Raw genomic sequence first — 72,089 nt, 5'->3', positions numbered from 1 at the left:
TAGAAGTATATTTAAACTAATTAAGAACTATTAAAAACAAGCATATAGTTTTTTCTCCTATTACATAAAGGTAGGGTTGTTTGTGTATGGAACTACTGTTTTTGAATGCAGGATTCATCAGTACATCAGTGTCGGCTTAATCAGAAGTCACTCTTCTATTTTCTTTGCACGTCTATGAGTATTTTCAACAGATTGTAGAGTCAGGCCATATTTTGGGTATAGCATTCAGTACACACAGACTCACTGGCCCTTCTGAATTCCCCTCTGTGACCATTTTCTTCACAGAGCAGTCAAGAAAGCCTGGATACAGTGGGGGATCTGGGAGAGGAGGCATGGGGATATGTAATCAAAGAGGGCAGCACTCTTTATAAATAGGCTTGGGTCGCTATCATCATAAAGTGAAGAGGAATCTGATCCTAGATCAGTTTGCCTGGACTTTTATGAACATGGGCACACCCAGGATGGTGCAGACAACCGTTTCGCTTGATGGTAAGGGAGAGACATGCAGCCTGAGTGATGGATATAAACCTGCGTGTGAGGGACAGCCTCACTTCTTTCAAATGTTTTGCTATGACAGGTGTATTGAAAGGACAGGGTGGTGCAAAACTTTGTGGATTAGATCATCACATTTACGATTTATGTCAAAGCTACACTTCAGGCTAAGTGAGTTTGAACTTAATAGGTAACACGAATTAATACGTGTTAGCATAGTCACGGTTCCAGTCAGACCAACTTCAACACAGAAGTCACTTTGGACTGGCCACCAACTTGATTTGTAATCTTTTGTCAAGGTGCCAATTGTGCAAACCTAACGTGTATTCTTTTTTCGTGGGTTAAATCCTTGTGTTTCTTGCATTAGACACAAAATGACAACGTTTCGATCTTTTTTAAAGTCCATGTTTATTTAAGCAATGCATGGTTGAAATACAAATGTTCGACATTAGTCGTGCTTTTTCATTTCAGATCACGTCTCAAAAAGTTGAATTTGTACAGATGTGGCGCTATCGCACATCCATTTCATAAATCAACGGCTTATAATTAAGCTAATCCATATACACCAAAAATTGAATGAATCAACATTTAAATGTTATTTCAAATTTGGCTCGCAATGGAAATCATTCACCATGGCACACCCAAGAGCAATCCTCTTGTTTATAACGAATATAAAAACACAAAATCTGCACAAGATATCACACGACATTACCACGTTTCCCTGCAGTCTCATTTTCTAGGTGTATTTGCAATTTTCTCTTGTATTAATTAAGGTTAAATATGGTCTGTTCGAAGATAGACGAAGAAAAAAAAAAAAAAAAGGAAAGTCTCATGTAAACGGACATAAAAATAAGCTTTATACATCTTTGTGCCCAAATCTCACATCAAAGTCTCTGCGACACGATTCATGTGTTTAAAATAGTACAAACATTCACTAAAACCTAACACTTACTCTATTGCTCGAAGACAAACAAGACATTTCCTCTAATGCAATTTCTCATAACACTAAATAAAACTCATGTTCAGTTTGGCAACTCTCAAAATGATACTCATTTTGGAACTGATTCCCCAAAAGCCATTTATTTTGTTCAAGAAGAAGAAAGAAAAAAACATCTTAAAACATAGGGTAATATTCTTTTAATCTCCTGAAAAGCCCGTTATAGGTAACAATGATAATTGTCAGGGCGAAGTAGGGAATTCTGTTTTAAAGATACACACACACACAACGCATTTTGACGTCACATTGTCCTTCCGCAAAACGAAATCACAGCATTTCGTTAAATAGTGAAGTGCAAACCATCTTATACACACTACTGAGTACTTTCCCACACAAATCTATCAGCTCTCTTACGAGTATCTGACCAGTTGTTTGACTAAAAATTACATGCATATTGTATACTGGTCTCTTCCATTTCAGAGCATTTTTGAATAACCTATCGATAGTTCCCGTTAAAAAAAAAAAAAAAGAAAAAGAAAAAAAAAAGATTTGATCATTTACATTGACGCGCTTTTATATAGGCTGTTTGTGTCCCAGTTTTCGTCACTTTAGAGCCATTGATTCACGTAGCCTTAACATAGGAGCAACATTTTGTATTATTCCAAAAATCTAGAGAAAAAAAAAAAAGAAAAAGAAAAAAAATCACATAATAATTAGGGAAATGACTGGTAAACATTTAAGATTACATGTTTCTCATAAACAACTGACAGAATGCATTATTTAAATTATATTCTTGCATTTTTTGTTAGATGTCCGCAACTTCTGTCTTTTTCATTCATGTTCCATTATTTGAACCTGTTGCATATTGAAATTTCCGGCTATCAGGAGCATATAGGCTATTTGCGTTGTGGGATCTACGGTTGTGTTTTAAAGCCGTATTTTTCTAGAGATCTCGTCAGCATCGTCCTCAGTTATTTAGCACCAAAATGCATTTTCAAAAGACATGGCCAATGAGGACCTGCATACGGAAAACTGTAGTTCCTCTATTGAGAAACAGGTGACATAAATCGGCCTTCACGCACTGAAAAGTTCGCCCGTGGGCCTGTTTTACAGGAAAAGACTGATTTACTGCAATTTATCAAATGACAAGGGTTGTTAAAGTGTGTTACATAAGTAAATAGGTAATGCGTAATAGACTTCTAATGTGCTAAACGTGTAATTAAGGTTTTGCTTGTAATTAGGCAACACGTTATAGCCTATTTACTACAGTAGGCTAATGAATTATAGTTACCTACTAATTATAGACTATAATAATATTGCAATGTTATATAATTGTTATCCAAACTTTTGTGCACTGTAGTTTATAACATGCTGGGCATCTGATTTGACCTTTGGTTTAAAAAACGTTCACTAGCAATGCAGTTTTTTTCCACTTCGTATATAGGCTACCGAGGTGAATACGTTTACTTTTCATTCCTCGGAGCGATTTCTTTAATCACCCCAAAAAGGGACGATATGAGTATTACTAACGTGAAATTTTCTGGGCCACTGTCAGTTCAACAGGCCCCACTTCCATTGTCTCAATGTGCCATTTTGGAATGACTGTCAAAAGTAGCCTACTATTACAATCAGGACCTTAAAATGCATTTGTCCCGTCTGCAAATAGGCCTATTGCTTTAAGTATGCGCAACTTTTGACAGTGAAATTGTAATTATCGCTTTTGTTTTGGTGCACGTGAGCCTTCCGAATGCGTGGTGCTTTTAAGTGCGAATTTCACATAATCTGTCAATGAAATATTGAAAAGGACTTCATGATGTGTAATCGCAATTGTGATTATCTGTTGTGCAGACCGGACTTCTTATTGGCTGCTGTGCGAAACAGACAAAGCGACAAGCAAACTTCGTGATGCAACTCTGCTGTAACTGGGGCAATGGTCCGGTTGATTCAATAGGACACGCATGCATCATCATATAAAGAAATTCAATTCAACTGTACGAGCAACTGTATGCATGCATGTATGTATATTTTGAATGTATTTACGTTAAACAAATCTATGATTCAATGCCTTTTCGACTGCACTGTTAAGATAAAGACGTTTCACCTGAACTTTGGAGAGCAGGATCACCACCGCGCACTGACAGGGCAGACGCTGCCGATACACAAATCCGCTCTACCTCTTTCTCCTCTCCGTGATTCAAGATTCAAGAAGCTTTATAGCCATTTACATTGCCAAAGCATTCATAAACATATTGCTAACTTGCTTTACACATAGTCGAGAGAGAGTGAGAGATCCTTTTTCGCTTAGGTTCTCATCGTAGCGCTTGATGAGGACTTGCCTGGCACTTCGCACCCCAGCGAGCGCATGTCTTGCCCCGTATGAGTTCGGCTGTACAGTGAGGGGGAACACGTGATCTCATCTGATCCCGTCGATTTTGTTATAGGGTGGAGGGTCTGGGTTTTGTGTACATAAGGTCGTGTGCTGCGCGCTTCTTTTTCCCTTTCTCTCTCTCTCGTACTCCAAGTGGCACCGCTCCGCCTCCTCTTTTCGCAACATTGACGCAATGTATAAATGCTGGAACAAAAGGACAACTTCCTTGAAGCTTAGCGTAATTGCAATAATAGAGATAGAGAAGTGCTTCGGTGACGCGCACTGATGGGAGTCCGGCATGCTACCGGAATATCTTTCCCGCGGATTTGATTTTTTTATTTATTTATTTGGCTCGACGGACACATTCAAATGGATTTGCACTTCCCCGGGGTTATTCCGACCATGAAGTAAGTAGCATAAACCAGTCGTGGTGTTTGTTTTCTTTTCCTCTATTCAATCTATCTAGCTCCGCTCGCTCCTGGTTCACATGAGGAAATAGGGCTACGACGGACCAAAAGCTTTGTAGTTGCCACCCACTGTTTTTTTTTCTTTTTTTTTTTTCTTGTTGTGTTGGTTGTACGATATTTTAACATTTGAGGACGAAAGTTGGGTTGCAGTGTTGTTTACGATTAAGTATCACGCTTATCTAAATGTAGACTATATATAAGCGGAGGTGGTAAACAACCAACGCGAAAAGAAGTGCGCTAGTTTTTTTTTTTTTTTTTTTTTTGAATGAATGTTTATTTGTGTTTCGCGACGGATTCGCTCTCGTGGGGGGGAATTTACGTAGAAGTCAATGAAGTAGCCTAGATGTCAATTATACTTTTCCACGATTCATTTCGTAGAATTGAAAAGATTGAAAATCGAATTAAAGAGCGATTCAAACGCTTATAAATTCATCATCAACCACAGAAAAAGCTTTGGTGAAAGCCAAGCAGTAAAGTGCCGGTATTATGATATGAGCAAATATGCATTCCGCCGCTCCAAAATTATACGAGGATGTGTTGTGTGTCTCACAACCAATATATATATACATCTATATATATATTCTCACATGTTGCTCATTTTCATAGCTGAGCATTAACACGCGCGACTTATAGTTATAGCCAAACGGTTTCTGAGTCTTTGTTTTTAATACCCATGCAGTCGTTTACTTTGCGAACAAAGGACCGGGGGAGAATTTCGTGAGGTGAAGGACGACAGCAAAAGAACAGGGAGACTGTTTACAATAATAACAGGATAGTCGTGACGTCGAGTGATAGACAGCGCTCTCAGCCAGAGGAAGAACTTCAGAGGCATCAACAACATTCTAAAATTGGACAGGGGTTACATCATCGAAGTTAAAGCTGATGTGGGGCGGGACTTCCGGTTGTATTTGAGTTCGTACCGCTGAAGCGGCTGCTCGCTGTTGTGTCTTTGTATCGGTTGCTGCACAATTGCCTTCCTTAAACGGGGCAATGCTCATAATTTCGGCCACCTGCTTAACTGACGGATCTGAATATGTTTCGACTGGCTCGTGAAAGGCTAAGCAATGTCGCGGATGCATGGCGTGGATCAAACTCACTTTAATCAAATGCTTACAACGTTATCGCAGCTAAAGCTAATTTAAAATAAGCAATTAACACGTATGACTTCCAGGCATTCTAAGAGTGTGTAATTAATTGTTCTGTGCAGTTCCATTGAGTCAAAACGTGTGGTAATTGTTTAGGAGCAGTAGTGGTATGCCATACATAAGACCACGTATTGACTTGGTACAAAGTGAAGACAGCACACTTACACATTTTATAACTCAATTTCAGCAAAAAATGATTAAATTACTAAATTGTCACTGAGACATTATTGCACCAGGACAGCAAGGAAACCCTGGAAAGCTAGGGAAATCTGATGTTCATCAATATACTGAATAGCTGGAAATACAATGAAAAATAGATTAAACATACTGACATTATGTTGTCCATGCACTTGTGTCTGGGATTCCTCTGCTAAATGTACTACAAAAACATACATGTTACATGTAATAATTATAAAGAGCGTGGGTGTCCAAATCGTAACATAAACATAAATCTTAAAGACTTGGTGTGATTTTTTCCCAAACGCAATACAACAGCAGAAACAATTTTAAGATAAAGACACTTTAAACAAAGAGTGTGTTTGCACATAATGGCTTTTTTGCTTTGTCAACAAGTTTTTGTGAGTTGGTGTCGCATCTTATCCACTGTAAACCCAAATGTTGTAATTACTGGAAAAAATCAATTTGTTTTAAAACATTTTGGACTCATAACTGAAATATCTATGTTCCTATAACTTATCTTAAAAATCCACAGACTTAAGATTTTAAGTGTTTTTAACTTAAACGATTGAGTACAAAACTTAGGCGATGAGGAATCCCCATTATCCCTTGATTTATTTAATTATGTTTCCTTGGTCAAAGGGAATTGTTGCAAATAGTTGTTTTGTGTGATGTCACCACTAGGTTGATCTGTGTCCTCTTTGGTCAAGTTGGACCCTGTTAACTCGATTACAGTTCACATTTGCAACTGAAGTACAGGTATATATGCATGTCTGGGGAGAATAAAGTTTATTTAATGACTGACCTAGAATCAGTTATAATCTTCTTTATTTGATCTGAGTTATTGTATGATCTAAATTTGAGTCAGTTAAATTAAAATTATTAAGTAGAAGCAACAATATTTAAATAAAGAAAATCTGAGTTACGTTTACTTGCAACCTTAACTTAGTAGTTAAGTTCATTCTATATAAACACCAAGTTAAGTGAACTTAATAACACAAGTTTTGGAGATGCCATTACTCAATTCAATTGAGGGAACAAGTTTACTCAATCAATTGAGCAAAGTCAATTTATTAGGGTTTTCAATGTAAGGAATAATCCATAACCTACTTTTGTGTCTAAGGTTTTAACTTTCCCCATCTGTTTATTTACAAAACCATTATTTTAAGATAATTTTGTTTTGTAATGCCATGCAATCAGAGGCCATTCACCTAATGCACCATCCAATAGTAAGATCTCTTTTGCTGTGGGTCTCCAATGAATTAAGTAAAACCAAACCAGCATTAGTCAGTGGCTGTGTCTTGTTAGGCCGTCCCACTTAACAGGGGTCGAAGGTTACTGTTGTGTTCTCAGACATGACTTGCAGGCATCTATTGGCGTTTGATGGATGTTGTTACCTAAGTGTGTAGGCTCTGGCCTCTGCAAAAGGGGGGCTGTCCCCTCACATGCTACCGCCCCCTCCCTGGCACTAAAGAGATCACAGGGGTGCAGCTGCTTCAGACGGCTTTTGGGTGGGTTGGGGGATGAGAGTCCGAGACCCTTCAATGAGAGAACAAAACCCTTTCGTAAACACACCCTCAAGTTCACCCCTTACAACTGCCCCTATTTTCACACTCCTACAAAAAACATGTTTGACAAGTGGAGGGTGAAGGAGTGCGCTGGGTGCACAGCAGACACATTTGTCCTTACTTGTACACAGCTAATTACTGACATTTTAGGATTATGAAAATGAATAAAACTGAAAGGGATTTTGTTTAAGGTCAGCAGATTTATTTAAGGTGAATGTGTCACCCACCAGGTCTTGAGTGCAAATATTTGTCAATGATTAAATGTTTTTTGAGTCCACCAGACTGTATAATGATATCTATTATGGTCATAAAAGGCACTGGCAGACAAGAACACACCAAATTTCAACTCTCAGTGTTCCAACAAATGTAGCGGGCCCCTAACCTAACTTGCTGACTCAGCAAATTTGAACATCGGGGGATCATTTTTCTTTGACACTAATGTCCTCTTTCAATCCTACTGTAAATTGTAATACCTTTTACACCAAAAGACTTACAGAACAGGTTAATCGAATTAACATTCTGTCACTTTTCATTTAATATTTTTTCTAGAATTTCCACCCCTGTAGTGTGTGTATTTCAAGAGTTGTTTAATGTTGAAATCTGAAGCCGGATAGTTTAATTTGATTTAGACAGTTTTCAGCTATGAATGGAGAGTGTGCCTGAACTTCAATGACAAACCGTTGTTGTCAAACTCTCCTTGCATTATGAGAAAATGCATGACATGATGCATGACCCATGACATCATGTGCAGTCCTGAATTCAGAAACATAGTCAAGAGTGATGTAGCTGCTGTTTAAAATGTGCTGTGAGACAGGACCTTAAACATGGGGCAAATCACGTGTTTGTTGTGTGTATATAAATGCTGCATTGTAAGTCACTGTGAAAATTCTTTTAAAACTAATATTAAGTGTGAAACGCACCAACGAAACCGGCCCGGTACATTTTTTCAGTGTGCATTCATACACACTTTCAGATATACTCAAATGCTTTGTGCCGCATTGCATCTAACTATTGATTCATTTGGAGAAATTAGATTTAGTATCGGGTCAAAACAACAGTTCTATAATAATTATACCAATTTACACTCTCTAACGAAGTCCATGCTATATTTGATTTTTGCCATCTTCTATGTACACATGTAACATGTACACGACATTTTCATTTAATCGTTAGTTATAGTTTAGATACTATGTTAGATTGTCTATGCTTTAACAGTGTCATGGTGTAGTGTTGATTAAATCAGCTTATTAGAGCCTTGACATCTCTGACATCACATTAAATGACTGTTAATAATTAATAAAGAGCCCAGTTACAAGAAATGGGGTAACCCTTGTGTTTGGGTTGGCATCTCTATAAATATATCCGTGTGTGGATATCAATGTTCAGCATTCCGTTTTGGCCGTTCAAGTGTGTTATAAAGCAGTTGCTGAGGGGGAAAAAACAGGTCATATCCCCTCTTTCAGACCAGAATATTTTACAGCACCACTGAGACTGAACTCTCAGTTTGCACAGGGCAGATACAGAGGAACACCTTGCTTAAGTTTCTCTGTAGGGAACTGGCAGGGAAATGGTGGATGAAATAGCTTAAATGACAAGCATTAGATAGCCTGAAAAGCATGGACATCCAAATCCATGTTCCCGGCATGCACATGCGAGCTGGGGGCGGCTCTTACAGATTTGAATGAGGAGAGTCACTTTCGGCGCCATTTTCGAGTGAGCAGCGATAACATCAACACTGAGAGCGCGGATGGAAAGACAGTGCGCGCGACGCTTCGTCTCTAAATATGAGATTTTGTTACCCGAATGTGGAAAAACAACCATATCAGACAGCAAAATCGCCTGACATCTGATGCGGACGACCACAGGAGTGACCATTACGAACCGATTCTGCAGCCGGAGAAGAAAAGGGGGTCTGTCGTTTTCAGCTGCGTATTTAGAAAACCAGCGATTTTTTTTTGTTGTTGTTGTAAATAAATAAAGAAAAATAGCGCTCGATGCAAGGAAAAATATAGAAAAATTCTGGAAAATGCGGCAGGGTCCTAAGATTGGGATTCATCCAGGCAACGGCGAAGAACGGGTCATTTTGGTGTTTTTTCACGTCGCTTTTTGAGCGGGAGTAACGGACGTGCTGCTGGCGCAGATGCACACTGATGCATCGGAACCATCGGAGCCGGTAAGAGTCTCAAACTCATCGCGTTTGCATTATAATTTAAGACTTTGCACATTTGTATCTTTTTTTTCTTTTCTTTTTTTTTCTTCTTTTTTTACAAGATGACATTATTGTAAAACGTTCTTGAATTAAAATGTTTTTCGGGGAAATACTTTGCGCCATTTTATTATGCGTTCAGCCACGAAAGACTGATGATGATGGAGAGAAAAAAAAAAGGAAAAGTTTTTCGTCTAAAAAGTGAGTTTGTTACAATATGACCTGACGCTGACACAAAGCAACACGCTCAATTCAGACTTCACAATGTCATTTCTGTGCATCCGGACATTAATGTAACAGTTTATGTAACTTTTTTTTTTTTTAAAAGGGAGAATGTTGCATGACCTATGTGTTAATTTATCAGCATACGTGGAGGCAGAGTCTTTTAACTCGGGTTAGAGTGTGGATATAAAACGTTCAGTGTCGTGTTCAGAGGGAATAATAGTGACATTTTTGGCTATTTTGTGTACATTAACAGAGCGCAAGGAGCTGGAAGAGGAGAGAAAGATTCTTGCTTTTCAGCTTTTCTCGGAAATGGGAGTTCAGTAGTATGGTTGCAAGCACGGCAATTTCACCTTGTTATGTAAGTTGGTGGAATTACATGTGCCCGCGTTTTAAATATAGCCCTGTTATTCACAAAATACGGAAAACATGTCTTAACCATAACCTACAACAAAAAGCAAATATCGAATTTTTTTATACTTATACTTTTTTTTTTTTAAAGTGCATTTAATATTTTCAACAGCATCACTCAGCGTGTCAGAAGCAAGGTTTCCATTTTTGAAACAAAAATCAACTTTATGTGCATTATTTTTTACACTGGATGGAAAAGTAAACCTTAAACATCTGTGGGGGTGGAACTGAACATGTAGGCCCATGTCAGTTGTAGACTGCTGAGGTGTGTGTTCTCACATTCAGTCTGCGAGTGTATTGGATGTTTCTGGGAGGGCGTGCCACACCTGGTGATTCAAACAAAGCTGGATTTTTATAATATTGATCATTCTTGATATATATTTATGCCATAAGCAAAGAAAGCATCGGACAAACATGAGTTATTAAAAAAAAAAAAAAAAAAAAAAGCTTTAAAGGTGCCATTATCCCACCCCCTTAGCTCTTTAAACAGCCTGTGTGGATATATTTTAAATATTCTATTTTTGTGAAAAGTGTGATTAAAAGCAGGGCCTGTTTGTTCTATTTCCAATGGCCTCCTTCGGTTTTATCTATCAAAAAGGGCCTTTTTACAGTGAGTGTTGTCCACTCACTCTATAACAACAATTCTGAGGCCAAGTGTGACTTTTAATCAGAGTTAGAGTTGATATTCCTTTGGTTATCTCTCTCTCTATAGTGTCAGATTGACAATGTTGTTGCCTAGCGGGACTCTTGTGGATTTTTCTGCACTCACTGACTGCACATTGCATTGTAGTTCATATGAGCCACTGAAAAGCTTGAATAATTCCAATAGTTTCGAGGAGAAACTTTGATCACTAGGGCATTTATTATTCATGGTGCGCTGTTGGTAGTTTTACTGCAAAATCAAACTTTTCATGATTTTAATGTTGGCCTGTAGTCATTGCACACACTGCTGTGTAAGAGCTCAGTCACCATTGACTTGTAAAGGATGTTTTTGCCAAAAGGGGGGAAAAAATGTTGGCAGAGATCTATTGGGAATTTCTTATAGCTGCCAGTATCTGTACATAATTATATAATTACAAAGTCAGAACTCTGTAATTGCAGTGTATTCAAGTGATTTAATGTAAAAATTTGTTATAAAAGTTGACTACTTGCCTGTTAAATGCACACTCTGTATGCACATTCTTGCACAATCACTTCAATTTATTAAAACAACACAAACTTACTAGAGACACTTTAGAGTGTTACAGTTAAATATATATATATATATATATATATATATATATATGTATGTGTGTGTGTATGTATGTATATATATATATATATATATATATATATATATATATATATAATGTATATGTGTGTATTCTAATAAAATTGGATAGCTTTAAGTTGTAGTATGGCTTTCAGTCAACAAGAATAAGAAAAATATCGTAATGGTGATGTGATTCAGTTACTGCTTGTCCAGTCACAACAACAGCAACAACTATTCTTTCACTACTGAATACTGTATCCACCCAGCCTCCTCATTCACATCCGAGACAAACTTCTCTAAACAAAAAATAAATAAATAAATGAAATAAAATGTATCTTTTAGACAACAATGATAATAATCCAAAAACTCGTCAACTTTCCATATATATCTAGGTCACACTATTAACTATGGTTAGAGTGAGGACAAAAAAAAAAAAAAAATGCTTATTTTTTTTCATGTATGTGTGTTTATAACTGCGTGTCAGTGTGTAATTGTGGTCATGAGGTGATCCGTCAGTGGTCTACATTGTGAACGCAGAGGCTGGACATTACGACGATGACCCACTTAGACCAATTTACATTAGTGTGTCCTCAAGTTAGGGCTAAAGGTTACACCATTGTAAAGGGCACGTGTTTCTGTGATATCAGGCAGCCTGAAGACGTTTGCTGGTGTGTGTCTGTGTGTGTGTGTGTGTGTGTGTGTGAAAATAAGGATAATGCCAAAAGCATAGCAACAAGACCTAGGATAATATGCATTCTAAGCCCACTTCATAATTTGAAAAAGCGGGTGTATTTATTTTTATTTGAAAAAGTTTTGGATAGTGCTATACATTTTTGTATATACAAGTGCTTGACACTAAAATATGAGTGAGGTAGGCTATTCAGTAATCAGAAGTGACTTTAGAAAATGTGACACTGTACTTTTTTTTTTTTAAATGGGGGGGGGGGGGGGGTACTCATGGTCAAAGCTAATGTTTGATATTATCACTTTTATTAAAGGCTGGTTGTTATTTTTATTGACAGTGTATTATTTTGTATAACATTAATCTGCCCCTTCAAGGTCCAGTTGCTGTATTTTAACCAAGTTACAACAAATTTATTGCCAAGAACATATTCACCAAATTTTGGCCTGAGAACCTTTGATCTTTGTAAGCGTGCTTGTTCTTTCTCGTTGTGTCTCCATGACCGTGACATATTAGTCACAATCATGATAGATCATTATGACTCGTACTAGTTCATTATTACTTGTATCGCACAGAAATACACTGCATGCGTCTTCCCCTCAAATATAACAGGCTTGTTGACCTGTAACCTCTTGGCCCAGGTCCAAATGGAAACCCTTCTGTCAATTTGATAGTAGCACTGCATTTCACATACAACTAAGACCGCTGATCCTGTTGGTCACTGTGATATGCCCAAAGCTTTTATTTCCTGTTTCTGCCTTGCGTTAATGCTTATGTAATATTGCATTTGACTCAGACCCATCCCACATTATATGAAAACTCTGTAGGTGCAGAGCCTGAGAAGTGCTTCTTGGTTTTGCCATAATCATTAATTTTCAATGCCTCAAAACATATTTAATTCTACAAATTTTCTCCTGTTGGAGGTAAATGTTTTAGGAATTCAATTTAGCCATAATACAATTAAGTTAGGACTTTGGTTGTTGTCTTGCGTCGCAAATAATATTTAGTCTATTTTGTAAAGTAAGTCTACGCATTTCAGCGGTTTTGTGCTACTTGTGAATTTTCTCAGGCGTCATCACTGCTGATATTATCCTTGTTGTTTTTACTAGGGTTTTGTGGAGTTTCACATTGTGTAATGCTTTGATTTGTGATGTCGGGCTGTGCTTGTTTTTAAGTGCCATATTGACTTCAAAGGGAGATCACATTTTCATCACTTTAGTAGCAGTATTCCTTGCAGATCATGTAACAGACCTGCTCTGTACTGGCTAATTGTTATATTGTCATCTCTTTGCTCTAAAAATGCCTGTAAACATTGTAGAACGACTCTTTGAAGATTGCAGAACTGGTCACAAAATGAGTTTGAGGTTTCTGTTTTTTTCTCTCACTCTCTCTCTCTTTATGTTAGCTGAGTTAGCCACTAAGTTATAGTGGGGCCTCCAAGATTCAAGGAAGTTGGTTGATGTTGTCTATAGTAAAATTCGAGAAAATAAGAAAGAATTGCTTGCTTGGTGTATAATCATGAAACCTGAAGTGTGCGGGGCTTTTGACTTCATAAGTTGTTAGAAGACCGATTTGTACAAAATGTGATTTTCGGGCCTAACTCGAGCCTCTGTTTGTTTGCCAGCAAGATCAGAGGCAAGGACGTCTCGATTTTTGGTGGGTTTGTATATCCGAATCTTTTGTAAAAAAACAGTTTATATGCAAAACACAGAAATGAAAATCTCGATCTGAGTGTCAGTTACAAAGATATCTGCTAAGAGGAACCCAACGCCAGCCGAGCTCCTGATGCTAAACTCCAGAGTGCTGCCAGGGGTTGCCCCTGTCGGATGATACCACGGCAAAGGCACTTGTTAAGGGGACTGGTGCTGTTTTTTTTTATGCATTTAAAGTATTTGACGTGTTTTTACGACATTGGTCTATACACTACAAAATAGCTAAAAAATTATACATGCGCAAAGGCAATATAATGTTGAAGCTGGCATGCCACGCATCTAAACACACTTTCAAAGAAATTAAAAAAGAAGCTTGTCAAAAAAAAATTATGCAGAGCTACTGAGTGCCATTTTTAGTGCCAAGTGAGGATCAGGAATGTAGTGCATTTAAAACTGACCAAATAAATAAATAAAATTAATTCAAACAATTAAGAGATGTTATTGCGTAATAATAAAAATATTTAGTTCACAAATGTAGCATACCATCTTTATATTTTAGTTCTTTACATAATTTATAATGGTTAAAACTTCAAGGTTCGTGTTTCCACCATTTTGAAAAATAGTTACAAACAATATTTACTTACACTAAATAGACTTACATTTGCAGTAATTTGCATTACATCTTGTATTTTGCATTGCAGTAAAGCAGAAATATTTTTAAGTACACTGGTTGTGCACAAAGCTGAAGAACTGTTGTCAGTGGTGTATAGAATGGGATTAAAAACATGAGATTTGTTTTCTTCCATTTCAGGATGTATTTATTCCATCCCATGCACAGATCTTGTGTTTATATGCCTGCTGTCACACGCTCGTGCTGCTGTATCCCCTTTGCTTGTAACTTGTGTAAAAGCAGTGAAATTATAGGAGCAGCTTCTCCTTTCTATGGTAGGAAGTGAATGTTTATCTGCTAACTTCTGGCATACAAATTTACAGGGTACAACACATCTAGATAGTCTCGTAAAAATATACTAATTAGAGTAATCCCTTTACATCACTTGGCTCTGTGATTTGGTTGCAAGTTAAGTATTTTGTTTATTGTTTGAGTATATTCTGTTTTATCTAGGTACAAATGATACCCTCAGTGTATCAATAGATCTTATTTCATCTGATGGGCTTCTGAGCTGGTGAAATATCGGTCCACTCTAAATTTAATAACACATAAGATTGAGACACAGTTTTTTTTTTTTTACCTTTTTGTTGAGTCAGTAAATACAAAGGCAAGACAACTCTGCCTGCATAACTAAATTCATTGTTTGTTAAAGCACCCAATGTTGATTCCTAAAAAAATAGAAAGGGTTTTATTAGTTAAAAATTAATAGTTGGTGTAAAATGAATTTCAAATTTTATGTTGCTCCGGAGTTAGGCCGAAATTATGACTCATCTTTTTTTTTTTATTGTTGTTATTATCACTATGCTTTAACTTCTGTGTACTTTCAGCTCATCCAGAGTTTTTTTTTTTCTCTCAAAGTGAGCCCCCTGAAAAGTTTATTAATTTTATTAATATATCTACATTATTGAGATTTTCACATAAAATGTGCAATGTGTGCCTGAAGGTTAGAATTTCTTAACCTTAGTATCAAAGTTATTTTAATGTTTAATTTTTTTTTTTTTTTAAATTAGTAATTTGTTTAAATCTTCATAGTTTACATTTCTGATGTACTGTAATTTAATGGAGATTGGTTTGCTTTCTCTCTCTCTCTCTCTCTCTCACACACACACACACACACATAAAAACACACCCTGTCATTTAAGGACTCGTCTTCAAACCAGAATATACCACAATCATTTCAATACTTCACATACTATAACCACATCATAATTGCAACAGTTCAGTCAAAAATACACTGGGTGCTTTATAGAGGGAATATTTTTGTAGTTATACCTGTAGTTAAATGTTAAGGAACCTAAGAGTAAAAATATGTGCTTCATAAGTGTCTTTTTCTTTTCTCTAAGGAGAGGAGTCCTTGTAGTGCACACGGCAGGAGACTGAGCTGTGACAAAGTTAAGTGACTGTAAGTACACCGCTGATCTTAACTAGTCTTAACTTTTAGTTTGACTGTGAACATTTACTTGTGTAAAAAAAAAAAAAAAAAATGTTTTGGATAAATTATTTTCTCAAATGCGTGAAAGTAGCAGTTAAAAAAAAGTTTTTTATATGCACAGAATAAACAAAAAGAAAGAGGAAGGCATTCAGATGGAGCAAACAGCATAAGTAAATATTATATTGTAGGAGGTTACAAGCTTTTGTCAGAGAATGCTTTTATTTTTTTCTCAGAAGTCCATGGGGCCTTTTTCATAACCTGTAATTTTACCCTGATAGACAGCAGATGCTTCAGTGTCCCCTTGCTTGTGTTACACCAAAAGTGTATTGTCAGTACTGGCTCACCTGGTACAAAAGCACATGAGTGTACATTGAATGCAACAGAAACCTGGGGGTGTTTCACAAAAATGGTGAAATTATAAATATTGCAATTTAGTCATGCTTCAAATTTTTGCATTATTAATAGCCCACTGATTTTGCACTTTAAGACATGATTATTAATTATTGCTGTCACCCTCACCGCATTGGAGTCATTACAAAGATATTTTTGGACAAAACAGAATCAAGCTCTGTTGTTGAGCTTACTCATCTGGTTCTTTAAAAATGGATGTACTGACTCATTTGAATTATATCTCTGAATTTACATCCGGTTGTTATATTGAATATGGAAATCATTTGATAAACAATTAAAACTCAGTTAACTGAAATAAGTTTTCCTTTAACTGTTTAAATAGACCTGAAGTCACCATTTGTGAAAAATCCCCAAATAAAAGGTTTGGATAGAATGAATTTTATTAATGTAGGTGTGCACTTACCTCTTAATAGTTTTTGGGTAATTGGGTAATTATTTGTTTCGCACCTTGATCTCAGAACAGGTACCCTGTTACCACAATCGGCCAGAGAGTTAAGACTACGTGTGTAGATTTTGTGTAAGGTGTACTTTTCCATGGAATTCCACCCATCTCTGTAGAATAGAAATGTGCTGTTAAAAACAGAAGGTTCAAAAATAGTCAGATAATGGATAATGGTCAGATAATGGATAATTAGTGTATAGAACTGGAATGTAATGTATTGCATTCATGCAAATATATGAGTTATGACATGATGTATAGAAAGGGATGCTCACTTGATTTTTTTGATTTCTCAAACTGAGCCTTTTATGATGTAACTGTCAAACTTGGAAAACAACAGGGCAAGAACATAATACATTTGACCTTGAATTTGCAGATAGTTCACCAGTCAGCTCTTCCAGGGTCCCAATTCATGCAAAAAAAAAAAAAAAAAAAGTAGAACGATCTTCATATGGATCTTAAAATATTTGAAAACAAATTAGTTGTACTTAAGATCACTGATCTATGTCCCGCTGCATTTGCATAGCAAAACCAAATGCGAGAAGTTACAGCCCACAGAGTCTGAGAATATCTTGCGCTATAATCAAAACTGCTGCTTGGTCTTTTTTTTTCTTTCTTTCTTTCTTTTTTTTCCCCCCTCAAACTCTAAGGTTCTAAGCAAATGCAGGTCTTATGTTTTTAAAAATCTTGATGCCATTTTGGCACTATTTAACTAAAACATCTGGACAGATTGCTTGTTAGAACTCCTTTTTTTTTTTTGATCTTGTGTTTTCAGGTTGAGAAACGCGGATGTGTGGGCGTGTGCCTCACGTGAGAGTGTGCGTGCGTGCTTTGTGCGGGTCCTGTTGGTACTGTAGCAGCACAGAATGGTTTGTGAGTTATAACGGAGGTGCAGGCCGTACTGTGCTGCGGCAAGAACGACAGGACAGATGCTCACTTCACATTCAAACGGGTGAAAGAGAGAGAGAGGGAGGATGGGAAAAGTAGGCAACAACAGCAGCAGCAGCAGCAGCAGCAAGACTACATGTGTATGTGTGACTGAGTCTCCTGAACTTGACCGTGTGACTGACTGGCTGCCTGGCTGTAGCAGCACGTAAATATTGGAGTCAAAGCACTAGCGAATCCTCCAGTATTGACCGTGCTGCTGGAGTTAGGCGGGCCGTTTACCGTCCTCTGGTGTCTCCGGGGTCCTTCATCTCTTCAGGACTGCACGAGAAGTACAATTAATCAACGAGATTATATGTAAATACAGATTTTTATATATTGCATTTATTTACTGTAGACCGTTGATGTTGCAGTTTGAATATGAAGTTCTATTTAAAACCATTGTCAAAGATATACTCATTTTAATCTGCTTTAGGTCAAATCCATCTGTGAAATATTTATTCTTAGTTTAGAAATGATTTGATTGTTGATAATTTGATGTATATGAAAAATGCAATAAAGGAAAAATATCATTAAAATCATTACAATGAGAACAATTGCATCAAGCTTAATTATTTGTACTAAGTTATACATCTGCAGATCCACTTAAATGCATGAAGCCAACACATTTCTCTCAAGTAGGCTAAATTGGTACTCTTAAGTAAAATCAATAGGATTATATCTGCGTTCACATGTTCCTGATAATGTGCTGTTTTTTTTTTTTTTTTTTTTGCATGAATCTCAAAATAACCTATAATATCTACTATAATAACAAGCACTTCACCAATTAACTGTCCTGATCGAAGAAAATCACTTAAACAGTTCGTTTCATATTTTAGTATTGGGCATCGATACTTGCAATGACCTTTCATCTTTCTTCTCACGCGTTGCATTTTAAATAACGCAGCATCGCCATCTTCTGGGAAACATTGATTCCCTTTTCTTCTTTAAAGTCTTTAGGGGAGGGTTGCTGACAGAATCACATCGTGGATCGACCCCTTTGGTACTTTGCGCTGTTTGTTTGTGTTCCCGCGTTTCTTCTCGGTAAGGGTTGTTAATATCAAGTATATTTACACACTCCCTATCTGTAACACTCGTTATCCTCGGGCGAAACTGACTGGAACCATCCTTCAAATCTGTGTCCAACAGGCCAAGAACATTCACAGAAGTTTCGTTTGGATCAATTGCACAGAAATCTGCCAAATATGCACAGGAAAGATGCCAAAGTATTGGACACAAAATGCAAACTTTTGAGGGTTCTTCAGCGTATGGCCGAGAGATCCTCATGGCCAAAAATCACAGAGTCGCGTCTGCCCTGAATAAATTATGTTAGTCCCAATTAAAAACGTGTTTAGAATTGACTTCAGAACATTGTCAACCCAAATACACGGTCACACAAAGACCCGCTTGTTTCAGTGCACCTGAACCCGAACCTACAGGGCAGAGCTCTGCTATTCATCTTAAGGATGGATGGAGAGGGTCGGTGGCGATAAAATCGTATGTTTGGTCGTTCTGTAAGTCCTCCTAAAGTTAAGCTGCCGGACGAGAAGACTTTGAAGGAACTCTGATTATCTTGGACGGAGGAGCGCTACTCCGGGACCTCACATTGCTGATGGCAGTGGTTTCTACTAAAAAAAAAAACAGCCCTGTTGACCAAGTAATTTGACCATTTCTCATGTAAGGAAAAATAAAATGTCCAGTTCCTGTCAATGAACACCTGGCCATAATTTTTTTTTTTTTTTTTTTTCTTTAATGAACGTCTGCAGCGTCCAGAATTTATGCTTCTCTTGAGTTGGATATCTCCATATAGGATTGACACTTGAGTGGTGATTTATCCTCTAAATTAGAAAGTGTGGAAACACTGACCTCACTTATTATTTTACTCATTCAAACTCTTAATCTCAGTTGGTGCAGGACATTTGATTGGTCAATGGTACACAAAACACGTGCGGCCTTATGGATCGTAAAACGGCTCTTTAAACAGTTGCATCAAAAGCACGAACCTATATATATATATATATATATATATATATATATATATATATATATATATATATATATATATATATATATCTTCCTCAACTGTAGGTTGCCAAACAAGTCTTTCTCGAAAATCTGTACAGAGTAAAACAAAAATAAAAAAAGGTTAATGAAGTGGAGGTGCACAAGGAAAGCGTCTGTCAGTCAACACTGATAAAAGATAATTAGCTATAATAATGTTTTCCGTGTCATTTCAAAGTGGCTCTTGTTTTGATGGAGCGGTGCATCCGTGTCATGATTGGCCAATGATCATTGATGATTATGTAAGCATTTGTTGTAATTTTTTTTTTTTTGGGGGAACCCAAAAAACGGTTCGAAATAAACAAAGTGTACCGTCACTTTTTAGTACTGAAATAGTTTTCTCTTCTACACCAACTGGATTGAAATATAGTCGTTAAAACATTAAAGGAATATTCCGGGTTCAATACAAGTTAAGCTAAATCGACAGCATTTGTGGCATACTGTTGATTACAACAAACATTTTGTTTAACTTGCCACTCCTTTTCTTAAAACAACAACAACAACAACAAAAGTAAAAATCTGTGTTACAGTGAGACACTTATAATGGAAGTGAATGGGGGCCAAATTTTTGAACATTAAAATTCTCACTGCCACAAGACATAAATAATATGCGTGTAAACTTGATTTTAGTGTGATAAAATCACTTACTAACCTTCTCAGTGTAAAGTTATAGCCAATTTTACAACTTCGTTGCCATGACAATGTTATATCAACACACCCTAAACCCTAAAATGACTATAAATATGACGATTTAAACAACTTTACAGCTCAAATAATAAATGGCTTTTAACAGAAGCTTTTAAACCCTACAAAAATGGGCCCCATTCACTTCCATTGTAAGTGCCTCACTGTAACCTCGATTTTGGCTGTTTTTTTATTTTTTATTATTATTTTAAGTAAAGGAGGAGTCGAAATTCATTTTTGTTGTAATCAACATTATGCCACAAATGCTGTCGACTGAGCTTAACTTGTATTGAACTCAATGCAAGAAACAGATGACATATGAGTCTTTTATTAACTCTTTTTTGTGCCTTGGATTATATTAGAAAAAGCAGGTGCTTGCATGAAACTGTCGAATGATAAACATGATAGACATATCATATCTGTTGTATAACCACGCAGTAATCAAAATAAAAAACAAACAAACAAACAAACAAAAAATAGGGCAGAAACTGCGTCACTTTCTACAGCTCTTACGTCACTCCCCTCTCAGGTCAGCAGTAGGTTACTCTTATTCCCAAGGCTGAACACAGCTAAATACTGAACTTCAGGATACGCACTGAACTCTTACTGGAGCGGAAATTCATAGTGCACACAAAAGTGCATAGTACATAACTTTTTTTTCTTTGTGAATGAGCTGTTATTGGCAGGCGAGATCCTACCTGGCAATTTCCATAGAAACATCATTTGGAGTGTCACACAGCTGACCCACACGGGACATTTGATTGGACAATTCTGAAAATAACGGGGTTTGTTGTCATTCAAAAGATTAGAGGCACTGCGCTCGTGTTCAACGCCTCGTCGCTGTTTTTAACTAGTTTAAAAGCAGCTAAATTTCACAATATAACATCACCTCATCTTTGTCACATCACCTGCTTCGTAAAAGCTAATTAGCCTATATATGGGGATCCGTTATTTCAGTCATCACAAGTCTATCCCTTACTACAATAAGTAATTAAGTATACTGTTCTCTCGTAGTGACAAGATGGTGTTTACATATACATAACTAAACTTATCTGAAACTAAATCAGAAAAGGATAGAAGGGTCGTCAGGGAGACCATAATGAAATATTGTGCCCACTTTACCTTCTTTTTGTCCCTTTACCTCGACATCTACTTACTAGTAACCCCAAAGGACATGGACGTGATGCCAGTCAGAATAGTTTCTACAATAATGCAGTAATCCCATAAAAAGTATGGATGTTGGGTAAAGCAGTTCCACCGCATTAGTGCGAACACATCACGCGCTCTTTTATTGGGTAGAACCCGCGCGCGCCAGTTACCAGGGCGCTCCGCAAACGCAATCATGGCGCTTGTTGCTGTGCAGATTTCAGCAGCACCGAACTTCAAATACAACAAACTTTAGTATATAACTGAAAGTAACGCACACATTTTATAAAAAAAATAAAACAATAAAAAAAAAAAAAAAAAAATTGAGCGAGTCATTGCTGTGAAGGTGAAAGTACAGTAATACGGATGGATAAATATTTTTTCGTTTTTGTAAACAGTTGGCCGGATGAAGAGGCTCCCTTACTTTCCGAGCGGCGAGGTTGTTGCTATGCAAAACTTCACAGATGTAACTGGGTGGCCGAAAGCAGATTAAAAGCTTTTAAGGTCACATCGATTCTGATCTTTCAGCTTTGCGTTCGCTCTCTCGCACACAGTGCATACTCTCTTACACATCACTTTACAAACCAAATCTAATATTGTTTTAGCCCCTTTATAGCCTTCACATTTTATTCATATAGCTAGTATGATTCGACCGATGACAAACGACGGCCAAAAAAAGTAACATGGCCCCAAAAACAAACAAGTTGCCAGTCAGTGGTTAAAGTTCATCCTGAAATAGCGTTGCCGGTTTTAACCACTAGAGGGCGCTGTCGAGCTTTTCTTGGAAATTAAATCCTCCAACGGTTAACTGTCCTGCGTCATATCCGGTTCCCTGAAAGGAGAATAAAAATGTCATCCGTTGTTTTGGAGCACAAATAATCTCATAAAGCAAATAAATATCTCATAACTACATAATTAGCGTGTCATGGCGGCTTTGTTTTCATGTTGTTTTGGCTGTTGTGGAGACAGTAACAGCGGCCACGTATCACTGAAGGAAATGCCCACGGTTCAGCTCGACACTCATCACATGGGTGAGTGATGTGATTTCCGACATTGTATATGTACGGAAAAGGTTTTCAGCTTTGGGTCTGAGGGTCTGATAAACAAGGCTTACGTTCTTGTGAAAAATACCTCTTAACGAAATGTTATGATCAATTTGAATGTAGAACAGGTCATCCCAAAGGTCATGTTCTTCTAAATCTGGTCTCTTTATAGTGACAATCTCATGTAGAAATTCATTTAAACGGATAGTTCACCCAAAATGACAATTCTCTCATTATTTACTCACCCTCATGCCATCCGAGATGTGTATGACTTTCTTTCTTCTGCAGAACACAAACAGAGATTTTTAGAAAAATATCTCAGCTCTGTTGGTCCTCATAATGCAAGTGAATGGTGGCCAGGACTCTGAAGGTCCAGAAAGCACATAAAGGCAGCATAAAAGTGATCCATACGAATCCAGTGGTGAAAGGAATATTCCTGGTTCAATACAAGTGAAGCTCAGTTGACAGCATTTGTGGCATAATATTTATTACCACAAAAATTTATTTTGACTCGACACCACTCCTTTTCTTTAAAAAAAGCAAAAATGGGGGCCTCAGTGAGTAAAGATGCTGACCACCACCCCTGGAGTCGTGAGTTCGAATCCAGGGTGTGCTGAGAGACTCCAGCCAGGTCTCCTAAGCAACCAAATTGGCCCGGTTGCTAGGGAGGGTTGAGTCATATGGGTAGCCTCCTCATAGTCACTATAATGTGTGGTTCTCGCTCTCGGTGGGGCGCCTGGTGAGTTGTGCGTGGATGCTGCGGAGAATAGCATGAAGCTTCCACATGCGCTAGGTCTCCATGGTAATGCGCTCAACAAGCCACACGATAAGATGTGCGGATTGACGGTCTCAGAAGCGGAGGCAACTGAGATTCATCCTCTGCCACCCAGACCACGAGGACTTAGAGCACATTGGGAATTGGACATTCCAAATTGGGGAGAAAAGGGGGGGAAATTTTAAAAAAATAAAATAAAGCAAAAATGGAGGTGACAGTGAGACACTTATAATGGAAGTGAATGTGGTCATTTTAAGGACTTACTGAGCTTAGATATTTTTCTAATTTTCTTCAAATGTTGTGTTCTGCTAACATGAGGGTGAGTAAAATCAGACGAGTCCTTGTCTCAGTGAATTTCATAGCAGTTCAGTTACACCACAACTGTTTGGTACAACACAGGTTTTGTTGAAAATTCTCTCATCATTTGCTCATCCTAACACCATTCCAGATGTGTATGACTTTCTTCTGCTGAACACAAACAGAGATTTTTAGAAGAATATTTCAGCTCTGTAGGTTTATATATATATACATATATATATATATATATATATATATATATATATATATATATATATATTTAAGTCACTTTTTACTATAAATCTCCATCTTTGACCAGCCCCAACCAGTAGGTGGCGATATGCACGAAGAATGCGAGAGAAAACAAAAGAAGAATGTGGGAGTAAAAGTGAAAGTAGAGATTTATAGTAAAAAAGGACTTAAATATTGATTCGTTTCTCACCCACACCTATCATATCGCTTCTGAAGACATGGATTTCAAGGAATATTCCGGGTTCAATACAACTTAAAGGGACAGTTCTTCTTTTGTTTTCTCTCGCATTCTTCATGCATATCGCCACCTACTGGTTGGGGCTGGTCAAAGATGGAGATTTATAGTAAAAAGTGACTTAAATATATATATATATATATATATATATATAAACCTACAGAGCTGAAATATTCTTCTAAAAATCTCTGTTTGTGTTCAGCAGAAGAAAGTCATACACATCTGGAATGGTGTTAGGATGAGCAAATGATGAGAGAATTTTCAACAAAACCTGTGTTGTACCAAACAGTTGTGGTGTAACTGAACTGCTATGAAATTCATTGAGACAAGGACTCGTCTGATTTTTTCATGACGTTTCAGGTACTGATGTCGTCATTGTAAAGAGTGGAAGACGCATATGTGGAACTGGTGGCTGCACAGCAAATGCACCTCTCCATCAAAACAAGAGCTACTTTGAATTTAAGATTCAGTCCACGGGTAAGAAGCAAACCACATGGGAATTTATTGTAATAAAGATGAAATTAGTCAATATTAATATCATGAAGTGTGGGCTGCAATGAACTTTGCCCCTGGCAGGTGTCTGGGGAATTGGAGTTGCAACTCAGAAAGCGAATCTAAACCAGATCCCTTTGGGCAGAGACATACACAGCCTTGTACTCAGACAAGATGGCACTGTGTACCATAATAATGAAGAAAAGAACAGATTACCTGCTAACAGTTTACCACAGGAAGGAGACATTGTGGTGAGTCACAAGGACAACAGTGTTTAGATGTCAAATGAAGATGGAATTTGACATTAAGATGTTTGTCAAAGAGCATATATGTTGTTTGTAAAGTGATGCCATGTAAAGGACACAATACCTGAGCTGATGGTTCATTTTGAGTGTAATACGTTTATGTACATTTCTGGTTTCTCCTATGTTTGTGTGTATAGGGTGTTACGTATGACCACGTGGAACTGAATTTGTACCTGAATGGAAAGAATATGAACTGCCCTGCATCAGGCATTAGAGGAACTGTATATCCTGTAGTTTATGGTGAGTGTTGTGGAGTAAACTGTATGCCTATATAATAAAGTTATGGCTAATCTAAAACAAAAATCAATAAAAAAAGGATCGAACATTCACTGTGATGCATTCGACATAAGCTAAGCGATGATTATTGTGTAACGACAGAACAACTCTGTACCATGTCTGAATAAGCTGTAGTGTTCTGTAATATCCAAATAATCTGTGTTTGCATTTTGATTACTTAAATGAGGTAATTTCTTTGTTGAAAGAAGAGAATGAACATTTGTTTGTATATATATGTATATACAGTTGTGCTCAAAAGTTTGCATACCCTTGGAGAATTGGTAATATATGTACCATTTTTAAAGAAAACATGAGTGAGCAGGCAAAACATTTCTTATTCAACTGTAGGTTATAACAGAATGGCACAATCATAAAACAAAACATGGCAACAAAGAAAAAAATGAAATGACCCCTGTTCAAAAGTCTGCATACCCTTAGTTCTTAATACTGTGTATTTCCCCATTTAGGATCAGTGACAGCGTGCAGTCTTTTGTAGTAGTTGTCTATGAGGCCCCAATTTCTTGCAGGTGGTATAGCTGCCCATTCGTCTTGGCAAAATGCCTCCAGGTCATGCAATGTCTTTGGTCGTCTTGCATGAACCGCACGTTTGAGATCTCCCCAGAGTGGCTCGATGATATTAAGGTCAGGAGACTGTGATGACCACTCCAGAACCTTCACCTTTTTTTGCTTTAACCACTGGAGGGACAACTTGGCCTTGTGCTTAGGGTCATTGTCATGCTGGAAAGTCCAAGAGCGTCCCATGTGCAGCTTTCGTGCAGAAGAATGCAAATTGTCTCCCAGTATTTTCTGATAACATGCTGCATTCGTCTTGCTATCAATTTTCACAAGATTCCCCGTGCCTTTAGAGCTCACACACCCCCAAAACATCAGTGAGCCATCACCATGCTTCACAGTGGGGATGGTATTCTTTTCACTATAGGCCTTGTTGACCCCTCTCCAAACATAGCACTTATGGTTGTGACCATAAAGCTCTATTTTGGTCTCATCACTCCAAATTACAGTGTGCCAGAAGCTGTGAGGCGTGTCAAGGTGTTGTCGGGCATATTGTAACCGGCCTTTTTTGTGGCATTGGCTTCTTTCTGGCAACTCGACCATGCAGCTCATTTTTGTTCAAGTATCGTCGTATTGTGCTCCTTGAAACAACCACACCATCTTTTTCCAGAGCAGCCTGTATTTCTCCTGAGGTTACCTGTGGGTTTTTCTTTGTATCCCGAACAATTCATCTGGCAGTTATGGCTGAAATCTTTCTTGGTCTACCTGACCTTGGCTTGGTATCAAGAAATTTTCCACTTCTTAATAAGTGATTGAACAGTACTGACTGGCATTTTCAAGGCTTTGGATATCTTTTTATATCCTTTTCCATCTTTATAAAGTTCCATTACCTTGTTACACAGGTCTTTTGACAGTTCTTTTCTGCTCCCCATGGTTCAGTATCTAGCCTGCTCAGTGCATCCATGTGAGAGCTAACAAACTCATTGACTATTTATACACAGGCACTAATTGCAATTTAAAAAGCCACAGGTATGGGAAATTAACCTTTAATTGCCATTTAAACTTGTGTGTGTCACCTTGTGTGTCTGTAACAAGGCCAAACATTCAAGGGTATGTAAACTTTTGATCAGGGCTATTTGGGTGATTTCTGTTATCATTATGATTTAAAAAGGAGCCAAACAACTATGTGATAATAAATCGCTTCATATGATCACTATTCTTAAATAAAATAAATTTTAAATTTTTTGCATGATCGGACATATTTTCAAAATCAATGCCAAAATTTCACCATTTCTGCCAGGGTATGCAAACGTTTGATCACAACTGTGTGTGTATATATGTATATATATATATATATATATATATATGTATGTATGCATGTATGTACAGTGGTGTGAAAAAGTGTTTGCCCCTTCTTGGTTTCTTATTTTTTTGCATGTTTGTCACACTTAAATGTTTCAGATCATCAAACAAGTTTAAATATTAGTCAAAGATAACACAAGTAAACACAAAATGCAGTTTTTAAATGAAGGTTGTTATTAATAAGGGAAAACAAAATCCAAACCTACATGGCCCTGTGTGAAAAAGTGTTTGCCCCACCTGTTAAAACATAACTGTGGTTTATCACACCTGAGTTCAATTTCTCTAGCTACACCCAGGCCTGATTACTGCCACACCTGTTCTCAATCAAGAAATCACTTAAATAGGACCTGCCTGACAAAGTGAAGTAGACCAAAAGATCTTCAAAAGCTAGACATCATGCCGAGATCCAAAGAAATTCAGGAACAAATGAGAAAGAAAGTAATTGAGATCTATCAGTCTGGAAAAGGTTATAAAGCCATTTCTAAAGCTTTGGGACTCCAGAGAACCACAGTGAGAGCCATTATCCACAAATGGCGAAAACATGGAACAGTGGTGAACCTTCCCAGGAGTGGCCGGCCGACCAAAATTACCCCAAGAGCGCAGCGACGACTCATCCAAGAGGTCACAAAAGACCCCACAACAACATCCAAAGAACTGCAGGCCTCACTTGCCTCAGTTAAGGTCAGTGTTCATGACTCCGCCATAAGAAAGAGACTGGGCAAAAATGGCCTGCATGGCAGAGTTCCAAGACGAAAACCACTGCTGAGTAAAAAGAACATTAAGGCTCGTCTCATTTTTGCCAGAAAACATCTTGATGATCCCCAAGACTTTTGGGAAAATACTCTGTGGACTGACGAGACAAAAGTTGAACTTTTTGGAAGGTGTGTGTCCCATTACATCTGGCGTAAAAGTAACACCACATTTCAGAAAAAGAACATCATACCAGCAGTAAAATATGGTGGTGGTAGTGTGATGGTCTGGGGCTGTGTTGCTGCTTCAGGACCTGGAAGACTTGCTGTGATAAATGGAACCATGAATTCTGCTGTCAAACAAAAAATCCTGAAGGAGAATGTCCGGCCATCTGTTCGTGACCTCAAGCTGAAGCGAACTTGGGTTCTGCAGCAGGACAATGATCCAAAACACACCAGCAAGTCCACCTCTGAATGGCTGAAGAAAAACAAAATGAAGACTTTGGAGTGGCCTAGTCAAAGTCCTGACCTGAATCCTATTGAGATGCTGTGGCATGACCTTAAAAAGGCAGCTGTGGCTGAATTACAACAATACTGCAAAGATGAGTGGGCCAAAATTCCTCCACAGTGCTGTAAAAGACTCATTGCAAGTTATCGCAAACGCTTGATTGCAGTTGTTGCTGCTAAGGGTGGCCCAACCAGTTATTAGGTTTAGGGGGCAATCACTTTTTCACACAGGGTCATGTAGGTTTGGATTTTGTTTTCCCTTAATAATAACAACCTTCATTTAAAAACTGCATTTTGTGTTTACTTGTGTTATCTTTGACTAATATTTAAACTTGTTTGATGATCTGAAACATTTAAGTGTGACAAACATGCAAAAAAAATCAGAAATCAGGAAGGGGGCAAACACTTTTTCACACCACTGTATGTATGTATGTGTGTGTGTGTGTGTGTGTGATAGTGTGTTTGTGTGTGTGTTTATGTCGACATTAACACATTTTTGGTGTTAATGTTTATCAGTCCTTTGGTAATTCTAGGCAGTACAGTATATTTAAGTAGGATTTGTCTTTAAATAGCCCTTAATTATTTTGTCTTCTCCTCACAGTGGACGATAGTGCAATTCTGGATTGTCAGTTCAGTGATTTCTACCATTCTCCTCCGCAAGGTTTCCAGAAGATACTTTTTGAGCAGCAGATCTTTTAAAATTCATGATGTGCTGTATATACACTACAGATGTATACCCCATGGCCGGGATTTGAAGTGCTATGTTTATGACTGACATCTATCTATTGTGTGGCTTAGCCAGTTGAAAGGACTCACGTGAAATTGATGCGAATCTTGCTGGCCACTACCAGTACTCATTAAAAAAAATCATGTCGTTTTCTAGGTCTGTGCACTTTGATCTAAAAATGTCATATAATACATCAGTTATTTGTTCTTCATCGAACACTGTACATTTACTATTGTTTTAATAGTGCTCTATTGTGAAAAAATATTGATTTAGTCTTTTGGCTGGTTTGAATTCTAACAAAAACGGGTAATAACTAGGTAACAAATTTACAGCTGACAAGCATGACTTTGTAGCATCTTGTCTGCATTTCAACTGAACAAAGTGAGACTGACTCCAGACAGTGTAAGCTGTCATTGTTATTGACTGTCTGATGATGTTGATACATGTTATGTACCAATGTTTAACTGCCCTGCTGCCCACACACAGTGCACATTATCATAGTTTTGATTTATACAAGTTCTATAAGAAATACATGTATATTTCATTACCTTCCTGAGGTTTATGTCTGGTTGTGTTCTTCCATATTACATCAACTTATGATTTAATTACATCTTATATCAAGAGAACAATGTGTGCACAGCATTTAGTGTGACTAATACATTTTAAGAAAATTTGAGACACATAGTGATGGAAAGGTTATCTACCTTCAGTTTTTTATGTTTATACCTGGGGTTGAAATATGTGATCTTAATTTGGATTTTTTTTTTTTTTAAATAAGTATTAAAAAGTAAAGGGTTCCAATAAATTCATAATGTTATTTTTCTTAAGTTCATTCTCAGTGGTCCTGCATTGTGACAAGTTAATTTATAAAAGTTCAAATATTCAGTTTAGTCTAGTAAAAGTTAAATGTGTAAAAATGATAAAAGATTTAGCAAAATGCTGTAAAATACTTTTAGGGGGGAGTATAGACCTAGAGCAGGTCACACTGCAGAACATTTCATGCCATCTTACCCATGTACTAACCTAATATGTCTTTTGTCTTTAAGTAATAAAATGCTTTTGTCATTTGTGCATTCTTTTTACCTAGTGTTTTTTTTCCCTGTGAATTTAACATTGTGTATTAAGACAAAAAATGCATAATAGGAATTCCTCAAGAAATTTTCAACCAACATCATTAACCCTTGTGTGACCTTAGAGACATTTTTGTTTTTTCGATCATTTTGGCTGTGTTAATGCCAATGGCATAAATTTTGCCGCCAAAGGTGTGTATTCTGGGGGAATTTTGATATTTCAACCTCCGTTCCTAAAATACATCTATAATACACTGTGTACACAAAATAGTTACACTCAGGACCTTTAGGACAAAACTTTCCCCATTGAAACCCATTAAAACTGCAGTAATTGATCCCAGTGCCATTAAAGCATAATATCATGAATTCTACGATATTATGCTTTCATTCTGGAGCCCTGGCTTCAAAATTTACATTTTTAATATTTTCCACCAGATGGCGCCATTTTCCTCATGTTTCGCCTATGGAGTAAATACATGCTTTTTTCCTATTTTCTGTTTACCATATTATAGAGCACTGCAGGCCAATTTAATAAATGAATTGTGTGGGTGTGTTGGTATGGATGTCAGACTGTGTTTTGTATGTGTACTGAGAAATTTGTGTGTGTGTGTAAAAAAGAACAGTGGCATTATATAAACAAACTGGCATTTAAAGGGTTAAAATCCTGAAACGAACGAATATTTGGTAGTCATGATCAGGACTGATGTTGGTTAAAAAATCTGTGGAAAAAATTGGTTAAAAAAAAGTCAGTGAAAGTGGAAAATAACATTAATATATAATATTTTTATGGCAATTTTTTTGACACGGACATTTTTTATATCTAAGGTCCTGATTTTTTTTATTTTATTTTTTTTATCTCACTGCACAAAAAATAATAATGCATCAAAATCAATGTTGTTGCTAATCATTGACATCCCACAGTGATTAAAATAATAAATAAATAAAATCCTCTTAGCATTTAGTATATATATATATATATATATATATATATATATATATATATATATATATATATATATATATATTATTTTCTTCATAAAAAACAGCAGTGGAATTATATAAACAAACTGGAATTTAAAGGGTTAAAATCCTGAAAAGGAATGAATATTTGGTAGTTATAATCAGCACTGATATTGGTTAAAAATAATTAACTCATTGAAAGTGGAAAATAATATTAATATATAATATTATTATGGCAGTTTTTTGACGTGGATATTTTTGTCCTCGAAGGACCTCTAAATACCTTTTTTTTAATTTTTTTTTAATTTTTTTTATTGACGCACTCGGGTTAAACTGACATGTCTACAGCTTACTGTCCTGCGTTTTGACGTATCTCCACATACGTTTCTGGCGTACACATGCGGCTTATATTGGCAGGTCAGCTGAGCGAATTTGCGCAAGCTCTAGAGACCTACGCAACTCTACTGTGTCACTGCAAAAATAAAAGACCTTTAATTATGAGTATTAACATAGAACCGCTCCATGAAGTGGTGTAAAACTTTAGGAAGCATCTCTAAAACCTGTTATTTAGTATGTCACTTTTTTTTTTATTATTACAAGAACTCTAAGACCCCGAGTGAAGCTCCACCTCCTCCAGTTTTGTCGGTTCCGCCCCGCCCCAGTCCTACGGTACACACGCACCGTGTGCTCCCCCTCCACCTCCTGTCTTGCGCGGAGCTCCGCACGTCTGTCGGAACTACAGACACACATACACACAGAGCCATGGCCGAAAACGCCGGCTTGGAAAATCACCGCATTAAAAGCTTTAAAAACAAGGGGCGAGATGTGGAGGTAGGTCCGCCAGAGACTTTGGACTCTGTGCCTTTTATTTGAACGGGTTTCGTCCTTCTGAGTTAGGTAGTTCTGATGGGTTTATGGTGTTTGTGGATCCAGCAGCAACAGCAGCATCATGCGGAGCGGGCGCGGCCTTCACACAGGCCTCTTTAAACACACATTTCCCATCAAAATTCACCGCGTCTTCGAGCATTACACACGAACACGAGCCGTTATAACGGACGGGTTAGTACTGGAATATTACTTAGGGTTTGTTTATTATCTTGTTCCCGTGGCAGAGCTGTTTATTTTATATTTTAAGTCTAGCTGGGCCAAAAAAAACATGTAGATTAATCGTGCTAGCCTGTGTGCTAACTGCTTAGCAGGCGACAGATTCATCGTCTCTACCAGTCAGTTTATTTGCTTTACATTTGACATTAATGTATGTAAGATAAGAGCATTGTAAATTTACTGAATAGTCTGAAAAAATACAGTAATGGGACAGAGACAGGTGTGTTAACACCGGTGTTAGTCAACTGGCCAGAACTGAACTAGTGACCAGTCACACCAAAAACATCTGACCTATTTATCGCTTGTTTTGTGTTGTGTTTGACCTTAATGGACCTGAGAGCTGGCTATGGTGTTTTAATAAAGCCGATAAGATGTTATTTTGAAATGTCAAGTTGCTTAACAGAATTTAGCCTTCAGTGGCTTTAATATGTGAACAAACATCACATAGGCCTATAGATTAATTAAACCTTATTTTATGACCTTAAGATCCTTAAAACTCGAGTGAAAACTTCATAAATTTGGTGTTCTTGAGTGCCTACCCTAATTCAGGCTGCATGACGGCGACCTTTAGGAAACCTTTTGAGTAAGATGATGGATTTCATACTAATGCCACTAGACAGGACGTCTATAACCAGATACTCCATTCTCCATCCTGGGGGTTCAAGTTGCATCTAACAAAAAGGACCACCATATGAGCATATTTTCAGACCTCAATGATGTTAATAGAGAAGTTCAAAGTGTTGTGATCACATTTATGATTAGCCATTTACTTGCGTACCCTGTTGCTACTAGCTCTGCCGTGGACACATCTGAGTAACCCAGAGGCCTTCTCCAAGATTAATGGTGTGAAGTGACTGGACTTGCAGGGTGCTGGTGTGACTCAGCCGTCAGAAACACAAGGCTTTGGATGAAGCCAGCAAAGCTGTCGCCATTCTGCAGCTATTCAGGGAATTTGCAAAGCAGATTCCGGTTTCTCATCTTGTGTTCCTACGAGCACATGCACAGCCGGGCCATGTAGTCTGTATTTGATGTGGCCTGCAACGGACTTTGGATCTGAGGGATTCTCCGGCTCCTTTGCTGGTGGATTTGGCCCATTGCAAGGATGTAATCGTAGCTATCAGAGGGAGTAGCTAACACAAGTGCTTTTGTGTTTTGCATTGCAAAATGGCTGTGGAAAAAGAAAGGAACATGCAGCTGTTTGATTCGTCTGTTTGATCCAAGTCTGCTATATTGCATGCTGACTTGATACATTCGACGTCACAGGGCAGGTCAAAGAGTTCATGTTAAAATATTCTCACACGCAATTCAAAAGACATTTGTGATTGGATTACATCAAGCACATTCCTTCATTAGCCAGCATCCTGGTGGTTTGCATGTGACATATCTTTTAGCTTAAGCATGCGTGGGTAACTTGTTATTATTAGATATACATTCGGCAGACACTTAAAGGAATATTCCAGGTTCACTAAATGTTAAGCTTGATTGACAGCATTTGTGGCATTATGTTGATTTGCATTAATATTCATTTTGAATTGTCCCTGCTTTTCTTTTAAAAATGCAAAAGTCTTGGTTACTGTGAGGCTCTTACAATGGAAGTAAATGGGAACAATCTGTAAATGTTAAAATATATATATATTATTTTTTTTTATTGCTACAAGACATAAACAGTATGAGTGTTAAAATAATTTTAGTGTAATAAAATAGCTTACTAACCTTTTCTGTGTGAAGTTACATCCAAATTGTAAAACTTTGTTGCTATGACAACGTAACGCTGTAAATTCCTAAATTATGATTTAAACAACTTTACAGCTCAAAAATGATACAAGTTTTAACAGAAGAAAGTGCTTTTGTAAAATTATAAGCATCACATTTCTGCCTTTAACCCCTCCAAAAGTGGCCCCATTCACTTTCATTGTGAGTGCCTTACTGGAACCTTGATTTTTGCTTTTTCTTTTCTTTTCCTTCTTTAAAAAAAAAAAAAAAAAAAAAAGTAGTAAAAATTATTTTAGTGTTATCAATATCATGCCACAAATGCTGTTGATGAGTTAAACTTGGATTGAACCCAGAATTGATTTCATTTAAAGGAACTTACTGATTTGCATTTTAGAAATTTAGATGTAGGCCTACATGCTAGTATTATGTTCCCTGAGAATCGAACTCTTGACTTTGGTGTTGCGGGCACCGTGCTAAACCAATTGAGCTATATGAACTCCCTGTATTAGTAATGGTCATTCTTGATGCTAAATATAGTGATCGGTCTAAATATGAGCCTTTCGATGAGTCAAGCTGGATTTCTGGTGCTACTGGATATTTATGGCAGTTAAGAGTGATCAGCCTATTTATTAGCATGACGTGGACCTAACAGGAGTTCGACAGCATGTCCTCAGACCACGCTGGCAATGAGACAAGCACATGCACATGCACTGTGTCATTATGTTGGTCTCGAATGCCAAGCTGTCATGTCACTGGCAAAGCATCGGTCCGCTGAATCCCAAGGTGCTTCCTGTCGACTCGGCCTTCCTGTCATTGTGCTGCTGTGGCTCATACACATCTCATGTTATTTTTATACGAATACAGCGCTAAAATATAAATGGTGGCTTAATCTATAAATTCAGATATCACTTTAATGTAGGGGAAAATACCTTACTGTTATCCTTTTTTTAGTCATAGTTTTAGTCTTTTGACAATTGTCTTTTTAAATGTAGTCAATAATTTGTCATCTCATATTCATTTATTTTAATCATTAATTTCTCTGCCTAAAATGCTATGTTTTAGACAACAGAAATACCATATTTTAGTTGACCATATTGTGCAAATTAAAAAAAAATGGTCCCAAACTGTAACAGACTATACTTTAATCAAATATTCAAACGTTAAAGAAATGTATGAACCTTTATTAATTTAACATGAATCAAACATGGGGCCTGGCTAGTGCAGTGAGTAATGACGCTGACTACCACCCCTGGAGTCGCGAGTTCGAATCCAGGGTGTGCTGAGTGACTCCAGCCAGGTCTCCTAAGCAACCAAATTGGCCCGGTTGATAGGCAGGGTAGAGTCACATGGGGTAACCTCCTCGTTGTTGCTATAATGTGGTTCTTGCTCTCGGTGGAACGTCTGGTGAGTTGTGCGTGGATGCCGCGGAGAATAGCGTGAAGCCTCCACACGCGCTACGTCTCCGCGGTAACGTGCTCAACAAGCCACGTGATAAGATGCGTGGATTGATGGTCTCAGACGAAGAGGCAACTGAGATTCGTCCTCTGCCACCCAGATTGAGGCGAGTCACTACGCTACCACGAGGACCTACAGCACATTGGGAATTGGGCATTCCAAATTGGGGAGAAAAAAAACCATGTATCAAACATATAAAAGATACAACAAAATACAGCTGTCCTTGTGTAAAGCTCCTGAAATAATAGTTTAAAATGAATATACAGAAGTATTAGCTATTTTTCAAGGTACTGTGTTCTGAATTCATTGTGCTTTAGAGATTGTTATTTTTGTGTTTTAGCCAGTTTGGGAGAGTGCATTTTGTGTAGCGCGGCTTTTAGGAAAACAGCATATTCACAATGCAAGTTACGCATTCTGTGCAGATGTAAGTTTAAAGAGAATATATATATATATATATATATATATATATATATATATAGTGGATATGTATAAATAGGATGTGGTGTTGAGTGTGGTAATTAACACATTTATAAAGCAGTTCATTTTGCTGGAGTTCAGCTCTTTGTGTTAACGCTGCTCAAGCAGGGAAATATGCAGCATACTGGATTAATGGATTAGATTAATACATTTTTTCTAGGTTTTTCTTCTAAAAATACATGTTTCTTTTTCTGCTTTTGCACCATTAATATCTCGCTGTATTTTCTTATCATGTTTTCATTAACAGTATGTTTAGTTAGTCTTTATTACCGTCATTTTCACCTTGCCTTCGTTATAGTTGACAAAATTAAAAGAAATCTTTCGTGAACAAACGTTTTTGTCAGTAATTTCGTTGACGAGAGTAACACTGCTGTTATCAGGCACTTCGAATGGTATTCCTGAAGATCTGATTTTAAAAATGTTGTAATTGCTTACAGCACCATTTAAAAAATAAATAAATAAAATTATATATATATATATATATATATATATTTAGCAAGGCTTGGCATCTATCTGAATTGAGTGTAATTTACAGCTCGTCGAATCACCCCTATCCTCCCTTCCCAATGTGTTGCACTCTTGAACTCTTGCCTTGAGTAGCCAGTAATGCTTGGAACTTCCTGGCCAATTGCATGATATCTAAGCAGTCATTCAGAAATTAATTTCTTTGTATTTTGTCCTTTTTTCATTCCCCTCCTTGTTTGTCTTGCTTAAATTCAACATCCTCTCTCATTCCCCCTCAGTGGCCTTTGGATTGCATAAGGCACACTGTGGGTTTGCTGTAACATGAACTAGGATGCCCAGTCACAAGATTAAATCTGATCTGTCCCACCATCCCCACCACACTGCATGGGGAATCTCTAAATCATTGTCTGCTAATGTTTTTATGGCAAGTCTGTCCCCTTTTCCTCCTGTTTCCCATTAAAGTTGTAATTTTTTTGCACGTTCCTCTGTTTAAATTGGGTGCCAGATTCTTGGAAGGCGCAAACTGGTTTAATCTCTCCGTGTTCAAAGTGGCCTGTCAACCGTTTGTCACTGTTTAATGCATTTTGTTGGACTAAACATGTTCTGGTCATTCTGTCTGGAGCAGATGTGTGTTCTATTGGATTTTGTGCAACAGTTCTAAAAGAATAGCCACAAAATGTCATTGTCTAAATGGAATCCTCCCTGCAAGAGTGAGTGACAGCTGGGCTCCGCTGTCACCATGGTTACCACGGTTGGTTGCCTCTTTGTTCTGTCGGAGTGGTTAGACTTTAATTGCCATTAATGTCACATTTCGGTTGCTTTGAAACACATTGTGTGTATAGGGTTGCATACTAATGCTTCAGAATACTGGTGGTGCCACATTATTTTTTTAAACAGTAGTACCGTCAATATGGTAGTAACATAAAGGTGGTCGCACACCGGACGAGAAGCGGCGTGTCATGGCTAGGACACGGCACAGGTATCAAACACGGGGCACAATGATGAGGTTCAGGTTGCAGACAGTACACACAAAAGTTACCAAGGGTTTTCACTTGTTCAAGAATGAAGAACACTAAAGTAAATAATCTATGTCCTTTGATAATGATTTGGGTTGAATTTAATGGAAAATATGAGAGTTGCGCTCTGTGGCGTGGCAGAAATTTGAGCAGTCTCCGGAGTCATAGCTAGGCACCGCCGACAGACACTTTGAAAATTGAGAAGCTTTTAAAAAAACACAATTCACATTGGAAGATTTGAAATTATTTTGGGTTTTGCCTGATGAGACCAGGAAAACCCAAAAATGTCTATAGAGAGCACAGGGGGAAACACCAGAAACCTTATTAAACACCTTTGGATAAATCTTGTAACTTTCGCAGAAAACACACGGGTTAGTGCTACTTCATTTAATCTTAATGCTTTATCTTAACATTTACAGTTTCTCTGAAAATCGAACGCAGCACTCGTTTAATTTTATCCAACTATATATGCATGGTGGCGGTAACTTCGCACTTATGATTAGATAGATTGGATCACATTCCTGAGCCATGCGATCAAACCGGTGTGTGTGTAATTTGCATTTGCACTACTGTTTACCAGGAGAGAGGGGCTGAAGTGGTTGTAATAATGAAACAGCCTTGTCAACGTTACAATATCTTTATATTTATGTTACCAACATTCTAATAATCACAGAAATAATGAAGTAAAAGTTTTGATGTGGTGAAGTTTTTTTTTTTTATTTTATTTTATTTTTTTAATCAAACTAAGAATGTATTAGGTAACAAGTTAGTCCATTTGAGCCTTCTACCAGTTCATCTATCTCACCACTTCCAAAGCAACAAGTAGAATGGCTAGTTTCTAGGAACCACTATGACAAACTATGTTAAGAATGAACACATTGTATCGTGATACTTTAGCTGGTATACTATTGTAAGATATGATTCCGGTATCGTGACAACCCAAGTTGTGTATTATTAGATGTGACCATGCCGTCTATGAACAAATTTGAGCTTGATCTATGTCTTTCAAAGAAAAAAAGCCAGGGGGTGGGCTCTTTTGACTTGGGCCACTAAGCAACAACCCAGAAGACTATTAACAACCACTTAGTAACACTAAGAACACCCTAACAACTACGTAGCAATGTGCTAACAACCACTCGGAACACCTTAGCAATTGCATTAGGGCTGGGTAAAAATACTGAATTTCACTCGCCATTGATTTAGTAGTATAGTGGGAAAGATGTTCAGCATGAGATCCTTTCACTGCTGGTTGAGAGTAAAGGTTTGGTTTGACTCATTCCGTTTCATGTGTGTCCAAAGGCGAGTTCCATATAATTAGTTTGTCAATGAATAATGTCTCTTAATCAGGGTTTTTCATACATTGAAAATTTTTGGAAGTGAAAAGCGGAATTTCGGGCCATCTTGCTTTTGTTGCTTTATAAGCGCTAAATATGCTTCTCATGTAGAACACAAATGCTCGTGGGGTGATTAAAGACTGGTTTCACGTGCACATTGTGTGATCCACTGAGTATCGCGCAAGTGATGCACTCTTCTCTAACCTAATACTATATGCTGGAGCAAGCAGGTGTGCGCGCGGCAACTTGGCTTCACTTGATATGTAAGCTCCGGTGACAGGATAGAGTTGCGTGGATCAGATGCGCGATTTAACAGGGCTGCCCTCGATATCGTGGTGCAGACAACAAAACTTACGGGACCCATTTGCGTCCTACATGAGAATTCAATTTCAAAGCGCTATGGAGCAGTTCAGACATTTCAAACGGCTAGACAGCTCCGACATTCTGAACAGCACAGACAAGGGAAAGAAAATATATATATATACTGCCACAGTTGTAATAATAAATTCTGTAAATCTGTTTGTTTAGGCTATTATATTTGTCCATGATAGGTAAACAGTTTATTTAAAAAATGACTCATAAACATAAGGGCAAGTATAATGTAGAAGAAAAGTCTGGTCCTTTATAAATTGTGAATAAAAGTCATGTGTATAATATTTTAATATATTTCCTGTTCTAATGATATTTGATAATAGGAAACAAACTGGCCTGGTTTGGCTTCAGATATTACTACAAACAAAATGATTCCTAAATCAATAAGAGTCTGATAAAAGGAAAACAATATCAGTTAAGGATTTAAAAAACAAATATTTTTACTATAGAAGCATAGTCCCTAGTCAGTAAAGTGGTTTACTCATGAATATTATAACTAGCCCTATAGAAATAAGGTGTTAAATTTAATTTTTCCACAGAACATTGAAGTACAAAAAAAAAAAAAGTTTCTAGATGCTTAGATTTATCAAAAAATAAATCATCAATAATGCAAACACAAAATGCAACTATGCAACTACGTAAGCCACCACCGAAGACTGTTTTTGACCTAGGAAAAACCCTGTTAATATACTTTCTGTTCTCTGCAGACTGTTGTTGTTGATCAAAACAAAAGATAAACCTAATTAATTAAGTTTAATTCCAATCACACGCAGCATGGCTGAGGTTAAGAATCCATTCGGCTTCACTGAAACTCATCTGGCAAATGCTCGCTAAACTGCCGCTATTCATAAAGAGATTGTACCGTTTTAGCACGTGTTCTACAAATCAATATAAATACTTAAGTACAAACTGTGCATGTAAACAATATACATGATGTAACAAAAAATATATGCAAGACTTTATTGATGGTAAAAATGGATTGAACATCCCTAAATTTCATAGAAACACCTTGCAACACCCAAGCATCATGAATGCATACTGTTCACTCAGCTATGTTGTACTGTTCATATCGGTGAAGTACTAACCAAACAGTTTCTCTCGCTCTTTTTCAGACAATGCGAAGACATCGCAATGAAGTGACGGTAGAACTGAGAAAGGTAAGGGAATTCACGTGTGTGGTCTAGAAAGCTACTTAATGCCAGTTTTTCTGGATTAAGTTTTTTTTTTTTTTTTTTAAGCTGAAGTGGGCTGATGTAAGCTGAACATTCCACTTAGATGCAATACATGTGACTCATCAGAGACTAACCACAGAAATTAACCACACTTGCAACACTGGATTCTCATTTTCTATATGTTTTTTTTTATTGCAAAATAAACTGTGCACAGTCTCGGCTACAACATGAATTAGTTGAAGAGACTCATTGTTGGGTGGTTCACACTGATTACGGGGTGACTCAGTGTACACTTGAGGTTTAATAGTGCTCGATGGCAGAGGTCTGAATAAACCTTATTCAGTGGTGCCATATTTGATTTTGACGTGAATGAAAACAAGGCTGTTAGGTATGGACTTACAGTCTCTTTAATCAAATCAAATCAAATCACTTTTATTGTCACACAACCATATACATAAGTGCAATAGTGTGTGATATTCTTGGGTGCAGTTCCGAGCAACATAGTAGTCGTGATAGTGATGAGACAATTTACAATAAACATCAGATTTACAACACAGTTTAAAATCTAATATACACATAATTACACACAACACAATATACAAATAATAACATACAATATACAGTATACAATACACACAATATTGAATACACATTATACAATAAAAAAAAAGTATATATAGAATGTACAGTAGGTTGTATTGTACTGTATTGACATTCAGGCTGTCGGTTGATAGTAAGTTGTTAAGAGAAAATATAATATAATAATAATATAATTTATGACAGTCCGGTGTGAGATATAAGAGTAATAAAGTGCAGTGCTGATGTATTTGATCGTGGGAGATCAAGAGTTCAAAAGTCTGATTGCTTGGGGGAAGAAGCTGACATGAAGTCGTCTGGTGCGGGTCCTGATGCTGCGATACCGCCTGCCTGATGGTAGCAATGAGAACAGCCCATGGCTTGGGTGGCTGGAGTCTCTGATGATCCTCCGAGCTTTTTTCACACACCGCCTGGTATATATGTCCTGGAGGGAGGGAAGCTCACCTCCGATGTTGTGTCTGGCAGTTCGCACCACACTTTGCAGGGCTTTGCGGTTGTGGGCTGTGCTATTGCCGTACCAGGCGGAGATGCAGCCAGTCAGGATGCTCTCTACAGTGCAGGTGTAGAACCGTGTGAGGATGTGGCGGTTCATTCCAAACTTCCTCAGCCGTCTCAGGAAGAAGAGGCGCTGATGAGCCTTCTTCACAACGACTTCAGTGTGGACGGACCATGTGAGTTCCTCAGTGATGTGGACACCCAGGAACTTGAAGCTGCTGACTCTCTCCACTGGTGCTCCATTGATGGTGATGGGACTGTGTTTTCTGTCTTTTCTTCTGAAGTCCACCACAAGCTCCTTTGTCTTACTGACACTGAGGGAGAGGTTGTGCTCCTGACACCAGTGTGTCAGAGTGTGCACCTCCTCTCTGTAGGCTGTTTCATCATTGTCAGTGATCAGACCTACCACCGTCGTATCATCAGCAAACTTAATGATGGCATTGGAGCTGTGTGTTGCCACACAGTCGTGTGTACAGGGAATACAGGAGTGGGCTGAGAACACAGCCCTGTGGGGCTCCAGTGTTGAGGGTCAGTGATGAGATGTTGCTGCCTATTCTAACCACCTGGTGTCTGCTTGACAGGAAGTCCAGGATCCAGCTGCACAGCGAGCTGTTTAAGCCCAGAGGCCGGAGTTTCTTATCAAGCTTGGAGGGCACTATGGTGTTGAATGCTGAGCTGTAGTCTACAAACAGCATTCTCACATAAGTGTTCTTTTTTTTCCAGGTGGGATAGAGCAGTGTGTATTGTAGATGCAATGGCATCATCAGTGGAGCGGTTGTTGCGGTAAGCAAACTGCAATGGTTCAAGTGAGGAATGCAGCACAGAGCAGATGTAATCTCTGATTAGTCTCTCAAAGCATTTGCTGATGATTGGGGTCAGAGCAACAGGACGCCAGTCATTTAAGCAAGTTATTTTGGATTGCTTTGGAACAGGCACAATGGTGGATGTTTTAAAGCATGTGGGGACTACAGACAAAGAGATGGAAAGGTTGAAAATGTCCGTTAAAAACACCAGCCAGTTGGTTTGCGCATGCTCCGATGACGTGGTCCGGAATGCTGTCTGGACCTGCGCCTTTGCGGATATTCACCCGTCGGAAGGATCAGGTTACATCCACTACAGAGATAGAGAGTGAACTAACCTCTGTAGCTTCGGCCGCGAGAGCTCTCTCCGTGAGGGCGGTGTTATTTCCCTCAAAACGAGCATAAAAATTATTTAGCTCATCCGGGAGAGAGACAGTGGTATTTGCGGCGGAGTTTTTATTCCCTTTAAAGTCCGTGATGATGTTAATTCCCTGCCACATGCTTCTAGAGTTGGTGGTGTTAAACTGTCCTTCAGTCTTGTTCCTGCACTGACGTTTTGCTGATCTGATCATTTCGGAGGGCATAACTGGCTTGTTTATGCTCCTTCGCATTCCCGGAATAAAAAGCGGAGGTCCGCGCATCAAGTGCCGCGCGAACATCGCTATTAATCCAAGGTTTCTGGTTCGGATAGATCCGTATTGTTCTGGTCGGAATGACGTCCTCTACGCACTTTCTGATGAAACACGTTACGCTATCAGCGTAAAGCTCAATGTCATCATCAGAGGCGGACCGGAACATCTCCCAGTCTGCGTGATCAAAATAGTCTTGTAGCATAGAGTCTGATTGGTTCGACCAGCACTGGATCGTTCTGAGGGTGGGTGCTTCCTGTTTCAGTTTCTGCCTGTAAGCGGGCAGAAGCAGAATGGAAGAGTGGTCCGATTTGCCAAATGGTGGGCGGGGGAGGGATTTGTAGCCGTCCCGGAAGGGAGAGTAGCAATGGTCCAAAACCCGGTCCCCTCGTGTGTTAAAACTTAATACGTTGGTGGTATTTTGGTGCGACTGATTTGAAACTGGCTTTATTAAAGTCCCCAGTCACAATGAACGCGGCCTCAGGGTGCGCGGTTTCCTGCTTGTTTATAATCCCGTACAGTTCCTTGAGTGCCCGGTCTGTGTCGGCTTGTGGCGGGATGTACACAGCTGTGATAATGACCGTTGTGAATTCCCTCAGTAGCCAGAATGGTCGACACAGAAGCATGAGAAATTCCAGATCAGGAGAGCAGAAAGACTTGATAGAATGTACGTTCCTCTGATCACACCAGGATTTGTTGATAATAAAACACACACCACCACATCTGCTTTTACCTGAGAGGTCTTTCGCTCTGTCCGCTCGGTGCACGGAGGACACCGCGGGTTCAATGGCTGAATCTGGAATCTCAGCACACATCCAAGTTTCTGTTAGGCAGATAATGCAGCAGTCCCTCATCTCTTGTTGGAAAGAGATCCGCGCTTTCAGCTCGCAGAGCTTGTTATCCAGAGACTGAACATTTGCCAGTAGAATACTGGGTAGCGGGGGTCGATTTGCGCGACGTCTTACTCTGATGAGAACGCCGGCTCTGTTTCCCCTTTTCCTCCTGTGTTTCCGCGGCCGGGCAGCCCAGACAAAGGGCTCCGCTGGCGTGTTTATAAACAGCGGGTCGGCATTGAGGAATTTGAAGTCCAGTTTGCAGTGTGTAATTGCTGAACCAATGTCCAAAAGTGTTTGTCTGTCATAGACAATAAGGCAGACAACATCCAGTACAAAAAACATAAGAATTGTAAACAAAACAAACAAAACACTACAGTGTTGTGTCGGAGCTCCCAACGCAGCAACTATACTTGGCGCCATCTAAATGGCATGCACTCTGTTATGCTGTATAAATCTCTTAGATTACACCTAATTTTCCACAACTCATGTTTTCTAAAGATTTTTGTCTACTGAAATATTTCGGTTTTAAATGTTTTATCGGCGATCCAAAACACTTTAAACAACAGTACAACCCAAGAGACCGAGAGAACTCATTGTCATTCCGTTCAAAAATGTACGATGGTGTTACTGTGAATTGGGAAATATTCATACAGAGGCAGAATATGATTTGACTGATAACCTCATACCTCGATTGGAATTGTTTATTAAATAATGTTTTGCCATTTTTAAGAATACTTTCCGGTGTTATGGAAGTCATCACAAGGTTTGTATGGTCAAGGAAATCTTGAAAAAGACATGGAATTTAGAAACCAGGCCTGGAAATGTCATGGAAAAACAAGATATCACTGAATGTTTTGAAAAATTTATGGAATTTTCTAATAAAGTATTTTGAGCAATACAAGTATTGTAAGAATTCTTCAAGTTTGGCACGTTCACGGTACAATGCTAATAACCGCTACTCAGAGTCCGCATGGAGCAGTAAGCAATATGCGTTGTTGCGTATACTAAGTAGTTTGTGATTTGGCCTAGCGTCATGCACTTACCATTGCTCAAGTTAATTTGGTTAGTAAATTTCAGATTTACTTTATTGTTAAAATATATTAACACTTTGAATGTTTGTATGTAATAACTCACCATGTTAATTAAGCTTATGGTGATATTTGCTTCTGAATCTGAGCAGTGTTAAAGGAATAGTTCACCTAAAAATGGAAATTTGCTGATAATTTACTCACCCTCAGACCATCCAAGATGCATCTGAGTTTCTTCATCAAAACAGAATTTAAGACTTTTAGGATTTCATTTCAGGCCTCCTCCTTTAAACAGTGCAAGTGAATGTACTCCATTTTTTGACGGTCCAAAATGCATATTTAGGGTGCATCAAAATAAAGTTCTTCTGAACCCAAATGATTGATTATTTTTAGAAACAAAACAATACTTATATACTTTTTAACTTCAAATGTTCGCTACAAATGTTCGCCTCCGTACATTGACGCGCACTCATGAGAGGGATGACGTAAGCTCGTTGGTAAGGTGACGTGTCACGTGGAGGAGGAGGCAGGAAGTGCGTCAGTGTTTACAAGAGAAACTTGCACAGACCACAGACCAAGCGCCGTTCACAAACCAAAACGGTCCAAAACAATTTCAAAGCAATATAAAATAATTTCCAGATAATAATAAAAAAACATTACTGCAGTAAATAACCATCCTTTATTTCGGAGCAATGCCGTTGCGTTATCTACTTGTGCTTTTTCTTTAGCATAAATATATAAGCTATATGACTGTCAGAAATTCAAGCCGCACAAGTTGTAGTTAGTTAAACTAAGTGTCCTTTGTGTGAGACTTGACAGTGAAGTGGCGTGAAGGTGAGTTATTTATGCAGGCAGTGATGAGCGAGTGAATTGAGTGCAGGTGCGGTGAATTAGAAATCCAGTGATGAGGAGCGGAGCGCTGAAGGAGGTGCAGAGCCCGAGGGAGGCGTGACAATGACAAAGTTTTCACACATACCTGAGTTTGCTGGAAAAACAGCACGGGCACAGCCCATACAGATATCATCCCTTTGTTTCTTTCGATGGTCTGAAATCCTCAGGGGTAAAATTTTCACTGCACACCCTCCAATATTTGAGAGAATGTAGGGGTGTACTGATATCCAGGTTCAGCACGATAAGCCAGAGCTTCAGTCGCTCATGATCATGTATAGGCAATCGATGAAAAAGTTAATATTTTTCCTGGCGTGCATTTCCTTTGGGGTTTCTGGAGGTTGAAGCATCCAGGATACACACACCAAACAACCATTCTGATCAATACACTTACACAAATACAAATCTACAGCAAAGACAATTCAACTTTTGTACAGCGCTCCTCTTGCATACAATGACACTCTTCCTGCCTCCTCCACGTGATGCGTGACCTTACCAACGAGCTTACGTCATCCCTCTTATGAGCATGTGTCACAGAAATGTACGGAAGCTAACATTTTGAAGTTAAAAAGTATACAAGTATTGTTTTGTTTCTAAAAATAATCAATCGTTTGGGTTCAGATTAACTTTATTTGTCGACTGGAGTCATGTGGATTATTTTGATGCACCCTAAATATGTATTTTGGACTGTCAAAAAATGGAGGACATTCACTTGCATTGTTTAAAGGAGGAGGCCTGAAATGAAATCCTAAAAATCTTAAATTCTGTTTTGATGAAGAAAGAAACTCCGATACATTTTGGATGGCCTGAGTGTGAGTAAATTCAGCAAATTTTCATTTTTGGGTGAACTATTCCTTTAATTGTACATTTCTTGATGAGCAAAAATTAAAAGTCTCTATCACCACATTCCCGTTTTTAACGGAAAACATGAGAGAAGACCTGCGCTGATTGTCATTGATTCACTCCAAAGGTCTCTGTTTCAGGTCTATTTCTCTCAATTTGTTTTTCATTCTAATCTGTAATTATTAACATTGACATGTATGTGGAACTGATGCAAATATATATAGCATAGATATTTATACTGGAACGTTCTCAGCTATTTTTGTGTGAGGCGCTAAAATACGGGACAAACTGCGTACTGCTTTGATTTAATATTGAACACAATTCTCTTCCCTTCGATACTGGACGATTCCGGATTATACATGAAAGTTTATATTTTGAAGAACAAATGAAAGAAAAGTCATCGATGCTCGTGTCTGATTCACTGTTTGTTGAGCACTTCTCACAGAAAGCACATATGAAGAAGTTCTCTCTCTGTGTCACTGGTCCGAAAACAGTTTGCAAAAGTTTAGTCTTATATATGAGTTCTGCAAATGATCTTTGACCATCTCGGGAGGTGTTCTGAGTTTAATTAGCTTAATAGCCTATATACCGGTAGATCTTTTTCTACTATTTATTTGAATAGGAAAAAAGTGGCTTGTACAGAATGGAAGTGGCTGATAAAATTTGGCATTCAACAGCCTCTGTGGCTGGTGGTCAAAATGTTAGTTTCGTACCCTGCTGAACAAACATTTAACTTATTAATTTAAATTCTATGCATTAATGTAAACCATGTAGGGCATTAAATACAGGTGCATCTCAATAAATTAGAATGTTGTGGAAAAGTTCATTTATTTCAGTAATTCAACTCAGATTGTGAAACTCGTGTATTAAATAAATTCAATGCACACAGACTGAAGTAGTTTAAGTCTTTGGTTCTTTTAATTGTGATGATTTTGGCTCACATTTAACAAAAACCCACCAATTCACTATCTCAGAAAATTAGAATACATCATAAGACCAATAAAAAAAACATTTTTAGTGAATTGTTGGCCTTCTGGAAAGTATGTTCATTTACTGTATATATACTCAATACTTGGTAGGGGCTGCTTTTGCTTTAATTACTGCCTCAATTTGGCGTGGCATGGAGGTGATCAGTTTGTGGCACTGCTGAGGTGGTATGGAAGCCCAGGTTTCTTTGACAGTGGCCTTAAGCTCATCTGCATTTTTTGGTCTCTTGTTTCTCATTTTCCTCTTGACAATACCCCATAGATTCTCTATGGGGTTCAGGTCTGGTGAGTTTGCTGGCCAGTCAAGCACACCAACACCATGGTCATTTAACCAACTTTTGGTGCTTTTGGCAGTGTGGGCAGGTGCCAAATCCTGCTGGAAAATGAAATCAGCATCTTTAAAAAGCTGGTCAGCAGAAGGAAGCATGAAGTGCTCCAAAATTTCTTGGTAAACGGGTGCAGTGACTTTGGTTTTCAAAAAACACAATGGACCAACACCAGCAGATGACATTGCACCCCAAATCATCACAGACTGTGGAAACTTCAAGCAACTTGGGCTATGAGCTTCAACACCCTTCCTCCAGACTCTAGGACATTGGTTTCCAAATGAAATACAAAACTTGCTCTCATCTGAAAAGAGGGCTTTGGACCACTGGGCAACAGTCCAGTTCTTCTCCTTAGCCCAGGTAAGACGCCTCTGACGTTGTCTGTGGTTCAGGAGTGGCTTAACAAGAGGAATACGACAACTGTAGCCAAATTCCTTGACATGTCTGTGTGTGGTGGCTCTTGATGCCTTGACCCCAGCCTCAGTCCATTCCTTGTGAAGTTCACCCAAATTCTTGAATCGATTTTGCTTGACAATCATAAGGCTGCGGTTCTCTCGGTTGGTTGTGCATTTTTTTCTTCCATACTTTTTCCTTCCACTCAACTTTCTGTTAACATGCTTGGATACAGCACTCTGTGAACAGCCAGCTTCTTTGGCAATGAATGTTTGTGGCTTACCCTCCTTGTGAAGGGTGTCAATGATTGTCTTCTGGACAACTGTCAGATCAGCAGTCTTCCCCATGATTGTGTAGCCTAGTGAACCAAACTGAGAGACCATTTTGAAGGCTCAGGAAACCTTTGCAGGTGTTTTGAGTTGATTAGCTGATTGGCATGTCACCATATTCTAATTTTTTGAGATAGTGAATTGGTGGGTTTTTGTTAAATGTGAGCCAAAATCATCACAATTAAAAGAACCAAAGACTTAAACTACTTCAGTCTGTGTACATTGAATTTATTTAATACACAAGTTTCACAATTTGAGTTGAATTACTGAAATTAATGAACTTTTCCACGACATTCTAATTTATTGAGATGCACCTGTATGTAAACTGTTCCAAATACAAAATAGAGGGATTCCAAGATTGTCAGTGAGACATCCAAAATATGAGGGGAGAAGACAAGGCAAAAACAATGTGTTCACAAACAAAGAAAAACTAAACAAAAAACTTAGTCAATTATTACAAAGCAGATGTTGTGTCACTGAGTAAGTTGTATTCTATAAGGTGCATTTTTTGATTGTTATTCAAACAGTGCTGATTTTATTGTATTTTATTTTTTACAAATGGGTAGAAACATCTGAAAACTCTGCAAGAAAGTTGAGTTTTGGAAGTTCATGAAAAGGTCATGGAAATTTAATAGTGAAAATGTGTACGAACCCTGTCATCACTATCTTTGATATTTACTTTAGTCATATTGTTACTGATTGTATTTATGGCTACATCTAGAGAATTGAAAAGGGGCTTGACTTCAGTTATTCATACAGACAGTATTTAAGCCAATCCTGTAGGCTGTAGTTTGAACCGGGCCATTCGAGAGTCACTGTCTGTGAATAAAGTTGTCAAACCCAAAAACGGACCATGTGAATGCAACCATACGGTCCTGCTAGCTGATCCACCTTCTAATGTGACTTGACTTTGATCTGAGGATTTGCAGTCAAATGCAGCCACAATAATTGTGTGTGAAATGATGAGATTGTGTGGGCACATTGCTGCAGGAAATAGAGTAGCATCTGTAGCTTAAATATGGCCTTAGTGCACTCTCTGGAGTCTCATCATTCATAACAAATAGACTTGAGCCTTGTTTATACTTTCCCCTGGCAACGCAGCACGTATTGCTCTCGGCAGCCCGAGGCATTTGTACTTGACGCGCACTGCGGTTGCACTCTTCTCTAAATGATAGACGGCAGTGCAGAGAAAATACCAGCTGATCCAGCAAGATACAGCAGTGAAGAAGTGCTTTGCTGAACTTTACATTTACCTAGCCAGGTATGATAATAAATAGTTAATGTTCGCTGATCATATGGAAGAGGTGAACAAAATGAAAACACTTAAGAACCAAAAGTAGGCTTTTTATATTGTGTCTCTGTGGCAAAACTCAAGCACTTTAATTTGTGTACTGTTAAGGTACTATTGTTTTATATTTTATAGCTTAGTCAAGATTTGGGATGTGCGGAACAACTAATTTCGCTGACGTTTAAATATAAATTTTGAGGTTAACGACTAGTCTAAAAGTAAGAAACCCTCAGAAAACAGTAAAAAACATTGAGTTTATGCAACTCATTAATTAAGACTTAAGACTATTCCGAATGCCAAATTCGACATCAAATTTAGCTGAAAAGGGGCGTTTATCCGTGACGTGCTTGCTTTGCATTATGGTCATTGTACATTAAATATAGAACACGACATGCATTCACTGAATAAACGTAGGCGAATACAGGCATATTATCGAAAGCATTTAAATGAATAGTGCAGGACCAATAGAGCAACCCTTATAGCCTGTTCTAAATGAAATTCAAGTAAATGTTACTTAACATTAAAACTGTCAGGACATTGATGAAAATAATTAACAGATAAGCCAAATCTACGAGAAAAGAAAATGTGCTGAAAGGTTGCGTGTATTTCATGATGGACATTAGCCTATGATCTAATATAGCAGCTGTTTGGTTAAGAACGTTAACCAATAACAGTTACTATGTAAAAAATACTGTAAATAAATAGCTAAGATAGAAAAAAGATAGGCCTGTGAGAAGTGTACAATAAATCTTATGTATTGTTCTAAACATGATGTGCACACAGAATAAAAGTTAACAAGTAAGCATTCAGCACATCGTTGAAAATAGCCTAGTTGATAAGCAGGGTAAATGTGACGAGGAAGAGGGTGTGGCCGGGCCGTGATGGAGGATGGCTGGCGCCGAATCAGCTTATCAGCGGAAGAGTGAGATAAAGGGTAGCCGGAGATGCCGGTTCGAGAGAGAGAGAGAGAGACGCACGCGGCCGCGTCACGTGTCTGTTTGTTTACATTTGTTTTGAGTTGAGTTTCTCATTAAAGTTTACATTGACTGTACAGCCGGTTCCCGCCGCCTCCTTGCCCATCCATAATTTGAAGAAAAAAAGAATTGGCATTCCTATCCTAAAACAGCCATTTTCTAGGTTACCTACTCAGAAAGCATACATTTTTGATGAGCAAAATCAACATGTCAATGTGGTCCGGTGAAAGACGGGAACTGACTCACCTGAGGCAATTATCCTGCACCTGAAAAAGCCTGCACAGTGGAAAAATAACTTGCAAGCATGCACAGATTTAAAGAAGACTCAAATGTGAAAACATCCATGGTGACTTGCAAGCCAACGTTTCAGAAATCTGCTTCCCACACCAAAGTGAAGTGATTTCCATAGCCAATTTGCTTGTCTTGTGAGAGGACATTTTCCTGTACATGCTTTGAGTGAGAGAGGGAAGAAGCACGCACGGCCTGAGGTGAAATGAAACTTTGTATACATCTCTTTTTTTTTCTTTTTTTTATAATTGTATTAATTATATTTAAAGATTAACATCAACATGACAGTGATTTAAGTGCAGCCTTTATAAAAAATATAAATCCAGAGGTAAATGTGTAAAAATGTTGAACAGCTTAATGAGGAAAAATATTGACTGACTAGTAATTCCATTGTCGACCAGTAGCATCAGTACCGTTTTGTCGACTAGTCTCGCATATCCTTAGTCAAGTTCCGAATTTAAAACCAAAATGGTATGAACTCCAATTACATTTAAACACACTTTTTTTTTTTTTTTTTTTTTTTTTTACACCATACAAAATAAATGAGCTATTCAGTTAGATATTAATTAAACCAAACTTTAGTGTATTGTTTAGATCTTTTTATTCAGTGTACAGAAAGTAAATAGGCTTACTTGTTTTTCTGAATAAGAACTACCGAGGAGCTGCAACAGGTAATTTTACTGTGAAAACATTGTTTTAACATTATTTGCAGTAGTGTTACTCTGCCCTGCCCCTTTCCTCATTCATCCAATGGGATTGAAGCACTGCTCTCGCACCACATGAAAAGTAAAAGATTGTCATGTGCACGATCGCACGAAACTGAGCTTTGCTGAGGTCAGATGACAGCCGCAGTGACGTCACTTTGTGCGCACGAACCCTTGTGAACAAGCGGCTGCATCGAGTATAAATTAGGCTTTAAGCAGGTGGTAAAAGATTACATGTGAGCATACAAGGATGCATTGCTCTTGCCTCAGGATCTTTCTTTTCAGTATTTCAGATAAGATGTGTGGATACACGTGTGGTGCTTCGGAAACAAGGCATGTCACGTGATGTATAGTGACAACTCTGATAACGTAACCAATTTAATAAACCTTAGAGATTGTGATCAAACACTTAATGTCCTGGAATGGTTACCAGCGACAGAATGAGCCTACCATCTTTTTGCCTGCAGCTCTCAAATGGTTACCGCTCGCATCATCCAAGAGTATACATGCCAGAAACCTCAATTCATTAACATATGACCGCCCACATTTACACGTCAATTATGCCTATTCAGTGTTCATTGGCTGATCACAGTGTTAAAATATCTATGATTGGTATCTGCCTCAAATTTCCTGATGGGTGAAATATTATTCCAAACCTTGTACTGTTCTTGGCTGTGCATGGTGTCTGCTGCTCTGCATATCCTTTTGAACAATCCCAGCATAAGAAACGAGTGGCTTCAGTTCAGTCTGACCTTAAAAGTTGAATGTAACATTTTAATGTTTGTCTAGCGAAGAGGCTGTTATTGAGAGATGATGCAAAACAGATTATGTTGGACCCAAAAGCAAACCTGCAGCTATTTTTAAGCTTTGCAACACTCTTTCACTGGATATGTGAAGAGGGTGTTTACATGGAAATTTTGAATATATAGCAGCAAAAAATAACCTGTTTAATTAAACTCAGTAAGAGGGTGAAAAATGGTCATGAAAAGCTAAATTAACTAAAGTCTTGACTAACACTGAGTGGAACTCAGGGCAAAAATAAAACGATAAATGTATGAAATAACCCCTTTAAAACTACGAAATGTCCTGTTATTGAAGCGGTCCCATGGCTTGGTCTCTCCTCTTCTGTTGAGCTGTTTCTGTTGGAGATCTGGTTTGCGCTTGCTGTATTTGGGTCATGCCATCCATGGTCACGGGGCCCCTGCTTGGCTGCACCCCAAGATTTTTTTGTCACGAGGGGCTTCCATTCTAGTTGACCAGGAACGCCATCATTGGAACGATTTGCCCTTTTTATGCGTTTCTACATCTATTTGAAAACCTAAAAACACACCTATTTGAAAACCTTAATAAATTCCCATGTCCCTTCTTGATGAAGCAGCACATCATAACCAGAAGCAAAGCTGCTACAGCCACCACAAAACCTGTGACAATCAAAACAAATGGACTCCAGCTTGCATCGTTTCTGAGTGGGTGGAAATCTGCTGCAGTTGGGGACACGTAATCATTTCATGTGTCTTGATCGATCAGATTGCTCTCTGATTGGAAATGCACATTCCATTCACTATTTGCCACATAAATGTGTCTCTGCAAAATGGTTATCGATCAGGAAAAAAGCATTTAGTAACCAAGTGTAAATACCCCCTGTGTTGGGCTAGATTTGATGTGGAGCAGGAGTTGAGTCCCACAGCCTTCATAATTTTGATGCATTTAGTGCTGGATTGGGTGACACAGCAGGTCCTGTCCATATTAGGCAGTTACATGGTCAGCCCAGACAAATCAGACAGAATGTGTGTGTGTTTGTGTGTGAGACATTCCTCTTTGCATTCCTGTTTGCACTAACATTAGTCACTGACTGCTCACACTCGCATTACTTTCTCACACATCGAAGACCGAGAAGGGGCTTTCTGTGTGGATTACAAACTGAGTGTTTTAATGTACGTAGGCATGCCAGGGTCTTTTTTTGGAAGACATGACTGTTATAGTTTTGGATTTTTAATTTTGTATTTATTTCTATTTTATATCAATCTGTCATTCCTAATAAGTTTTAGTTTTCATTAGTTTTCACAGTTTGTCTGTTAGTTTTATTTTAGTTTTAGTATTTTTTATGGCTGCCAAAGCAGAAGCATTTGCTGTATCATTTAAAAATGTCTAACATCATTACATTTCTCAGGGCAGTCTTGTTATTACCTCTATCTTTTTGCATTATCGTGTTTAATTTGGATTCTAAATGTTGCAAATTTTATAACATAGGGTGAATATGGGTAAAGTGACAAAGGACATTTAAATTTGATCCCCATTGTATCCATATTAATTTCCTTAGATGATTATAAATAATTTCTTAACTAATCTTTGGGAAGTAAACAATTAAAGGGATAGTTCACCCAAAAATGAGAATTCTTTTATTTTCTCACCCTCATGCCATCCCAGATGTGTCTGACTTTCTTCTGCAGAACTCAAAGTAAGAATTTTAGAGGAATACTTCAGCTCTGTTGGTCCATACAATGCAAGTCATCACGGTACAAAACTTTGAAGCTCCAAAAAAGCACAAAGGTAGCATCCTTTTTTACTGTAAATCTTGACATCAGCAGTCTCATTGGCGATCTTTTGATTGACGATTCGATTCCTTCAGAAGACATGAATTAAACTACTTAAGGATTACTTTGTTGCCTTTATGTGCTTTTTAGAGCTTCAAAGCTTTGGACCCTGTTGACTCGTGTTGTGTGGACCTACAGAGCTGAGATATTCTTACATCTTTGTTTATGTTCAGCAGAAGAAAGTCACACACATCTGGGTTGGCATGAAGGTGAGCAAATAATAAGAGAATTGTTTTGGCCAAATTTTGGGCAAAATCTCATTTCATGTCCACTGGTGGGAAAAGCAATGGTAAAGAAAATAACAGAAATTTGAGGTGTAATCTTTGTAAATGTTACATAATGATTGATGACACAAAATATATATATATTTTTTATTTTAAATACTTCATAGATATTTTCTAGAGAATAATTTTTCCTCTGGGATTTGGTCAAAAGTTCTACTTCTCAGTATTAAGAATTTCTTCATTTTTGCTTTTGTCTAAGGTAGAAGACATCCTAAGCTTTCTTCAAATGTATAATATCAGGTCAGGTTATGTGTGTTTGGATTATAATTAAAAGTGCCAAGAATTTCCAAAAATGTCCTACTTTGCCTAAAACTAAAACTGAAATGAATTTGAGATCATTTTTATTTTAGTTCGTTTTGGAGTTAAGAAAAAGTAGTTTAGTTTTATTTTTTTCTAATAATTTTGGTTTTATTTTAGTTTTCGTTATCTATAACAACACTGACCCAGACTCAGGGCCTATTATGTCCTATGAGATTTTGAGGGTGCCTCCGGGCTGCTGTCGGCAGTTATTTAATGTTTCTTAAGGGTTCGATATAGAGCGCAAAAATGACTGCACACTTTTATGCTGCTTAGTTTCCAGAAGTACTTTTCAGATGTATTTTCTCCACTGGCATTTCAAAAGATTCTTCCATAAAGTGTTTAAGCATTGAAGCAAACCAGCCAGTCATTAAAATGAACAATCAACTAATTGTTTAATTGTTAACTCGTCTTTCCAAAACCGTATGACCAACTTCATTCCCTGAGACACAAAAAGAAATGCAAAATAACAGCCTCAGACACCATTCACTGTCATTGTATGGAGGAAAAAATAAAGATGATCGGAAAAGTTATATGGTGACTGAGGGAAACATTCTGCCTAACATCTCCTTTTGTGTTCAATGAATAAAAAGTAATACGGTTTGGAACAACTTTTTTGTTTTTTAATTAGGGATGTCCTGATACTTGTATTGAAATCAGATTTGATACCACGCTCGTCCTTGGACTCATGCTCGTAAAAATGCTCTGATACCAAAAACTGATACCATCTGACGTACTAATGTCATTGCGTAAACATTCAGCGCACAAATTAAAATCACGTTATGTCCTAGAGTGATTATTAACCCTTGTGTGACCTTCAGGACATTTTTGACTTTCATTTTAGTTTTTTTCTATAATTTTGGTGAGTGTTAATGCCAACGGCATACATTTTGCCAAAGGTGTGTATTTTTGTGGGAATTTTGATATTTCAACCTCAGTTCCTATAATACATATATAATACACTGAACACAGTAGTTACACTCGGGACCTTAAGAAACCCATTAAAATGGCAATATTTGATCACAGTGCCATTAAAGCATAAAATCATGAATTCTATGATATTATGCTTTCATTTCAGAGCACTGACTTAATGTACATTTCTTATATATTCCACCAGATGGTGCCATTTTATTCATGTTTAGCCTATGGAGCAAATACATGCTTTTTTCCTATTTTCTGTTTGCTGTATTATAGAGCACTGCAGGCCAATTGAATAAATGATGCAGCTAAAATAGTGTGGGTGTGTTGGTATGGATGTCAGAGTGTGTTTTGTATGTGAGTATTAAGAAGTGTGTGTGTGTGTAAAACAACAGTGGCATTATGTAAATAAACTGCCATTTAAAGGGTTAAAATCCTAAAAATGAATGAATATTTGGTAGTTATGATCAGGACTGATGTTGGTTAAAAAAAAAAAAAACTAATTCAAAGTGGAAAAATAATACTAATATATAATATTAGTATGGCAGTGTTTTGACATAGAAATTTTTGTCCTCTAAGGACCATTTGCTGGTGTTGTGCCGACACTGACTGCTCATACGAGCTCATACACTGAAAACACCATCATGAGCATGGTTCAATGTTTTTTTAGCAGATGACAGCGAGCAGAGCACTAATTCACTTTGTAGCATGAGGCACACAAAATACTACATACTGTAAATAAATGGCAGCCTTTTGCGGTTTAATAATCATATTGGGTCATGTAGAGACCTGTTTTTCCGAAGTGAGAAGCTACCATCAAAAACAAACAGAAATGGAAAGGGCATCACTCCAAAATAAAAGCTTCCGCCAAAATGAATGCTCAATTTTAATGGAAAAAAGACAGAAATACATCACTACTGTATAGTTATGTAATATTCACTAATACTAATAAATCAAGTATTTGTTTAGTATTTAAAAGTATTAGTATTTAGTATTAGTATTTGTATTTAAGCAATATCTCACATCTGTGATTCTCTGTTATGTAGCACTTTATTCGAAAAAACAAAAAACTCCAGTGTTGTATTTTGGGGTTGTGCTGTAAGGTTGTTTTTAAGGCTTCATTTGATTTAAAAAATAATACAATATTATGTTAAAAAAAATTAACTATAGTCATTTGATTAATGAATTAATTTATTTAGACACTATTTTGATGATTAAATTGAAATACACTTTTGAGGTGGAATTCATAAAAAAAAAAAAAAAAAGATATATCAGAAAGTACTAAAAAAAAAGAAAAAAAATGGTATACTATCAGGATATTCCTGTTTTTAATCAACATGTAGTTCCAGTATGAGACTAAAAAAAAAATTCATGTACAGATCTGTTGGATCTTTGATGTCCAAGTCTATTCAGAACTGTTTAGGCCTGTGTAATCTTGCAGGGTATGTATTGGACTCAAGTAATCACAGATGTTCTCATATTTATGTGATTTGTCAATCCGTACAGAACAAAAGAGATGAGCATCTCCTGAAAAAACGAAATGTTCCGCAGGAAGAGAGCCTGGAAGACTCGGATGTGGACTCTGACTTTAAAGGGGTAAAAGGCATTTCATCTCAATTCTTTTTTTCTCCCCCAGTATCCTTCCAATTTTCTCTGTTCTTCTGCACATTTTGTCTAAAATCTATTTTATTCTGTTTTCTCTTCAGCAAAATGTAACGCTAGATGCCATCTTACAGGTAAGGCTCTACTGTGTGCTTGTTATATGGTGGCAAGCGAAACTCTCATAATTTGTTCAGAGGGTCAGTGCACACACAATAATCCACTTCACAGTGTGTGTGGGTGTGAGCGGCCCCTTCCTCCTCTTATTCTCCATTTGTTACCCAACCTCCTCTTTTTCTCTACAGAACGCCACTAGTGACAATGCAGTGGTGCAGCTCAGTGCTGTGCAAGCAGCCAGGTAAAGTGTTGCGATACGAAGTATTGCGATTTCCATTCTGTTTCTTTTAACCCAAGTAAAATGGTTTTCCAATGCCGTTTCATGTTGACCTCAACATTTTCTTTAGAACTGAAGTTTTGTTTGATTTAATATTAAACTGAGACTGAATGTGAAAAGCATAGCACAAGCAGAACAATGCCATACTCTGTGAATTAAGCATGTTATTATGTGTAATTAAACTTGATTTGGCTGGATTTCTTTTTCTGAGATTAATTGCATTAACAGCTGTTCGTTTACTGCTGGCATGCATTTTGAGTGCCGTCAGATGATGGATGGAGTAAAAGGCTGATTTTCTTCTTTTTATTTTATTTTTTTTCTGTTCTTGCAGAAAATTACTCTCGAGTGACAGAAACCCCCCCATAGACGACTTGATAAAATGTGGAATCCTTCCAATCTTAGTCAAATGCCTGGAGAGGGATGACAAGTGAGTGTTTTATACTACACTGAGAAAGAATCAAATGATTAATACTTAATTGATGATTTAAATAAAAAAAAAATGTACGTATATATTTGAGTGTGTGAAGTTAGTAGCGTGCATTAGAGTTAATAAAGTTCTCCTCGTGACATCTTAAATGATCGGAGAGGAAATAAATTGGAGAAGAGGGATGGTTGGCTCATTGTACGTTAAGCAGCTTTCTCGCAATAAAGATTTTTTGGTGTCCATGTATTCATAGTCATTATTTACTTGAGGCATAAACAGTTTAATACTGTGAAAACTGAGAGATTGATGCTTGAATAGAATCTGATGAGAAGGGCATTGTGAAATATTAAAAAATAAATAAATGTATATTTTGTTGAGAAAAGGACTGTCGATTCTGATGTGTTAATTCAGTGCTATTAATTATATTTAAAAAGCATTAAAAATTGTACACAATTAATCATGTCCCTAGATGGTAATAAGGAATATTCCAACCATTGGAGCAGTTCAATCTTGAAGTACCACCCGTTTACAGCAGGGGGCAGTAAGCAAAACTCCAGCAGTATATGCAACAAGTGGCTGTACAGACAACAAACCACACTGAGGCTTGCTTGACACTAGCGATAGCACAAAATGAGAACGCGTTCTTTCCTTTAAACACCACTGGATGGAATTCTGAATGCAGGGATCTCAAGATGTGTTTTTCTAAGTTTCAAACTACATTTAACTTGACAGAGCGACCTAAAAACTCTGTGTTCATGACATGACACAACCACAGTGAGATGCTCCAAAAGCATGTATACACTGACACATCCTTAGAAAAGCCCTTATTATAATCTGTCTCGGACAGATTGATGAATTAAATTGCAAAATGGATTGCTGTGGACTGTAGGTCTATGATCGGCTTATGTTCAATAATATGACACTTTTTGTATTGTCTTATCAATGCTTTACTCGTCTGCCACTATGATGTAATGCATTATAATTATCTGAAATATTATATTTATAATATAGATTATAGTTGTAATTTAAATATAAATATTTATAATTATTTTATCAATATATCAAATTGTTTTTTGAGGGGCCTTTCTCATCAAATATTTATATATGCAATTAATTTAATAAATTAATTGGAATATCATGTAATTAATTCGATTAAACATTTTAATCGATTGACAGCCCTAGTTGAGATCTTTTTAGACAAGAATAACATGCTACATAATTGAGCCAGCGAGCACTGACAAGATGTTTGCAATCATGCAAACCAAAAGCATGAAAGGACAACTGAAATCACATGTAACTGATTCACTTACTGAACTGAAATGAGCTGAGAACACTTACTGGGTTTGTGTACTATTTTTTTTTTTTGCAATGTTTAAAATGCCAGAAAGGTCTGTTCTGACTGCAAACGCAGAATCTTGTGGGAAATGGTGCTGAGACCACTTCATAGTGTCATTCGCAGAAGGTCATTCTCGATTCAGAAGGGGTCAGGAGTGAATTGTTATAGACCAGCCTCATTACTTATAAAACATGTAAAGTTTTCTCTCTTCTCTCTCTCTCTGTCAGTCCTTCATTGCAGTTTGAAGCTGCCTGGGCTCTGACTAACATTGCATCAGGGACATCTGCGCAGACACAGGCAGTGGTCAAATCAAGTAGGTTGTTTGCACTGGATCTCACCTACTAGATTAAGTTGTGGTGACTGTCAGTTCTGTATGTAGTTGAACTGTGTTCTCATTTTCTCTCTGTAGATGCTGTCCCTTTGTTTTTGAGACTTTTACACTCTCCTCATCAGAATGTGTGTGAGCAGGCCGTGTGGGCACTGGGCAACATCATCGGTGAGTAACTGTAATAAGACATCTCACTGCTACTGCCCCTTGAAAGGTCCTCACGTGTTACTGTTTATTCCTCTTAATTTAATACGACTTCACAACAAGAGCGAATACTCACTGTTAACAAGACATTAAACATTGTGTTGCTATGTTCTTATTCACACTGAAAATGTTCTTTTTTTTTTTTTTTGTGTCCTCTTTCATATAAATTGATCCCCCCTTTGTTCGGAAGCAAAAACTTGCCTAGCACTAAATATTACCTTTTATATGATGCTTCCATAGTTGCTACTACATATATTTTGGTGCCATTATTGCATCGAAAGCTGTTTTTTGAGCAGATGTTAGACACCAAAGGAAGAAGAATCCAGAATCGGCATCGCTGCCACTTATAAGATGTTGTAAGAACTGTGATGTTCATTGAGTCCCTCCCCCTTCTAAGACATTTGTTTGTGTTTTATGGGCCCTGTGCAGGTGATGGGCCTCAGTGTCGAGATTATGTCATCTCACTTGGCGTGGTCAAACCTCTCTTGTCATTTATTAATCCTTCCATCCCCATAACCTTCCTGAGAAACGTTACCTGGGTCATTGTCAACCTGTGCCGGAACAAAGACCCGCCCCCACCCATGGAAACAGTACAAGAGGTGAGGAGTGTGCAGTTGTGTAGTTATGAATGTATACACTCACGTGCACTTTATTAGGAAGACCTGTACACCTACTTATTCATGTGATTATCTAATCAGCCAATCATGTGGCAGTAGTGCAATGCATAAAAGCAGATACAGGTCAGGAGCTTCAGTTAATGTTCACATCAACCATCAGAATGGGGAAAAATTGTGATCTCAGTGATTTAGACTGTGGCATGATTGTTGGTGCCAGACAGGCTGGTTTGAGTATTTCTGTAACTGCTGATCTCCTGGGATTTTCTCACACCACAGTCTCTAGAGTTTACTCAGAATGGTGCCAAAAAAAAAAACATCCAGTGAGCGGCAGTTCTGCGGACAAAAATGCCTTGTTGATGAGAGAGGTCAGCAGAGAATGGCCAGACTGGTTCGAGCTGACAGAAAGGCCACGGGAACTCAGATAACCCCTCTGTACAATTTTAGTGAGCAGAATAGCATCTCAGAACGCACAACACGTGGAACCTTGAGGCGGATGGGCTACAACAGCAGAAGACCACGTTGGGCTCCACTTCTGTCAGCCAAGAACAGAAAGCTGATGCTGCAGTGGGCGCAGGCACCTTTGGGATGTGGTAGAATGGGAGATTCACAGCATTAATGTGCAGCTGACAAATATTCAGAAATTGCGTGAAGCAATCATGTCAACATGGACCAGAATCTCAAAGGAATGTTCCCAACATCTTGAGGAATTCATGTCAAAAAGGATTGAGGCTGATTTGAGAGCAAAAGGAGGCCCTACTCTACCCAGTATTAGTAGAAATAACACCACAATGTAATATATCTTAATGGCCCTTATAAAAGGCTTGTTTTTTTATATTGAAAAAGTATTTATCTTATGTTTCTTTTGATTTTGAGGCAAATTAGCACCACATTTTCTTATTTTTTTATTTTATTTTTTATTTTTTATTTTTTATTTTTTTAAGTAATCCTTGTCTACATTAATGTGATTTTAGTGTGTCCTCGATGACGCCTTTTATTATTATTATTTATTTTATTTTTATTTTTTTGCTGCAGTACACTGACCTTTTGAAATGTGCATGGAAATACAGCAATTTGATTGGTTAATTTGATCCACTTTGCTAGCTGGCTGTTTGTCTAATTGATAATGTACAACTAAGCCACTTAGACATCTCAAATCTTAGAGTGTAAAAAATAGGATTTTTTTTTCTTACCTTATTTTCCCTCTCTTAATAAACTGAGGTGTCATTTAACTCTTTGTTTCAGTCTGTCTGTAAGGTGCAGATATTGTGCTGTGTAATGGAGATGCCAATATGACTTGGTTTTGCTCATTTTTTTCCCATCTGTGATGTGGAGGTCTAGCTTTGAGCTGAAAGGAACATATTGTACCTCCTGCTGCTATGAAATCATTAGACAGTGTGCTCGCAATGTGTGTGTGGAATATACAAGCAACAGTTTCATCAATGGCCGGTTTAATGAATATTCTGTCATACAGCTGATTTTGTGTTTACATGATGTTAGCAGTTTTTTTCAACTGAAGCATGTCAGTTCTTAAAGTTTCTGTCTCTCTTTTTCCCTCAGATTCTTCCTGCCCTTTGTGTACTCATATATCACACAGATATAAATGTAAGTACACTGAAATTAATCTTCATGCACATTTACCAAACCAGCAGCATTGTAATTGACTTACTGTCAGTTCTGTTATAAATCCCCACCACCACCTGCACAAAAAAGATTTTCATACATAATTGCCTTAACCTGTGAAGGACATTTTCAGGCCATATTTGACTCCAAAAGCAAAAGACAGGAATAAGACATTCTATTTTGCTTGAAGACTCCATGAAATCTCTTGATGAGTGCATTGTTCTGTCCTATTGAATCAGTTTGTATGGGACATATCGAAGAGCCTGCCTGTCTTTTTGCAAGATGAGTCACCATTATTTTTGGTCAGTTTTCTAGTATATATATATATGGCCTCAAAGCTATAAGACATTAACTAAAAGCAAAAAAACAAACAAAACACAAAATATATATATATACACACTGGCGGCCAAAAGTTTGGAATAATGTACAGATTTTGCTCTTATGGAACGAAATTGGTACTTTTATTCACCAAAGTGGCATTCAACTGACCACAATGTATAGTCAGGACATTAATAACGTGAAAAATTACTGTTAATATTGTAAAAAAAAAAAATTCAGAACTTCTTAAACTACTTCAACGTGTTCTCGTCAAAAAATCCTCCACGTGCAGCAATGACAGCTTTGCAGATCCTTGGCATTCTAGCTGTCAGTTTGTCCAGATACTCAGGTGACATTTCACCCCCCACTTCCTGTAGCACTTGCCATAGATGTGGCTGTCTTGTCGGGCACTTCTCACGCACCTTACAGTCTAGCTGATCCCACAAAAGCTCAATGGGGTTAAGATCCATAACACTCTTTTCCAGTTATCTGTTGTCCAGTGTCTGTTTCTTTGCCCACTCTAGCCTTTTGTTTTTTCTGTTTCAAAAGTGTCTTTTTCTTTGCAATTCTTCCCATAAAGCCTGCACCCCTGAGTCTTCTCTTTACTGTTGTACATGAAACTGGTGTTGAGCGGGTAGAATTCAATGAAGCTGTCAGCTGAGGACATGTGAGGCATCTATTTCTCAAACTAGAGACTCTGATGTACTTATCCTCTTGTTTAGTTGTACATCTGGCCTTCTACATCTCTTTCTGTCCTTGTTAGAGCCAGTTGTCCTTTGTCTTTGAAGACTGTAATGTACACCTTTGTATGAAATCTTCAATTTTTTGGCAATTTAAAGCATTATATAGCCTTCATTCCTCAAAACAATGATTAACTGATGTGTTTCTTGAGAACGCTGCTTCTTTTTTGCCATTTTTGACCTAATATTGACCTTAAGACATGCCAGTCTATTGCATACTGTGGCAACTCAAAAACAAACACAAAGACAATGTTAAGCTTCATTTAATGAACCAAATAGCTTTCAGCTGTGTTTGATATAATGGCAAGTGATTTTCTAGTACCAAATTAGCAATTTAGCATGATTACTCAAGGATAAGTTGTTGGAGTTGGCTGCTGGAAATAGGGCCTGTCTAGATTTGATCAAAAATGACTTTTTTCAAATAGTGATGGTGCTGTTTTTTACATCAGTAATGTCCTGACTATACTTGAATCAGTTGAATGCCACTTTGGTGAATTAAAGTACCAATTTCCTTCCAGAACAGCAAAATCTGTACATTATTCCAAACTTTTGGCCACCTGTGTGTGTGTGTGTGTGTGTGTGTGTGTGTATATTTCCATAACTGTGTGCTGTTTAAACCATTAATTAGAGGGCCAAGCACCAAAGGTGCTGGAACCCTATTGTATTTGTACTGATTTTCCAGTTTTTCATATTTTTCTGCCCTGGGCAGCAAAAACCATAAGTCCTAGAGAACCCAAACTTGGCAGGATGGTTTCAAATGCGCACCGCTACTCAGACTTATGCACACACCTCCATTTGACCCAAGGTGGCGCTATAATAAGCACTTTTAAGTTTTTGCTCATATCTTCGCAACCGTAAGGGCTAGAATAAAAATAATTTGTCTAATTCCTTGTCAAGTTCTACTAAACATATACAGTATCTCCGATTTCATTTCTGCCCAAAACAATTTCCGGCATTTTGAAATTTCTGTAAAACCTACTTTTTCGAACTCCTCCTAGGCCAATAGTCCGATTCGCACAAAAAGTCAAAAAGTTATTAAAATAATTTTGATACGTCAAATCGTTCCGGAGATATTAGCGATACAATTCCTTCGTTTGAGCGCACTTTGATTCATTGATCAATATCTATTCAACGCAAAGTCCAAACGTAACGAATCCCGGTACACATAGTCAACAGACCATGTTGAGGATGAACACAAATTTGTTTCAATTCTGCCTATAGGGGGCACTATAACTAAACTGTAATAACTGCGCAGCCGTTTGTTCGACAAAGTTCAAATTATATATTTGAACATATCGATTCAAAAATAAAAACAAAATGGCCGCCAGCAGCCAATCAAAATTCAGCACCTAATAACACTAATTGTGAATGGCCGATGGTCATGAAACTTATTATACACAAGAAGGGCCTTTGTGAGAATCTGCCACACGGTGGCGCTATAATAAGCTAATTCACGTTTTTGCTAATAACTCCGGAACTGTATAGGCTAGAATAATTTTTCTTAGCTTCTCCAAATCCTTTAGTGCCCCCAAATAATATGGTCAAATGTATTTCCATTTCTGCATGATAACTTTTCAGCCACTACGATTTTTTTAAGAAAAACATACTTTTTTGAACTCATCCTAGGCTGTTTCCTCAATTCACACAAAATGTAGCATACATCATCTACAGACTTTCCTGACAAATTTTTATTTTAGTCGTTCGGAAGATATAAGCAAATACGTTTTTGGGTGTGGCCTGTAATTACTAATTAGCCTCTATCTTGTGAGGGAAAACTCCAAACTTAACAAAACTTAAAACTAGAGCTGTCGAAGTTAATGCGTTAATAATGCATTAACGCAATATTCCTTAAACACCACTATTTTTTTTAACACCGTTAAAGCATGTCCTTATATGAACCTTTTAATAAACCATGCATTGACCGTCATGAAAGCAGACAGTGGGAGACATTATGCTGAGACATGTGCCAAGCTTTTTATCAATGAAGCAAAGCAAGAGAACATTTAGATTGAATTAAGCACACAAAAAACACAGTTAGATAGTGCTCGTAACATGATTGCAGCAGCCATTTGAACACCTGCCTTGCACTGCGCACCAGAGTTTTAATGCTGGCCAACGTGTCCAGGAATGATAAAGTTTGCCGAATAAATTGGAAAAAATCCACTCATCTCATCTCTAAGCATCCACATTTGAAGCTCTGTTAATTCGGGTATTACACTAATTACTTTGAATTCTGCTTGTAATATCATGTTGTGCTTCGATTAAATGCAAGTATAATTAAGAGAAATGGTGCGCATTTTAAGCGCTTTCTTTTACTTTTTTTTTATATCATGCAATAATACACTGACATAGGTCTAATGTTTAATGTGTCATACCAGAATCTCTCCCGTGAAATCCAAACACAAGTGGTCAATAAAATTATACGAATAGTTATAACGGTGGTGTGTCTCGCTTGTCCACTTCTGATTGGATTCCCCAAACGGGTGCGAGCCGTTCTTTTATGTTGTTTGTTTACATATGATCATGAATTAACTCTCCCGTTGAGTTTGTGTATGAATTTCGGGATCTACTCACCTGTTAATCAACCGATATGCTAAAGGAAGTGTTTTAAACTGGCACGCGAGATGGGAATAACGCAGGCTGCTTTTGAACTTCGCAAACTGACAGGAAAGTCCTCCATGGCAGCGCATATAATTTTTGAATTTGTCGAACATTTCCAGTTATCGGAAACTTTGCTGCGCACAGTCTCCAAGGTTCTGTCACAGTGTCTCTGCATAATAGTGTGTTTGATAGTGCACTAGCCACTGTAGAACTGCAGAAGATGTTAAAATCCATTAGTCATTAGTCCATTTAATCCCACCGAATGGGGTGAAAGGGGTCTAAAAGGAGTTTATGTATTATGCACAGAGTTGTCAATTGTAAATGACATTTTTTTTTTCTCGCATTAGTGGTGCAAATAGTCACATGATCAGAGCTATTTAATTCCACTGTGCTTCTCTAAACATTGTCTGTTAAAACACCATAAAAGAAAGAAAATATGTCCTGTCATAATACACATACAACTATATATACAGTGTGTGTGTGTGTGTGTATGTATATAATTTATATATATATATAAAATTATATTTTTTACATATTTTTAATTGTGCTGTATTCATTTTCTGTTGTAGGGTAGGTTGTGTGTAAATGACTGAAAAACAATAAATACATCTGAATGAAGCATATTTTGTCCACTTATGAGAGATTGGGATTAATCGCGATTAACTACAAGAAACATGCGATTAATCACGATTAAAAAATTAATCGTCTGACAGCTCTACTTAAAACACATGGATGAGGACATTCTGAGGTCACATGCAAAATTTAATAAATTTTTGATGCTAAGCAGTCCTATAATTTAAGAAAATCCTATTTGTGCAACTGTGATTAAGACAATTAGGGTTAGAGTTAGGGTTCCACAGTATATTTCCTGTCAAATCTGATTATTTTTGTTATTTTTCCGGTAATTGCTGCTTGCGGCTATATTATTATTTAAGTTGTTGTATTGCCTATAATTTATGCGCTTTTAAAAATATTATATTATAGAAATTTGAGATTATTTTGGGGTTAAATGTGGCCTAGACATTTCTTCATGAGATACTTCCTGCTACATAACAAAATCTTCACTCTGATTCAGAATACTAAAATCTTTCTATTTTTCTCTAGATTCTGGTAGACACGGTTTGGGCTCTGTCGTATCTGACAGACGGAGGTAACGAGCAGATTCAGATGGTTATAGACTCAGGTGTCGTCCCGTTCCTTGTCCCACTGCTCAGCCACCAAGAGGTCAAAGTTCAGGTAAACACGATGCAAATCTATAGTGTCATTTGCTATATAACACAAAGTCTGTTTGTTAAAACATCTGAGTTGTGTGCTCTCGTCAGACCGCGGCGCTGAGAGCGGTGGGGAACATTGTAACAGGGACGGATGAGCAGACCCAGGTGGTGCTCAACTGTGATGTCCTCTCTCACTTTCCCAACCTGCTCTCACACCCCAAAGAGAAGATCAACAAGGCGAGAACCACATAACACTAACACACATACCACGTTCAATATTTGTGCTATCTAATGAAGATAGTGAAGCATAAACATCTGATCTTAATTTATAAATGACTCTGAGCTACCCAGTCCCAGATTAAGCCTTATGGCTCATGTTTGGCTCTGTTGTTCCCTCTAGGAGGCAGTGTGGTTCCTGTCCAATATAACAGCAGGTAACCAGCAGCAGGTGCAGGCAGTAATAGATGCTGGTCTCATACCCATGATCATTCACCAGCTCGCCAAGGTAAGACATTATCTATGTACCCTTTGGTATATGTCCATTCTTTTTTCCTCCAGAATTATTTTAGAATCAATAGCAGCTGAAATATCAAACCCATATGCAAAGCAGCTGATTATGGATGGGGATTAAACTGTGTAGTTCATCCTTACGTAGAATCAGAATTATAATCACCCCAGAGAAGTTAGAGTAGATTTCAGTAGATTTCCTAAGATTCAGTTAGTCAAAGCATCATTGGTTCTTGCACTATTTATTTATAGTATACTATTTATTTTTAGTGGTTTTCTTTAAAAAAAAAATAAAAAAAACACAAATCTAGTATTAATAGTATTTCACTATTAATAACTGTTGTGTGGGCATCTTTAGAAGTTACTCGGAGCAAATTTGAAAGCCTGTATCCAGACCCATAGTGTGTCTTCATTGGAAACTTGCATACTAACAGGCATTTTATGTGTGGTTAGTTGTCTAATATGTTTCTCTGTTCAAACAGGGTGATTTTGGAACACAGAAGGAAGCTGCGTGGGCCATCAGTAACTTGACAATAAGTGGAAGAAAGGATCAGGTATGAACCGAAAGATGAAGAAGAATCTCTGATTCTGGGTCACTTCCTTTTCCCTGCTTTTTAATTAGTTACTTTGCTGTGATTGTCAGGTGGAGTACCTGGTGCAACAAAATGTGATCCCGCCCTTCTGCAGCCTGCTGTCAGTGAAAGACTCTCAGGTGGTCCAGGTGGTCCTTGATGGTTTGAAAAACATCCTCATCATGGCTGGAGAAGAAGCCAGCACAATTGCTGAGATCATTGAAGAGTGTGGGGGTAATGTACCTGTAATACAAATGTATAAAGCCCAAGGTATACTTCCATTTTGACGCGAATGCTCAGCGTCTGCTTGCAGTCGAATGCGAGCCTTTCAAAGTATACTCTATACAACTGTGCATGCATACACAGGCGATTGGCACATACGGCTACGACGGCTATGAGACACTGGACTATTTCTCCTCAGGAGATTAGACACATAAATGTGTCTTTATATTCCTTCAGACTCGAGTTATACAAATGCAGGGATCTTCAGACCTCCTCACACATGCGCTCTTGACTTGCACATAATAATAATAAGTTTTATTTATATAGCGCCTTTCTAAAACTCAAGGTCGCTTCACAAAGCCAAAATCAACAAATACAAAAAATAATAAAAAAATACAAGCAACACAAAAGTCAAAAACAGAAAGTAAAAATACACATCCACTGTTGTTGTTTTTACCTTCCTCTCCTGATGTTTAGCGGTGATTACATCATCTTCCAGCTAATTTCCGTGACTGCAATTAAGTGCTGCCACCTTGTGGACCCACTAAATAGTTCCAGGTGCATGCGCATTCTGCACATTCAAAGAAAATTAGAAAATGCAGGTAGAAAAATTGGGCTGCATGCTTTGTGCTTGAGCACTCTGCTAATGACGAGATTTGCATCATGCATCCTGTCTGACCAAAGTATACTTTAGGCTGCTTTAACTCGCCTGAGATTTTCAACTACTCTTTTATAGTATAGTCAGAAATAGTCATTAATTTTTTTTTAATGGCAAATTCTTTTAACTACTACATTTGGTCCCTTTCCCAATCCAGAGAGTCTCTTGGGTTGTGTACTGAAAATAACCAGGTTTTGCATGCTAAAGAATTCCACTAGTCCAGGATCAGCCCTTTTACATAGAAGCCCTGTTAAGAAAAAAAAATTCCACTGATATTTTCACAGAAGAAAATATAGTAACAGTACTAAATATCTTGGTTCTGTCTTTCAGGATTGGAAAAAATTGAGAACCTACAGCAGCATGAAAATGAGGACATCTATAAACTTGCATTTGAAATCATCGATCAGTACTTTTCAGGAGACGATGTGAGTATATTTTGTCTCTACTATAGTCTTTGTAGTCTCAGATGTTTGGTTCTTTACATAGTTCTTTGCTCGGTGCTTTCCTTTGTTGTTTTTTTATTAAGAAGTTGTGGATCCTGTTCTGAAAATTAAAGGTAAGTTAGTTCACCCAAAAATGAAAATTCTCTCATCATTTACTCACCCTCATGCCATCCCAGATGTGTATGACTTTCTTTCTTCTGCAGAACACAAACAAAATTTTTTAGAAGAATATTTCAGCTCTGTAGTTTCTAACAATGCAAGTGAATGGAGACCAAAACTTCAAAGCTTCAAAAGCACACAAAGGCAGCATAAAAGTAATCCATATTACTTCAGTGGTTAAATCCATGTCTTCAGAAGCGATATGATAGTTGAAGGTGAGAAACCGATCAATATTTAAGTCCTTTCTTTACTATAAATTCTCATCCCTGCCCAGTAGGTGGCGATATGCACAAAGAATGCAAATTGCCAAAAACAAAAGAAGAATGTAAAGTGAAAGTGGAGATTGATGGTAAAACAATGACTTAAATATTGATCTGTTTTTCACCCACACCTAAAGTAGTGCTTCAGAAGACATGGATTTAACCACTGGAGTTGTATGGATTACTTTTATGCTGCCTTTTATTTTTGCTTTTGGAGCTTCCAAATTTTAGTAACCATTCACTTGCTTAGTATGGACCAACAGAGCTGAAATATTCTTCTAAAAATCTTTATTTGTGCTCAGCAGAAGAAAGAAAATCATACACATCTGGGATGACATAAGGGTGAGAATGATGAGAGAATTTTCATTTTGGTGTGAACTATTTCTTTAAGGCAGTCAAATTTGTTGAATTTGAGAGAAAAAATGTTTTTAAAAAAATAAAGCCGAATACCACAACTATCTGAGAATATTACCACCATATATTCAATTGTAATGAATGAAAAACACTGTTGTATCGCCATTATCATGAAGCTTAAATCTGGGGTAGTACTATGGCACCAGTGCAACACCATGTTAACAGAACTGTTTGAAGCTTTTTTTCCCCCCCTTGATTTTACTTTTTAATTAACATTTGAGAATATGATCTAGCTAAATAATTTTTTTTATTTTTTTTATTTATGCACTTTAGTTTAAAATGGAATGCATTTTTTTTTTATCACCCAGGAATGTTCTTTACAGTAATAGAACACTGTGCTATTTGGCTTATATGTATTCGCTGCTCCCTCTTGTAGACAAAGGAAAGAACGTCAATTTAAAAATCTGGTGACTTTAAAATTCAAATTTTGGTAATATTGTAGGTAAAATTTCTAATTTAGTTTCTCAGCTCAGTTGACAATACTCCTGGGTGTTACTTATCAGTGTATATTTACCTAAATCTACGTTTCTTTTTTGCTTTTTCTCCTTTTAATCTTGTAGATTGATGAGGACCCTAGTCTGATTCCTGAGGCAACCCAAGGAGGCACATTTAACTTCGATCCAGCCTCCAACCTACAAACTAAGGAGTTCAAGTTCTAGACAACCAGAGCTTTGAACTTAGGAATGGTGGGTTTCCTAGCTGCTCCTCAACCCCCCGCCACCTACTGAACCATCACCTACCAACCACTCACTAACCAGATAAACCAACCAACCAATCACCATGCTCTGAAACTATACTCACACAGGAGAAAATAGCACTGAGGGATTTGAGTATCTATCTGAAATGCCACTCAAAAAAATTGATGGATCTCAACAAACTTAAGACACAGAAGAGGAAAAGAAAAAGTACATGACTTGTTCATTATACTGCAGTTGCCAAAAAACAAAAAAAAAAAACAGAACAAAAACAGCAACAAAAAAAACAAAAACAAAAAACATATTTTATATATATACTATATATATATATATATATATATATATATATATATATATATATATATATATGTATGTATATGTGTGTGTATATATATATATATATATATATATATATATATATATATATATATATATATATTGCTCTTTCTTTCACTCACTTGCACTCATAGGTGAGCATGAACAGTAATAGGAACTTCTCTTGTTTTACCAGCCATCATATCAGCCAAGGAAGAAGAGAGAGAATCCTGAAATTTAAAGGCAGGGAATTTTCTTTTGCTTTCCAGTAAATTTCTTTCCCTCAAAACATTGTTTCTGGTGATGGTCTTAGAGTCTCAGACAGACATCTAACTCAAAACGTCCAGCCTCTGCTGTGTTAAGCCATCGGACCCCCCTCCCAATTCATCTGAAGTCTATGATCAAGCCTAAAATGGGTTATTCCATGGAATTTTATTCAAATAGGCGAGAAGGGTGTCTCTACAATGGTGGTGTGCAAACAGAACTGAAACTATAGCCACCAATTCTTGCTTTTTCTCATTAAATCCTGAAATTATGGATATTTTCACTGAAGATAATTAAGAAAAAAATCACGTATGCAGACTACACAGAAAACTTTATGAAACAAAGTTTGAACACAGAACATCTAATCTGAGACAGTCAAGCACCCTTAATTACAAAGTTCTGCAGCGATTGTGTAGTGGACATTCATTGTGCTGATCTTTTTGGTTTGCAATGGGAGTATCAGACATTTCAAAGGAGGAACCTATGTGATATGATCATCGTCAATTTGGCCAGGACTTTTAAAGGGCCGCCCCAGCCTTTGGAAGTCCTTTGAGATAACCTAACATGTCTTCTGCTCAAGAAGGGTGCTCTGGCAGTGCCCTTATGTTTGGATTCATCTTTGCTACTTCCTTTCTGGAACCATAGTAATAAGTTCATAGGGATAACCCCAATTGTAACCAGTCAGAAGATATTTTCACTAAATCAGCAGATTTCAGCACTCTAGCCAAACC

At 37.6% G+C, this 72,089-nt stretch overlaps 2 protein-coding genes and 2 long non-coding RNA genes across 6 annotated transcripts; 3 read left to right on the top strand and 1 right to left on the bottom strand.

The window, feature by feature from the left end:
- Positions 1–8,658: 8,658 nt before the first annotated feature.
- Positions 8,659–19,435, top strand: LOC127445537 (uncharacterized). The gene is made up of 3 exons (XR_007898017.1): positions 8,659–9,327; positions 15,593–15,651; positions 17,307–19,435. It is a non-coding gene; the product is annotated as an uncharacterized LOC127445537 (long non-coding RNA).
- On the bottom strand, positions 15,663–21,462 carry LOC127445536 (uncharacterized). Its single transcript, XR_007898016.1, has 3 exons — positions 21,323–21,462; positions 16,496–16,925; positions 15,663–16,025 (listed from the first exon to the last, which is right to left on the bottom strand). It is a non-coding gene; the product is annotated as an uncharacterized LOC127445536 (long non-coding RNA).
- Positions 21,463–22,228: 766 nt separating this feature from the next.
- Positions 22,229–29,892, top strand: spryd7a (SPRY domain containing 7a). 3 transcript variants are annotated; one of them, XM_051705690.1, is made up of 5 exons: positions 22,229–22,377; positions 24,309–24,425; positions 24,525–24,691; positions 24,883–24,985; positions 28,694–29,892. In XM_051705690.1, exons 1-5 carry the CDS (start codon positions 22,272–22,274, stop codon positions 28,789–28,791), a joined length of 591 nt encoding a protein of 196 aa, XP_051561650.1. In that variant the 5' UTR covers positions 22,229–22,271; the 3' UTR covers positions 28,792–29,892. The 3 variants fall into 3 exon arrangements, with proteins under 3 accessions (XP_051561650.1, XP_051561651.1, XP_051561648.1); XM_051705691.1 differs by lacking the exon at positions 28,694–29,892 and adding an exon at positions 27,193–28,687; XM_051705688.1 differs by lacking the exons at positions 22,229–22,377; positions 24,309–24,425; positions 28,694–29,892 and adding an exon at positions 27,193–28,687 and having other exon boundaries at positions 24,649–24,691.
- Positions 29,893–31,512: 1,620 nt separating this feature from the next.
- LOC127445527 (importin subunit alpha-4) lies at positions 31,513–71,090 on the top strand. The gene is made up of 17 exons (XM_051705679.1): positions 31,513–31,680; positions 39,898–39,942; positions 56,961–57,050; positions 57,161–57,190; positions 57,359–57,411; positions 57,779–57,874; positions 59,435–59,520; positions 59,617–59,703; positions 60,169–60,338; positions 61,914–61,958; positions 66,740–66,871; positions 66,958–67,086; positions 67,250–67,354; positions 67,839–67,910; positions 68,000–68,162; positions 69,139–69,233; positions 70,645–71,090. Exons 1-17 carry the CDS (start codon positions 31,612–31,614, stop codon positions 70,741–70,743), a joined length of 1,566 nt encoding a protein of 521 aa, XP_051561639.1. The 5' UTR covers positions 31,513–31,611; the 3' UTR covers positions 70,744–71,090.
- Positions 71,091–72,089: the final 999 nt, after the last annotated feature.

The sequence above is a fragment of the Myxocyprinus asiaticus genome, chromosome 8 (genome assembly GCF_019703515.2).
Source record: "Myxocyprinus asiaticus isolate MX2 ecotype Aquarium Trade chromosome 8, UBuf_Myxa_2, whole genome shotgun sequence".
Taxonomy (NCBI): domain Eukaryota; kingdom Metazoa; phylum Chordata; class Actinopteri; order Cypriniformes; family Catostomidae; genus Myxocyprinus; species Myxocyprinus asiaticus.
Note: the sequence above shows the minus strand (reverse complement) of the source record. Positions and strands in the feature narration are given on the sequence as shown.

Excerpts from the sequence above, each read along its gene's own strand:
- spryd7a (XM_051705688.1), top strand. The coding sequence starts at position 27,293 with ATGCCGAGATCCAAAGAAATTCAGGAACAAATGAGAAAGAAAGTAATT.
- LOC127445527 (XM_051705679.1), top strand. The coding sequence starts at position 31,612 with ATGGCCGAAAACGCCGGCTTGGAAAATCACCGCATTAAAAGCTTTAAA. Across the intron at positions 57,412-57,778 it reads AGTGCTGTGCAAGCAGCCAG|AAAATTACTCTCGAGTGACA; the intron begins GTAAAGTGTTGC and ends CTGTTCTTGCAG. Across the intron at positions 68,163-69,138 it reads GATCATTGAAGAGTGTGGGG|GATTGGAAAAAATTGAGAAC; the intron begins GTAATGTACCTG and ends TCTGTCTTTCAG.